The 71160-nt window shown below is 42.1% G+C and overlaps 4 protein-coding genes and 4 long non-coding RNA genes across 12 annotated transcripts; 3 read left to right on the forward strand and 5 right to left on the reverse strand.

Moving 5' to 3' along the window:
* The first annotated feature begins 5108 nt into the window (after positions 1-5108).
* LOC123467643 lies at positions 5109-5981 on the forward strand. Of its 2 annotated transcripts, XR_006641820.1 has the most exons (4): positions 5109-5234; positions 5292-5480; positions 5667-5845; positions 5967-5981. It is a non-coding gene; the product is annotated as an uncharacterized LOC123467643 (long non-coding RNA). The 2 variants fall into 2 exon arrangements; XR_006641821.1 differs by lacking the exon at positions 5967-5981 and having other exon boundaries at positions 5667-5949.
* A 2347-nt stretch (positions 5982-8328) lies between these two features.
* LOC123467648 (disintegrin and metalloproteinase domain-containing protein 28-like) lies at positions 8329-16418 on the reverse strand. Its single transcript, XM_045167507.1, is given in 19 exon segments — positions 8329-9161; positions 10278-10431; positions 10532-10721; positions 10784-10985; positions 11058-11230; positions 11302-11426; positions 11429-11441; positions 11510-11669; positions 11740-11838; positions 11920-12138; positions 12217-12329; positions 12331-12387; positions 12448-12630; positions 12705-12748; positions 12818-12933; positions 13182-13346; positions 13435-13511; positions 13586-13680; positions 15952-16418. Coding segments are annotated over 19 exon segments (2802 nt in total). The 5' UTR covers positions 16142-16418; the 3' UTR covers positions 8329-8734.
* Positions 16419-16637: 219 nt separating this feature from the next.
* Positions 16638-19198, reverse strand: LOC116930394 (retinol-binding protein pinta). The gene is given in 11 exon segments (XM_045167508.1): positions 16638-16968; positions 17030-17107; positions 17110-17137; positions 17198-17308; positions 17374-17441; positions 17586-17670; positions 17744-17794; positions 17796-17850; positions 17908-18067; positions 18137-18313; positions 18636-19198. Coding segments are annotated over 10 exon segments (882 nt in total). The 5' UTR covers positions 18303-18313; positions 18636-19198; the 3' UTR covers positions 16638-16888.
* Positions 19199-19768: 570 nt separating this feature from the next.
* LOC123467649 lies at positions 19769-21577 on the reverse strand. Its single transcript, XR_006641827.1, has 2 exons — positions 21357-21577; positions 19769-21047 (listed from the first exon to the last, which is right to left on the reverse strand). It is a non-coding gene; the product is annotated as an uncharacterized LOC123467649 (long non-coding RNA).
* A 157-nt stretch (positions 21578-21734) lies between these two features.
* LOC123467647 (verprolin-like) lies at positions 21735-34352 on the forward strand. 4 transcript variants are annotated; one of them, XM_045167505.1, is made up of 9 exons: positions 21735-21948; positions 28337-28488; positions 28589-28719; positions 28844-30186; positions 30322-30692; positions 31181-31303; positions 31635-31700; positions 31778-31909; positions 32122-33645. In XM_045167505.1, the coding sequence occupies exons 2-9, from the start codon at positions 28467-28469 to the stop codon at positions 32991-32993; spliced, it is 3060 nt and encodes a 1019-aa protein (XP_045023440.1). In that variant the 5' UTR covers positions 21735-21948; positions 28337-28466; the 3' UTR covers positions 32994-33645. The 4 variants fall into 4 exon arrangements, with proteins under 4 accessions (XP_045023440.1, XP_045023439.1, XP_045023438.1 ...); XM_045167503.1 differs by lacking the exon at positions 21735-21948 and adding an exon at positions 25371-25896; XM_045167506.1 differs by lacking the exons at positions 21735-21948; positions 32122-33645 and adding exons at positions 25388-25896; positions 33673-34352.
* On the reverse strand, positions 24153-25055 carry LOC123467650. The gene is made up of 2 exons (XR_006641828.1): positions 24516-25055; positions 24153-24425 (listed from the first exon to the last, which is right to left on the reverse strand). It is a non-coding gene; the product is annotated as an uncharacterized LOC123467650 (long non-coding RNA).
* Positions 34353-41958: 7606 nt separating the features above from the next.
* LOC116921864 lies at positions 41959-42468 on the reverse strand. The gene is made up of 2 exons (XR_004393683.2): positions 42409-42468; positions 41959-42343 (listed from the first exon to the last, which is right to left on the reverse strand). It is a non-coding gene; the product is annotated as an uncharacterized LOC116921864 (long non-coding RNA).
* Positions 42469-57036: 14568 nt separating this feature from the next.
* Positions 57037-58140, forward strand: LOC123467646. The gene has a single exon (XM_045167502.1). It carries the CDS (start codon positions 57037-57039, stop codon positions 58138-58140), a length of 1104 nt encoding a protein of 367 aa, XP_045023437.1.
* Positions 58141-71160: the final 13020 nt, after the last annotated feature.

Genomic DNA, 71160 nt, shown 5'->3' on the forward strand with positions numbered 1-71160 from the left:
CCAGTTAACAATAGTTTCTGTAAAAACTATTGCTTCATTTCAACGGTAATATATCTGGGGGAAAAGAAATGATTTGTTCCGTGATGTAAATGATTTTGTTCGATAGGCATGTTTTGACAACGGCAGTCGATCGTGGAGTCAGACGATACTTTTCTGTAGATAAGAGCAATTTAAAATCTCTGATTGTTTTTTGGCAGAATTCTTTGAAATTAAAGTGATAAATAGTGAAATCAGCGAACGTTTGAAACAAAATGTATCGCAGTATTCCAATTCTGATCAAAATATGTTCGTTTACCTATCGTGTTAAAAAAGATGAACCTTTATTGGATCCACACGATTGCAGCTGTTTGTTACCTTTTCTTTTTTGGATTAAATTGAAATGTAAGCATTAGAATATAGTGAATTACACTTGTTTCTTACTATATTCAGTACCCACCAAACGATTAGGTACACACCAGTTTTTTTAGTGCATTCTTATGTCGCTACGGGTCTCAGGAAAACTTAAATAACTTTTTACTGGTAAGGACAAATTTTTTTTTTTTTCCTCTATCAAAAGAGAATGTGCTCTAAAAAGTTATCTTAACATGAAAAATTATAGGAGTTACACTCAGGGCGCTAAAGTATCGTTCACATGATTAGGTACACCACTTTTCTCCCCCAAACGCCATGTTCTTACGGCGTTTCAAAATATAAATAAAATACTTCAAAACATCCTTAAATTAATTTTTTAATGCCGAACGATGCGTCTTTCTTTGCTCTATTAGAATATAGTGCATGTTTTGAATTATTTGAACTAAAAAATGCTTCCCTATACCCCAAAGTTGTTACACTCAAATGTTTTACAGAAAATTAAGATTTTTGCTTGCGCCACCAGGGGCACTGGGATCTATTTCTAGTGCTCAGATTTTTCTTTCTTTTAACACAGCTAGATTATTCAGTATTAAAAAAAGTTTTAAATTTAATTTATCATAAGAAGAATGAATTTAATCTGTTTTGATTGTTGCTGTAATGTATAACAACAACTAAAGAATGTCTGTGAATTTGTTGTTCCATACGGCAGCAATCAAACCGATTAAATCTCTTCTTATGATAAAAATCAATTATTTTATTTATTTTTTTTTTTTTTGACATCCTAAAGATACTCCTTTTGGTGCTTCAAATTCTTTGTCCTGTGGTTGTCCTGGCAGGACATCCTAAAGACATCTGTTTTAAGTCCTCGAACAGCCATGTCCTTAGGTAGTCCTAGCCGGACATCTCTAAGACCTCTTTTGGTAGAACCGGCCTGTGCGCGGTTCTATAACTGAATAGTTCTATAACCAAGCACCCGATCTTAGTGCCACCTATCGTCGGTTCTTTCATCCCTCAAACTTTGACGGTCTTAGAATGTAAGGGCATACAGCAGAGTGGTAATGCTGTTCGCTATAGATCTAGAGTCCCGTGTTCGAACTGCTGCTATGACCACTTTAAAGAATTTTTTAATATATGTGTAATATAGTCTATGGCTATGAATGGTGAGATACTAGTGTATCTTCATTGGTGGGGGACCATCCACAGAGGAAGTGGTTTGATGAACTAGAAGAACTGTTGTCATACCAGAAGGAAAGAGAAATTAGAGTTGGTAGAAGTACTGGAATGGAATATGGTGCTAGAAGATAAGAATGAATAGTGGAAGCTATTGTATTCTATTGTATTTGGTATCAATAACTTTACCGCCTATTATTATTGTATTTGGTATGAATAACTTTAACGCCTATTATTATTAGTTGGGTCATTGAAACGATGCCCAACATTGCCTTCAAAAAGATAAAACCCATTACAGTAATATTTTTTGCATGTTTAAAGGCAAAACCCGTTAATTCCCGCCATAGAAAATTTGATATAGTTCATAATACGGCCAACGATGGCGCTGAAACACGGCAAAGAAAAAATCGGTTCGATAACCGAGCCGGTTCCATAGCTAGGCGGTTCTATACTGGACTGGCACTGTATCTTATCTGATCTTATCTGATCTTCAGGGTAAAAATATTTAAAAAAGTATCTGATCGGTATTTTGGTAGATAGTATCTTCTATCTTTTTTTTTCAGCATTTATTTCGACTATCTGATCTGATCTTTAGGTTCGGTATTCTTTATTCGGTATCTGATCTTCAGGCCAAAAAAAAAGATCCGAAACCCTGGTGGGCAGAAAATATTAATAGTTTACTTTTTAAAGAGAGGTAGGGCGGTTTTTGCGCAAAATCATCATAAAGGGGGTTGGGAAATGTCAGTTCAGACACCTTTTTTTGCCCTAGGTATTAAATGTCTGTAGGAAAATTGTGTAGACTGTATTATCGGTAGACTCTCCTACCCCCGCCTCCCCCCACCGGCTAAGTAGAACAATTTCTGCATACGAAACAGAGTCTTTCCATTACTCGTTATTGTAATTATCGGGTCGGGTAATCAGGGTACATATCCGAGTTATTTTCTCATAAAATCCAGACACATTCTTAGAGAGTAGCTACCATCAGCGTTCATTTTACTATTGGAGGAGATAATTTCAATTGGCATCTTATTCCTTGAGGTGCGGCTAGGGCCACAGCCAAGAAACCGAGAACAATGATCTGACACAGCCAAGAAATAGTTTAATAATATAAATATTAGTAGAATTAAACGTCTTAATATGGATTAGCAATAACTTACGTATTTCATTTCAACGAGCTGGTGTATTTGAAACTTTTCTGTAGACAACAGAAAAATTGTGTGATTTTCCACCGTTCACCGTCTTTTATATCTTCAGTCGTACGACGGTGATTGGGCAACAGTGATTACATTCCGATGGGAACATTCTCTTCTTTGTAGCTGGAGGCAGGGCAACATATGCAAATTAGCGAAAGGAAGGCAGGTTAAAACTGAAATTCAACCTTCTTAATATCACACTCACTAACCCCCCAAAAAAAAAACCAAAAAAGGAAAGAAAGAGACCTTCAAAAAGAAATTTTGACATGAAATTCTTAACGTCTTGCTCTCATCCACACAGGTGAAGTGTGGATGAAAAGTTAGGCCGACAGAATAACTGCTAGTCACAGCAGCCTACAGGTAAGCTTATGTTGTTTTCTATACATATTGTAGGCCTACCTACTAGCGCTCTTGAAAAGACAAAAATGAAAGGATCGATCTTCAGAGTTGCACGTTAGATTACTGGAAACCTTTTATTACCATCATTGGGCATTATACGGTAGTACAACATCAAGCTTGGCTTTTCAAATCTAACGAATTTTAGCAATTGAAAACGTCAACGCCACCATCTTGCCATAACTGGCAGTGAGGGCCGAAAACAAAGCTCGAAATGGTATTACCTTAGCAACAAATTGGAAAATGCATAACTTAGCGTTCATGTTGACCAATAATCAACTTCAAAAAGATTGCCAGAAAATAAATAATTAGATGACAGGGCCATCAGTTGCCTTTTGCATTCAACTATCATGCCTGTCCACCAAAATGCGTATTCAAAAGCAATTCATACTGTAAGTTTTGGTGATAATTGCCTTATTGTTGAACAATGGTGGTTGACTTCAATTTTGTGTCAATTACCTAGCAGTAGCTGACCGGAACCCAAATTCAATATTAACTGTTTATTAGTAGCCTAACTTGCCTTTCCTCTCCCTTCCCCCTTTCTAAGCATCTCCCTTCTTTCTATGCGGTTATTTGTTTTGCTTGTTTGTTTGTTTTTTATTATCGGGACGAATCAGTGATAAAAAGGAATTAGTGATTAGTTTTTGGTCGACGATACTCAAAATTACAAATGTAAAAAAACTGTACAATTTGCATGAAGTTGATATGACCAAATCCGGACCAAATCAAAATAAAATAATAACAAATCATTTTTTTAAAAATCATGAAAAATTTTTATGCAAAAGCTGTTACATGATACAATAACCATGTAACAGATTTTGCGTGAAAATTTGTTACACAATTACTGAATCTAAAATACTTTATTTTATTTTTTTTTATTATTATTTTATTATTTCTTTTTTTTTGTATTCACGGTTGAGCGCCGTCGGAACTTCCCCCTAGGCCCTGCCCGTGCTCCTTTGGCCCGTAGACCGAGGCGGAAGTTAGTTCCTCATACCATGGAATAAAATGTACTTGCTAATGGGCGCAAAGTACAAGAAAAGAAATTGAGAGTGAAAACTAAAGTAAACTGGGAAAGTTCGGTTTGCTTCCCCAATTCTTAGCAGAAGAAAGCCCCCCCCCCCATTTACGTGAACCTTCGTAAGTCCTAATCGTTTCTACGTTACTACCCGTGGGTAGAAAATTTCGAAACTATCGGGAATGCAACCAGGATTCACATCAAATTTACTTGTTTAGCGGGGGTGGCAACTCCCCAAACCGACTTTCTTCCTACTCAAGTTTCACTTTTCTTTTTTGTTTTCCATTACCTTGCCTTACCTAGTCTCTCGTTTGGTTGGATCCTTACCCGTTTTCTTCTTGTAGGGTAGAGAGGGCCAGCTATTCTCTACGGGAGCGGTCCGCTCCCTATAGATGTAAAAGCTGTGCGGCGGTTTCAATAATGATTGGTCAGTGCAAAATTTTGCCACCAGGTGACAGGCGTAACCTTGTCGTTGACAGCTTATTTTGACTGTCGTCTGCTAATGTGTTGGGCAATTGTCTGTTTGCTTGAATTCGCCTTGGCAGTTAACGATAAAAATAGAAAGAAATATTTCAAAGGGGTCGAATTCTAAGTAGGCTGGCGCTTCCAGAGTGCGTGCTGTGACTACTCAGGTTATTCTTAAAACCTTGCACAAAATCTTGGTGATATTTTGTATATCTTCGAGCAAAAACTACAACATAGCCATTTGCGCAGCAATAGCAGTGGTCGGGTAAATGGGGTGGAAGCGATGCAAACCGGGTAATGGAACCGGTTTCTTCATTTTATCACCACGTGAAACCCGGTAGTGGGCCGCGGGCTCAAATATAGAGGAATCGCTAAAACCCACGGATCAATTCTTAAGAAAAGAAGCCCTACCTGCACAAATACCTACCCATCGGGAATGGGGTTGAGGTGTCACATGACTACAAACAAGACTAGTAAACCACAAATCACCTGCACGTTAGGACGTCGTTTTCGAAAACTTGTTGACCCGCAGGTATTAGTGAAAGGGATCACTTTGGTTTCTTATCATTATTTAGGTTTCTATCCAGTTAGTGACTGAATATCCAAAATCACAATACAAAAAATGGCTGGAATAGAAGAAGGTAAATTGTTGTCATCTTATAGGTATTGGTTTGTATTATTGTTGTACTTCGTTTCAGAGCAACATCATGTAAAATTTATTGAGGAAACTGGTACTTTTGGTAAAGAAAACACCATTAATATCCAGAAATTATCACAATGGAGTTTACAGGCTCACCTAGGATTTTTTAAAGCTGAACCATTCATATGAAATTTGCCTTTCACTAGACAACCCCATGACCAAGGACAACTCACGATGGCTTGCCAATGTAATTAGCAGTTTTTTTTTCTTTTTCTTTTTACATAGGTCCTCACTTGGTTTAGTCATTTTCTTGTTTTTTTCCTTGCCAAAAAAAGTGGTTGGTTTTGTTTCACAAATTTCAGTTGGCATTTCCCAAGAAGAGAACAAGTAATGTATTGAGAATATAAGGTATTTTTCTTTTGGAAATTCCCAGGATTCCACTTCAAAGACCTATAGTAGTGTCAAATGCTGTGAAAATGAAGACAGTAAAATCAATTTACACATAATTTTAAGGGCAGGAAAACCAAAGTTGATGAAAGAGCTTATCAAATTGACCTGTTCTACTGGATTCCAGTGTGCATCTTGAAATCACACTTTTGGCCAGAGTCTTAGGTAAGCATACTAACAGCATGTATAAATTTTGCACAATGTCAGAAAATTCATTCTTTAAAGTATCACAACTGAAACTGGTAAGATACGTACTATGGCTGATGTAATTTTCGGAAATCTTTAGGTAAGGGCCAAGGTACTCCCGATGCTCAAAGACGGGATCCACTGCATTGGGGCAGAGGTCGATGAAGAGGCTGAGGCCTCCGATTGGCAAGGTTTTGATTGAATTGAAGATTTTCCGTTTTCGTATTTAAAGTACCAGAATAAGATGTAAACGAACAGTATTTTATTTCTGTGTAGTGTGAATGCATGATTGCCGAAAAGAGAATTGAATTTACATATTATGTACAATATCCTTTTTAAAATACTGATCTTGTCCATTATCAATGCCTTCTAATTCATCTCCTATTGTAGAAGTGACGCGGTGCCTGAAAGATAATGGAAGTATGATGGAATAATGAGTGGCGTGGCTGTCAGATGGTTACAAATACGAAAGAGAATAGTAAAGAAGAAAACATCGACGAATTACGGCACCATTGGACCTATTTTTGTTCATCGCTTAGGATTAGATTTGCTTTTCGCGGGTAAAGCTGAAGTGGCTTTATTACTGCTGGCACTGACGACAGGCCCATTAATAGGATTGGATGTATCGAATTTCTGCTGCATGGTCTGTACATGGGACGCTGAAGAATTATGTTTTCCACTGGAAGCAACATTATTAGCCAGCTGGACTAGAAGTACTGACACTGGGGCTAGTTGATGTCGTTGCTTTGCTGGGAGCTCACGCTAGTCGTGGAGTTGTTATTCGCGGTAGAGCGAAAAGCCGAACCGGTAACAGAAGGCTTCGTCAGCTTAGGAACACTGCTTCCCGGCACCACTCTTGACAGGTGCCCCCGATTGCTTTGACGCGGCACTTAGCTTCGAGGTTTGGAAATTTTGATTTGGCCGTAGCATTGCCCAGTTGATGAACTCAGGTTTGACGACATTTGTCTCCTATCTGGTGACATGGGTCGTTTACTGGCAACAGTTCCGTTCGTAACAGGTGTTGGTTTTCCAACACCGTTTTGCCGGACCCGCGGGTCGATTGTTCAGTGACGCTGCTTGCAATTTGCGAAGATAATGGCGGTTGCCGACAGGCGGCTGCTGTGGCAAAGGAACGTGGCTATTCCGGGTAGTCGATTCTGCCGATGTCGTTACGGGAACCATTGGTTTACTTGCCGATGGCGTGGTTTTCTGTAAGTTCGCGCTATTAACAACAGCAGTGACGGGCTGGACAGACGCCGTTGTTTTCGTTGCCGAAACGGTGGTAACAGGTGAAGGAGCACTGCTAACAGAGCGAGAAGCGGCCGCATCAACGACAGAAGTAGCAGTACTTGTCGCAGCAGTTATCTTCCCAAATAGCGACCACGAGAACCCATTATTGATGAAAATGGTTTATAGCCTTCCGTTGGAGCTGTTGCTACAGGTGCCGTGGTTGGTTTTGCTGTCAAGGGTGCACTGCTGCTATTGGTAGGGTGAATCTTGAAAGGGCATTTTTTTGTAGAGGGAGCTGTTGTTGTTTTGGCTGCTGTAGTAGCAACGGGCTGCGAACATTCTGGAATAGTAGATGCTACTGATGCTTTATTTTTCTTAGTAACCGAGTATACGTCGTCTAAGTTCTTCTTCTTCAGTTCGCAAACAATTTCGGATAACAAGCCATCCGAGTTACTGGTCGTTGTGCTTACTCAGCTTCGTCGCGATCCGCTGATGACCCATCTCTGGGTAAATCCTCAATGCTGGCGTAAATCGCATCTTCCTCTGCCTGGGTTACCGCCGAACAGTCATCATAGGGATAGTCGTTTTCGACGATAGGACTGGTGGCGAATTTTGCGTTCGGTGGCTTGGGGGGGGGGAGGTTGGTCGAGTGAAGGGCATACTTAAAGGTCTCTTGGCTCTCATCGAACCGAATTGTGGTATGTTCGGCCGGTTGGTAACGCCGCGAAGACGCATACTTTCAGAACGCTCTACCACTGGCGCCAATTTGACATTACTAGTTTTGTCTGACTTTTCATTATCGTCGGCAAAGTGGACCTTGTTGGGCTTTGGCAGCCTTGGCAAAGTGCTACTGATTCCTAATTTAGAAGTTGGGGTAGTTGGAGACGAAACGACAGGAACAGCTGCTGGTGGCGGAGGTGACGGAGTGGAAGACGGCGGCGGTGCTGGAGCAGGTCGAACGGGAACAACTTTAGATGGCATTTCAATGGTACTTTGCAAGATTGGGTTCGATATCTCCAAGCCACGTAAACTCTACACGATTTATCTTTGTGGCTTTTATACTTTGATACTGCGGGGCAATGTGCTGCCTTCATTTTCAGAGACGCTGGCTGCATCCGGCATTGATTCCGGGTGGTTGACAGTTCGCTTGAGTAGGATTCGTTTTGAAAAGAGACGCAACTTTTTGTAAAGTTGATGAGCTGCTGGCTGGGCAGATCCAGCTGCTGCTGATGTCGGAACAGATTGAGAGGGGAACGGGTTCTGTCCAGTTAGGGCCTTTGACATTGCACGCGTTTGGAATTGACAGCGGACGACCCTTGGGAGGCAGTTCTGGTTTTCCCACCGTTATAACCAAAGAATCATTTGTCGAGACTGGAACTATCGTTTTTGAGATGACGATTTCTGTATGACCCAGTGTCGGAGTTGTGGATATTTGATTGCGGGGTGGAAGACTGACGGCTGGCTTTGGGGGTGGCGATGCGCTTGAAGCAACGGGAGCAGCAGGGGCTGGTCTGACGGGGACAGAGGAGGCAGCAGTTGCATTACTGCTCGAGACGGGCCCATTGGAGAAAAAGCTTGCGCGGGCGGCAACGACCCCGACCGATTTGTTTGTTTCGTTCTTCGGGACGCCACCGTTGATTACAGGTGCTGGATTGCGACTAGGGCATCCGCTGAATCCGCACTATCGAAACTATCAAAGCTGGAATCTGCATTCTCAGTAAGAGGCGAGAGAGTAACGCCAGGGTATTGGCCGGCAAGGTTTTGGGCAATAGAGCTGGGCGGCGCTCGTGAAACTGATGCAGTTGTAACAGAAGGAGTTGATCCATTGCCAATAATTCCGAGCTTGTTTGGGCGGATTGGCATTGGCCGGGAGATTTCAATCTTGACAGTGTTATTTCGGGTCGTGGGTTCGTCTGCAGGCAGTCGTCTACTTGACATCTTGTTCGTCCACCAACTAACTGGGCAAAACAATCGCCCTCGATATTGAATCCGTCTGGATGGCGAAGATGTCGTTGAACTGTTGGAGCTACTCGGCGGTTGGGTAAAATCGGGACTGCCACGTGTTCTGTAAAGCGGGATACGACAAAATAGGAAGACAAAAAGCGTAAGCACGTCACGGAAGCAATTTTCGAAGCACTGCCACATCGCTAACGTATGCACAAAAGCCGAATAAAATAAATGAATTCGTCAAAATGCGGGTATTCTAAACTTAATTCGTAACCTGCTATGATATATCCCTACAAAATAGAAAATAGTAAGCTAGTTTGGGGGTTTGGCTAAGCTTCAGTCTAGAAAACGGATCGCGATAAAGATAGAAGAGGAAGCACTTGAATATGAATGAAGAGCTAAGTCGATTGAATAGTGAAATTCGTAAAGAATATTGGCGATGAGCTTCATAAAATCAATTGAAAACCAGTTTTTGGTGGCATAGGCGGAGGCAATGGCGGCGGCAGCGGCGGGCGCCTTAGCTTCGGAGAACCTAGTAGTGGGGCACTCGGCTCATCGGAGGAGGCAGAAACTTCGGGATCCTGTACGGGGATTGGCGAATTAGGTGTGGCTTCCGCAGGTGTGATCAACAATTGGGGTAGCGAAGGGATCGTTTCAACTGGATCTGTCGCGACTCCCTCTAAACAGGGGTCAGCTTTAGGGACAGTTCCGTCCCTGCTGAAACTACGCATGAAATTTGGCAACTTTAAATGAACTCGATCTTTAACCCAATCCCGAAAGTCCCTTTTTGGTTCTCGTTTGGAGGAACTAGACTCGTTTGCCCGACGGGAAAGTTTTGGAGAACAGGAAGCGCTTCGAATTTCGGGCGAACTAATGGGGAAATGTCGACGTGCTCGGTGATGAGCCGTTCGGAGGCCACGCCAAAGGATTTCACCTTCATTTTGGGGGAAGATTGAACGGTTATAACTTCGAGATGTATGTCCTTCTTTTTCCTTTCTTTAACTTTCTTTTCTTTGGCACCATGCGACGGATCATCGGCATTCTGTAACTGCTCTTCTGCTCGTTTAGCGTAATTAATGTCTACGCAATTTTTTTCGATTGATATTATATCAACTGATTTGCGATTGGCTACCGATGCGGACGGTGTGCGAAATATCGGTTGCAAAGTTTTGGATATAAACCGGTTGCGGATGAATGTGCAGATTTTTTCCCGATGGAAGAAATGAATACGTACGGCAATGATAATTTTGGCCCGCCCATAATTTTGGCCCAAAGTTGTGTTCTTTGCTGTCGATCACGACAGCAGTACCAGCAACAGAATGCAAGCGCCATGATGGGAAAGATGCCAAGGAAGATGATAAACATGGCAACCACGAAACCATTTCGTACTGTATACAGAATTTCAGACGATTGGAAAAACCAAAAAACAAACAAAAAAAAAACATGTATTATTACTGTTATATCGGCAAATCAAGTTGTCACACTTACCATTAGGATCGGATGCTGGTCCTCCATCTTCACTGCCTCCAGCCCCAAAATGTTGACAATAGGGTGGATCAAACCCGACTTTGCAGTGGCATTTACCTAGGTTATTGCACTCGCCGTTTTGACCGCATTTTTGTGGGCATCCTGCTTTTATTATTGAAGAAACGGCAACACAGCGCTGATCAACGCACATCTGTTGGCAGACAAGTTGATGTGCTTAAAGGCTCTTTCTCAACACACGTATAGAAAACATACCTTATTATGCCCACATTTGGCGCCATTGGGGACTAGACCCGGATCGACGTCTTGTAGGCCCAGATCAACATTAGCTGTTCGACATGGAATGATTTTTCCTTCTACGTTGAAAAACGAATGAGATAAGACGGCCACGGATTCCATGCCGAACTCTAGCCTTTCATTCAGATGTGAGCAATGCAACAACCCACAGTGCGTGTTTCTTGATTAGGAGAAAAGGACAAAAGTCAGAACCCTCCGTAATAAAATCGCATCATTAAAAATAGGAATTTACTCGTCAAGGCATTTTGCAAAGGTGTCGTTGGCTTTGAGATAGCCGCAGTTGCCCGTTTTATTGCCATGCGTGTTTTGGTCGTAGCACTTGGCGTCGGAACCTTTGCCAGAAGGACCCCACAAAAGTCGACATTGATCCGAGTGGCTACGGCAGGATCCTTCGTAACAATAGGCCTTTTAGCAAGAAAAGAAAAGTTTAGAAATAAACAACTGGACGAGAATTTAAAAATTTACAGAAGGCATACTTTATCTTGACCGCAAGAGGTGCCATCCAACTTATGGAGATCCACTGGGCAATATTCACTTTTGCCTGTGCAAAATTCTGGGAGGTCGCATTCCTGCAAAGAAGATCGGCACGGGGAGCCTGCATTTTCATGCGGCACGTCTAAGAAAGAAACAATTACAACTCATAAAATAAATGCCTTTGTAAGAGGCAGCATAAACTTTACGTACCGCAGTGTCACAGCAATCACCGGTGGCACAGGTGGCGTTGACGTGTAACTTGCACGTATGGGCATTGCAGCAAGGATTGTCACACCGTCCTGGAAGGCCGCAATCGCATTCTTCACCGTCTTCAACAAACATATTGCCACATTCTGGACTTTTAAATAGGCTGCAAAAGAGAAACAAAAATTCAATGTCAATTTCATTCCCACGCATTATCTATTGAATAAAAGAACAACCTCACTGGTTTGTTGCGCAAACAATAATCCATTCCGTGTTCAAAGGCCAATGCCAGATTTTCCAAACTGCATGAGCTCCAATGAGTCGGACTGACCGCACTGAATTAGTTAAGTAACATTAATTTCTTAGTTTCATACAAACTATTCGGAAGGAAGAGAAACGGCCGTTAGAAAACAAACCTAGAAGATGCAGCCATGATGCACTTGTCATCTGGGCAATGGCACAAGGAATCGTTGTCATGCTCCATGCCAAAATTATGCCCCATCTCGTGCGCCACTGTTGTTGCAACGAGACCGACCGTTGGGCTGTGATCCATCGCTACTCCGCCAGAAAATTCATAGGTGCACATGGGGCCTTTGAGAGCTTTACCGACTACTCCCCCTTGAAACTGAACACCACTGCGAATATTAACAATTTTAAAAGAAATTGATGACGGAATCCTATGAAACTGCAAAAGTAAAAGGAGAAGCCTTTACGTAAGTAGTTGCGCATTATCGTTAGGATGCTCTTTCGATAACCGGACGCGGCGGTAGTGTAGAAAGTTGGTCAATGTCTCATCACCCTTAACGGAAATTTGAATTTCATCCTTTTTCTGACCAGACGACGATGCCGACCAGAGCAACAAAAATGTTGAGGGGCGCGTACAGCTGTAAGGATATATATATTAAAGCATCTGCTTTCAATTGACTTTGACAAGTTGAAATTACCGCGTTAACAATGTTGGCAATATCTTTGCATCGCCTAAAGACTCGGTTGAGATCTTTGTCCTGACTTTCATAGCTTTTATTGTCGACAACAAGAACTAGCTCGACGTAACGGGATCGGCTATTAGCTTTAAATGGGCCACTGGCTGCAGGAGTGCCTGAAGGCAAATCTGTTTGTCGCCTCACCTAAGAACCCATGTACCACATAAAAAAAAAATATATGTCCTGCGCTGATCTGCCTATAGTAATTTTTTACTTACCCTTGGATGGCTGTGACTAGAATGGGGCAAGGCGGAATGTGTTCCTACATATATTGATAGCGAAAAATTGACATTGAACATGCATATTTAGCGAGATTTTAACTGGAACTCACCGCAGGAAAAGTTGGCAGTCAGATCAGAGTGTTTCATCAAAAGGTGTTCGTCGTCCAGCGACGAACCACTCTGTGGTTCAACATAATGAAGTTCCTGGCCATCGAATATCACACCTCTGTGGTAAAAAAAACGAAGAAACACGAAACACGAAATCATGAATTTGAAATAATCCGAACTATTCAACCACAACAATCCTCAGTTTTCTACATCAACGTTAAAAAAAAAAAGCAGATGCCCATTCAACCGTCCTTCAGATTGACCTTAAGTCTTTCGATGGCGGACGAAAAAACGTAAACAAATAAGGGACTGTTTGTGCTGAAGCTTGTATCAACAGGCCGGAAATTGAGTTCGTAGACTATTTACCTTAATCCAGCACATGTCGACAGGGCCGCCCACGACTTAGGGACATGGCGAATTTGCCCTTGGTACTGGCACAGCTGGGCTTGTTTGGCCGTGCCATTTGACCGCTCGGTTATTTGCTCACCATCCTGATGGTACTTTTCAAAGTAGCCATCGGGCACCAGATCTCTGATGACGACGGAAAGACAAGAAGAATTAAATGAACAAATCTACATCTGAAACCACTTGCATAGTGGATACGTCCGGGAAAGCTGACCTATTTAATCGAAGGTCTAGTATATACGAATCATTATCCAAAGAATAGATGATTGACAAATCGTTGACGTGTCCGTTCTGAGTGAGAAAATGATATAAAGTTAGCGCTCGCAGAAAAAAGTGAAAGGAAGTTCAAATAATACGGCGCTTACCTCGCGGCGGGTGTGTTGCAGTTGTCGCTTTTCGCGGCCATGGTAGGCTGACGGCCGGAATGTGCGGTGACGTGCAAACTGGGACTCTGCTCGTCCTACAAAAGCCCCCAAAAGAGTAATTAATTGCAAATTCCATGCGACAACAACTGAAATGAATTGACATCCCCAAATAACAAAAACTTTAAACTGGAAAAGCTTAACTAAATGGTGGAGTTCATTAAAAGACACGCAGGCACGCACATGTAGACGTCCTCTAAACGACACACGACCGGAAACCACAATAGATAGTTGGTGTGGCTTGATGCTCTTTTATCTTTCGACAAATTTCGAACGAGTGCTGGCTGTCTCTTTCAGGAAGAAAAGAAACGAAGGGGAGAATATTCCGACCCACCATTATAATTTATTGAAAGGAAACGAGCCCTTGCTTTTCACTCACCACCGTCTTGAATTACGCAAACAAAAAGCTTACAATTTACCCTCAAGCTGTTCCCTTGCCCGCTCCTGAAGCTTAAGTTTCCTGAAACAATGTCTATTCTGTGCACGTTAAAGCTTTTGAGTTACCCGGCCTCTAACAGACTAGCAACAGTCTGAGGTGTCCACAAAGTGTCCTTGTCTAGCTGCTCACGAAGGCCTTGCAGACATAAACCGTGTGGCTGTGCGTGAGGAAATGAAGGAAGTACAGTATGTAATAGCTAAACGTCAAAACAATTCAAGAAAACCTCGAGTTTTACCTTCTTTTTATTTATTTATTTCATTTTTTTTTGGTACTAGACAGCGTCTAGCCTAATAACATACTATGGGAATAGAACAAATGAAACCTTCTAGTTACCTACCCCACTTCTCTATAATGGCCGGTAGCTATGAGCAGATGTTCGACCAAAAGAGGGATGAGCGAGTGTGGGGATGCTTCGTTTGCTAAAGTACATGTTTTTGTTGCGACGTAACTACTTTCAACTCTTCACGGGCACGCAGCAGATTAGATCTTTTAAAACCATAAAAATGACTTCCATACACGTCCTGCGTCTTTTCGTTCACCTCCCTTAGGTTTCGTCTAGTTTCGAAAGCGGAAGAGCCAGTTTGCCGGTTTTGACCCAAAAGATAATGTCATTACCCGAAGCAGCTGACACAGAGAATAACCAGAAAATGGAAAAAGAGGACCAACAAAAACAGTAAAAACAATAAAAAACAAACACGCACCGAAAAAAAGGGGGAAAAAAACAAAGAAAACAAAAACACACGATCAGAAAAGTTGTTATGAGAAAAACGAGTTTTGGGAACGTTCCATGAAGAACTGGAATTCGTTCCATTTCTTAGTGTATCAGTGTTCATTTTGTTCCAATGAGGGCAAAGAACTTGCTTGGCGCAGTGCCCAATCGCCTGAAATTGCCCGTCACGGACGTGCCTCCGTCCCTCGCCCTCCCTTTTTTTTTTTTTTTTTTGAAATCCCGTACTGCACAGCTTTTGTGATGTTCCTGTTGTTGATTTTCTAACTTCCTTCTCTGCCGACTCCTACGCACAACTCATTGTGTCCCACTCCAAGAAGAGATGCAAACTGCATGCCTGCCATCTCATATTAAGGTAAAAATAAATAGTGAAAAAAAAAGCTGACGTTTGAATTTTGGGCAATGTATGCACCGAAGCATGAAACACAAGACGGGAGGAATCATCAGCGGGAGGTCTTAAGCCCAAAAATGATGACCTCAAGGAGCGCCATTTACTCGTCATAGCTTAAAACGCAATGTCGTTCCTGGGAATTACAAAAGATCCCTTTGGCTGTGGCAGAAATAGACAATTTTGCAACTATGACTTTCCACCTTGGGCACACACACAAAAAAAGATGGCCTTTGAAATCAATACCACCGGTGCCGTCTGAAAAGGGTGTCGACGGCGAAACGAAATGGAAGGCTAGCGTCGTGCTATGAAATTCACTCGCAAGGCAGTTGCGTCCTCCGGCAACAATTATGTTTGAATGACCAGGCAAGGCGATTGCGGAACCCCTTCAAGGTGTTGTGTGTGTGTGACTTTTGTATTATGACTCACTGCTCGTGACTTTGAGGGACTTCAACGAGCAATAACAATGAGTTCAACCGCTGCCGAATGCCCGAAATGCAACGAAACACGATTTTTCGAATAATAGGCAAACGGTACGCGAAAGGGGGAAGGGAGGGCACCGGCGACGGACGGTAAACTAAATATTTCCCGGATTGGAAGAATCCCGAAGAAAAACAACGGCTAGGCCATCGCCCTTCGTCGCCCCAAACGAATGAATGTCAGATGGCATGAGCCATTATTGTTTTAGGGAAATTGATGAGAAATTGATGTCAAGAGCAAACTGTGATCCTTGAACGATTATGTATGGCACTCACCCAAATTTGGAAGGAATTGAGAAGAACTAATACACAATTGACAAGTTGCAAGGCAGAGGAGAGTTACACACACCCATCGTATCGCCATATTTACTTCACTACTAACTAAAATTTTCCGCTGCGTTGCCGCACTCGTGAAAACAATCCCGTTGGCACATCGCCTATCCCTCCCTCTTTGGGCGGTCCCCATTCAACTCGAACAGGCCCATAGGAAATGAAGACTGTTGAAGCGACAAGCGCTTGCGACATTTTTTATGTTGGCAATCAGTTTCACTTAATTCCATCTATCATAAACAATACCTTAAACATTTGTAAAACATTTGTAAAATGTTTAAGGTATGTAAAATGCTCCGACAGCCAATACATTTTTTTTTTTAGTTTTTTAAATAATTAAATCAGTTTTGACCCATCCTGTACTATGCTTTGTAAACACAATTAAAAAAGCCTGATTGCGTATTGCAAAGCTGAATTAATTGTTTAAGGTCCAGGACCCTTTTTCTTGCCCAAATCGCTCGACAATCTTCTAATTCACAATTAGGATTAGTAGTTCGCTATGTATGTCTTAAATAACAAGGCTGGATTTGAAGCAATTGTGACAAAACTTCAGTCCTGCTTTCACGAGCCATGATCAACAGCAACAGAAAAATAGTGAAAACCTAAAAATACCTGCGATGAAACAGAACCAATTTAGTAGATATCTATATATCGTATTTTGAGTTTAAAAAATGATTAGGAAACGTAACAGAAAATATACGAATTCTGAAGGCATTTTGGAAACACAAAAACGAAAGGAGAAATATGTTCGTCTTGCTTCAGTAACGCATATTATCATATGCCAAATGCAACAGCATGAATATTAGGAACAAAGATGGAAATTCAGTAAAATATGAAAAATCGACATTTTCCTTCAGATTGAATGCCCAACATTTTTCAAAGCTCAAAAAGGCGAAAATGGTCCATGTTTTTCTGGGTTCATAAACCAGTCCCTGTTTTCTACAACACGATCTTTCCATTTGGCTGAAAAATTAAACTAACATAAGTTAGAAAAAATACAGACAAATCAAATCTGAATACGCACTTGTTAAGAAATCGATTGTGGGTCCATTTCCTCCGTATTCCTTTGGTAAATTATCACAAGGAATGAGTGAAGTGAGCACTTTTTACTATCGCCTCTATGTAAATGCAGCTGCAAAAGGAGACCATCAATATTATTGGAAATAAGCAAAGATTAACAGTAAGTTTTTACTCGGCGTCTGAGCTTTTCTTTCATGAATGTTCTGAAAATATTCATTACAACATGAACATTCAGCGGAGTGTTAATGTAGTGCATTCCCTTCGTACGGATTGGATTGACGTCCTGAATTTTCATAATGTTACTAGTTTCTGATTATTTTGTTTTTTTAACTGACAGATAATTGATACCTGCCAAGAACTGACTGCTTTGCGAATCACCGAAGGCGTCATTTGCATTGCGTGGCCCATCCCAACACCTGAATAATTTTTAAAATTATATTTTCTTAAATAAAATCAGGCCGAAGAAGACGTAGTCTGCTGTAAAATGGAATGAAAATCATGAAAATTTGAAAAAAAAACAAAAAAATTTGACTTTTCATCTAACACATTTTTCAGAACACCTTTCAAATCCACGACACAAACTACTCCTGTTATAGACGTGGCTTCGTCGTCACGGCACATTAGTTCTATAACCATGTTCATTACCTAATATTTAAGAGATTTGTAAGTTTCCATAAACAAGCTAATGAATTTTTCAATTCAGATTGATTATACATACTTTCAATACATCATCTTGCTTATGTTTATAAGCATCATGAATAGTTGCACGTAATAATAATAACCTTTCTTCCTTCATCATCACGTCCTGGTAATGGCAAGATAGTCCTGGCAGAAAATATTGAGACAATGCATATGTGGGAAGGAAATCTGCTAGACAGTTACCCAAGGTTCAGAATATCTAAGAGTTCTGGGGAAAGTGGGTCTCTTCCTGAATACCATTCTGTGACTTTAGAGCGAAACTGAAAAAAGTTATCTATCCGTTCTTTGGTTCTTTTTACATCAAATTTGCTGCCACGGAGAAACCACCGTATTGACTGATCATCTAAATTGAAATTGAATAATAATGATTGGTTAGAACACAACAAGAAGACATAATTTTAAACATAATTACCTAAATGAGAATAATCAATGTTATGGCTTTGGATCCATTCCTTAATGAGATTCAGAGATTCTTCTCTAATGCTATCAGTTTCACCAAGCTCTTCTTTGGCCTTAAACAACAATTGTTCACTCACTTCAGAAGATCTGCTTTTGACCATAGTTCTGTCCTTTTCCATTTTAAGCAGACCTTCTCGCAAAGCAGTAGTGATATCAAATGAATAATTTCAAGGAGACTTCATAAATACAAATCTTTCTTTCTAAAATGGGAATGATGGACAGTTGAATATCCTGACTATATATCTTAAAGTTCCAAGCTCAGTTGATAAAAACAAACCAAAGGTCATTAATAAATAAAATTAGAAAACAAGGATAAGAGAAAGACCCTGCTATATTGAAATCTCAATTCCTCTTGGGAACCAGTTGCACAATTGAAAACTCATGAGTGACAAAAAATAAATAATTCAACAGGACTCTTCATGTAAAAAAAAAGTGCGTATTTTCTATGTTACCTTAACAAGTTCCGAAGTAACCATGTTTCAGTAAAAAGAACTCAAAGCAGTTCTCGTTTTAACCCTTTGAAAAGTGAATGGGACTGTAGGCTTAAATAATTTCTAACCTAAATTTCATTATCTAGATTAATGTATGTTTCACTTCTTCGAAAAGCAACAATCTGGCATTTAGATGGTGGTTATCTAGAAAAACAGGAAATCGGGACGTAGCTCACGACATGCCCGGATAACCATATACCACCGACACAATTGAATGAACTCGAGGACGACGTCATTGACACATGAAGAATTGCGTATATTTGGTGCAGCCTTCTAGAAAACATCAAAACAACCCAGAGGGATCCCCATCTCGCCCGTGCCAAATAGGCACTTTTATCAAGCGCTTAAGGCCCTTCAACTTCAGCCGATCCGCAATAACCACACGATGCCATCTGACGAGCAGAAACAAAACATTTTATAGAGGAAAACTATGCTTTCGCAACACGCATTGGTTTTAAATCAGTCATAGATGGGCCACTACGTTTAGTCAAACATGTTTCTCTGTAATGTAAGGAAATTTCAAAATTATTTCATCTCCCAGGACTTCAAAGTTCTATTTAAATGACGGAAACAACCAAAATCCTAGATTTTAAATACTAGTTTCGAACAATATTGCTTGCTTATCTTTGTCCTCACTTGTATCCTTATTCACACAACAACTTCGGACCAGCAAAATATTGGGTAAATACTCAGTGTTCGAAAATTTATTTAAAAAAAAATCCTCGTGATCGATTTTTCGTTGAATAGGAATTCCTAGCCTAGGTATCGCTACAGAGGCTAAAAGTTCTTGGCACGGGCACTTATTCATTAGCATCCGACCAGAGGTAAACAATCGTAGCAGCCAATCAGGCTTCCAATGATCTAGACTGCCATGGCTTAGGTGAAGGGCCAAAGGTATAGGTAAACTTATCAACTATGGTATTACGGTGTCGATATGGTGTAAACAATCACGTAGTTGCCTCTCGGTTTTTTGTGTAAGAAACAATGAGGGAGAACATGAAGACTGACAGGATCATTCCCTATCTGATTCGAATCACTTTTTTAAAAGCAGGCTCTTCTAGATTGCCGTACTTCATCCATAAATGTTACCTGTCCTCTGTAAGGATAATAAATATTAATTTTTTTTTTTGCGTTAATTCACTCAAAATTCAGTCCCACTGTATAACCTGGTATAATTATCCCACCAATACTGTTTCGCTGAAATCCCGCTTGTTATTGGTAAACACGTCAAACGATATTATTGACCATAGAGCGCAAACACTAAGATCGTGGCACTTGCATTCTACCTCTATTTACGTATGTAGCCATAAAATTTCAGGCATTTTAATGTGCTGGGTTATCTGATCAGGACAAACTGCATAAGAAGTCCAAACGCATCGTTATTAGCGTTTCCGGCGCGCTGACCAACAACTATTGTTGTGCAAAAATGTTGACGGCTAACAGGATAAAAGTATTTAGAATCGTAGCGTGACGTGATGGATATGCGTTCAACACAATCATCGAGCGTTGACTCAAAAGTAAGGAGTGGAAACTATACTGTAGGTGATGGACATTTGGCGAAAACATGCTCTCTGTCAAGGACGCGGACGAACAAGGAATCGCAGGAACTGAAAATTTTTTGTATTAGATCGTCGGGCGGTATTCAACTGGATTTGGAGTTCTTGTAAAGGCATTTTTTTGTTTGCATCTCTTGTCGTTGTGTGTGTCACTAGACTGCTTGAGGTCGAATTCAACCTCGGTTCATCAAACTATGCGCTACAGTCGGGTGAGGATAAATTCAAACTCTAGCCTTCCGAGCGCTTTCCCAAACGCCGATTCGTCGGAAAATGAGTAACAAGTGAACAGTCTCGGTCGCTTTGGTTCTGGCGTCAAAGGAACATTGGGGCCCCCGACATCATGACTTTATGACGCTCAGCCAGCATCCGTGGCTGAACATAAACGTTAAGGTCAGCTTCATAAGTGTCAAAACGAAGCTGGCAGCGTTTTTTTTTTTCTCCCCAAAAGAGCATAATGCACAACCATAAATCTTAGCGTCTTATATGTCGACTCGGATTCCTCGATGGTTACGTATGTGGCTCTCGGTGAGGACGTCTTATAACAGCAAGTTTAGCAACGCTCGGAAGGGACGCAGATGCAAATGCTTATCTGTCTGCGGTCGTCACGATTAATATTTCAAATACGGAAAAGCTGAAAGCCAGAGACAATGATCCCAACGGAATGACAAACCAAATGGCCAATTATATACTTGTTTGGGTTTCACAGTTCCTGCTTTACCATCCAATAGATGATTATCGCCACGCGTGTTGGCAGAGAACTTTACGGCGAAGGGAATAATGGGCGTGGGTTCAGCACGTTGACACTGCCAAGGCAACACTAAAAGAAATGCAAAGTAAAAACCGGGTTACGTACCGCATGCATACCCGTACACCTAACAGTGCGCACTTCCTGGATGTGATTTCCAATCGGAAAGCGTGGCTTCTTCTCGTTGATGTTACAACTAATTGTGGTAAACTAATGAAAATGGTACTTCTTTTTTGTTGGGATCGGTGGATCGCATGAATCCACACGCTATCTTAATACACGCAAATTGGAGGCTATATTGTGCCCTTCACCACATAGCACACGATTATTCATTTCACATTGAATGGATCGTTATTTGGGTCGGGGCAAATTCAAACTTACTTCAGCGGATTGGTGAGAGGAAAGATCAAACGAGGCGGTCGACAATATTTGAGTTGCAGTTTAGCAGCGACATGCACACCCAGAACGAAAAGAAGGACTTGAAAGAAAGGAGCCTGCAAACTGATTTAGTCCCGCGGCGTCTAGCGAGATTCAGTTTACCACCCTCCACTCACTCCCGATCTCCTTCTCTCTGTCTCTTTCCCTCTTTCCCTCTCTCCTTCTCTATCTCTTCACACAGCATTCTCTAAATATAGAATCTTTTCATAGGTGTTTGCCGTATTGAGAAAACGGGCAGGAGGAAGCCGTTGCTGCAGCCGCTACATCAGCTTCGCAGGAGTGAGGAGGAGAAAGCTTGCTAACAGCAACAGCGCCATCAAAGACCGGGTCGGTCAGTCAAGTTTTGATCCAGTTGAAGTCTAGCAGTGTGGTTTGTCTCCTCTTTACTGATTTTTGTTTTTTTTTTCGTTGCTGTTTTCACTAACTGTTCGTCATCCTCCGCATCGACATCGCTTCAATTGTCTCCGTTCATCATTAAGTGAATCACGCTCTCTTTTGCGCATCGTACCTGACAACAAGCCCTAACTAAACAACGGTAAGCGTATATATAGATATAAATAGATAGCATTAATCGAAAATCAAACAATGTCCAGTAGACGGTTTGTCTGGATCCGTTATCACCTAGAAGCATTAAAAAAAAAAAGTAAAGTAAATCAAATAAGGTGCCAGGTCCGCTGACCTATTTTGCCTACTCATAATCTGATTGGCTACCAACAACATCACAGAAAGTTTTGCGCGATATTTTGGTAGTTGAAATAATGCACGTTGACCGAACTGGACTCCCTTTATTTATTTGCGACGGAATAGTTTACCGTCTGATCGTTTGACGAGTGCGTGCCTGGCCATCTCCCGATCTGGGCCTTCGCAAGCCTCGCCCGTTTGTCCCCTTATTCTCCGCGAAGCTGTTCAAATGTGTTGGACATTGCCTTAACGGGTTGTCGTCCTCGCATACAGGAGAAATGAAAAAGATAAAGAGATAAAGAGACAGCAAGACAGAGTAGAATATGGATATGGAAATAAGACATCATGTGATCTCGGTTCGGGTGTGGCGTCACAGCTGCCTCTCAAAGTTCTTTCCTATCCCCCCCTCCTATTGAATTGAAAGAGAGAAAAAAAAAGAGCTAAGTGTACGCAATATTTTTTTTTAAATCTTTCCCCACTTTCAAACTCCATCTATGTTGCCATGCCGAAATCTTAAGTGTTGTTTTTGGTGTGTGTGTGTGTGTGTGTGTGTGTGTTGCGTGTGTGTGTTTTTTACGCTTGCCGTGATGTGTGGTTCTTCTTCTTCTTTAATACTTTGCTTCCCCTCTCTTATTTTATTTTTTATTTTTTCCCATCATCTCATCATGTCTTGTCTGTTGCCTTTTTCTTTTCTTTCGGTTGCTGCTGTTTTAATAATAGAAATGACTACGTTGGCGCCAGCTCCAGCTCTATCGACTGGGGCTGGGCTGGTGTCGACCTCCTTCACAGTCCCGATGTCCCAAAGAGAAAACTTCTTTGCTTGCTCCCGTTCGTTCAAAACTTTGGAAGCCGTTGCATTATAAATAGCCGCCATCGCTATAGAAGCCGCTACCGCAATCACTCGGCCACGGCTACTTTTTATGCAGCCTACCCTTTTTTCTTTTTTTTTTTTTTATTCCCACCTCCCCCTCCCTTTTTTTGTGTTGTTTTTTCAATGCTTCACATTTTACACTAGTCAATGTAAATTTGTTTGATTCTTGTGGAATTGCGTGGCTAATTTCCGTAACATCCGGCCGGAAATTCCTGGACGTTATCACATGTCAGCTCATTCAAACACTGGCGGCGACTGCTGAACTGCTTTAACACAAACCCAGACGCGTTGTTTTGTCTTTATTGAGGTCGGATCGTCATCTAGGTCACAGAATTCCTGGACCAATCAGGAAACTTTCAAGGGCATGTAAGAAACACACACACACACACACACAAAAAGGGTAAACGACGACGGCCTATCAAAAGTAACAACACACGGCCATTAGCCGTTACAATAACACATCTCGACATCATTAAGTTTCAGCTGCTCTTAGAAATGTGTGTTTGTGGAGCAAGCTCGCAAGCCTCTTGGTGTGCTTGGATTTTTACCATTTGTTAAGGCTAACAATGAGTGTTGACGTCGCGGTTTTATCGTTAGCATCGATGGGCAAAGGATAGCGACCGAACAAAGTGAGTAAGTCGGAGGATAAATAGGCAAAGGAAGGCAAAGAGCCATCTTGGCGAAGAAAGTTTGTCGCTAATAAAAAGAACCCAACAACTAATAGGCTAAAATCACAAATTAAAAGCTCGCCGTTTGGAGGTAAGTTAGCGAGTGGTAAACACCTGGGATGGAATCTTCGGCTGGACGGCAGTTCGCCGATCCCGCCGTTGCTGACTCATGGGCGAACGACAGCGGGAGGTCATTGGGCTCTGGTCGCATTCGTTTGTTAAGATGATTCATCCTTCCCTTACGGGATGAAGAGAGAGAGAGAGAGAGAGAGAGAGAGAGAGAGAGCAGTGGGGACAGCAAGCGAAGATCAAGCGCCAAAACAACGACAAAGAAGAAAAAGAGATAGCAGATAGACCTCAAAAGAATCAAAAAGGAAATCAGTAACTGAGAGTATGTCGTGCATGGCTGGGATGCTTCGTTCATTTACATATGCGCACGTACGTTTCTCAAGGGCCATCTGGTTTCGTTGCCTCAACCCCCCCCCCCTTCCGCATCGTCCGTCTAATGCATCGAGCGAACTGAATCATCTTTTTGTATTTGTGTTTATCCAGAAGCCTACACATTGTTGGTAGGGCGCGGGTCGCTATCTCAAAAGAGAAAGGACCGAACGATTCTTGAAACAACAAAAACCAAAAAACAAAGACGAGGTCGCTTTCATGATGGATGGCTGTAAGTCGTCGTCGATTCATCATCTATCTTACCCGTCCGTGAGATGATGTTTTGTGGCGGGCGGAAATGCAGAAATCCTATTTGCTGGTTTACGTGTGGGTAATTTTTCTCTCTCCTGTTTTCTATCGTCACCACCACGTCATTCATGCATAGTTTCAAAACAAGTTCAAAAAAAATTATCAAAAAATAAGAGACAGTCGTGGAATTTTTACATATTTAAAATGATGATAATTTCAAAATAATCTGAAGCGGTTTGGTCCTATTGTATACGAAACGACGAAGCATTTGACCACAAACGCTACGGCGGCGCTGGCGTCGTCAACCACAAATACATTCCGCTTTCATTTCATACCTGGCAACACTTTCAAAAAGAAGATCATTAAAAATAAAAATCTTGTTTCTGAGTGATTTGTTTATTGCGCGATTTTCCTGCTATCTGCTGTATGTAATGAAGATCCATTAGTCGTGACACGATCATCGCTGCGTTTCAGTATGGAAGCGCACTGCACTAGGAGCGTGTGCAACTAGCATTGTCAGTCTTTGATCAGTTTCCAACAACATAGTCCTATGTGACCATCGTAAGGGGATTGGTCGCTGAAATATAAAAAGAAGCCCATTTCGTAACGTTTGGAAATCGAGGTCGGCGTTTAGCTCGTGACACACTAGCGGACATAAGGGAGCGAGAGAGAGAGAGAGAGGGGAGGGAAAAGAGTATTAAGAAATGAAAAAAAAAAATAAGAAGAATTCACGTCCATTCCTCTCTTCTTCTTGTTCTCTCCTTTTCTTCCTCTTCTTCGTTTTCTTCTCAGCTGAAAAGAAAAATAACGAAACGAAGAAAAAGAAAATTTGAGATTTCCTTATGCGGAAAAGAATTGAAAATCACCAAGATCGGTGCCCGGAGCGCTCAAAACTGACGTCATCTTTCAGGTCACGTGATGGTAAGCCAATAGAAAAAAAGACGAGGGCTTGGAAAAAAAGGGGAAAAAAAAAAAAAAAATAACAACCACCCACTAAGCGAGGAACACATGAGTGTGAGTGTGTGTGTCTATGCGAAGGAACAAGGAGAGAGAAAGAGAGAGAGAGAGACGGGTGAGATCCAGTGCTCCTCCTCCCTAAAGTTTCCACAGCTTCGACTGAAACTGGACGAAACTGAGGGCGAAAGTTCTGTACCAGTAGTGAAAAGTCAGTTGGAGCGGGCAGTCAAACGATCTCGACTACATTACAAGAGCGTGAACCAACGAACGAATCCAACGACTTTATCCGATCAGCGGCCATCATGTCGTCCGTCAGCGGTGAACCGCGTCATCCTCCCGTAGTTTCGAGCGTGTGCACCGATCACGGCATTTACTCGGGCACGCTAGTGGACCCGATCTCGGCCAACCTAGAACACGGCCAGCATAGACGACTTAGCGCTTCCTCGTCATCGTCGTCCGTGACGGACACAAGCGATCCCGCCGTCCGCCGTGTTGTCTACAACCTTTATCGCGGCCTGCTGGGCACCTACAATGACAAAGCCAACGATATCATCAGCGCCATGCCGCCCGAAATGGTCCGCGAAGATCACGGCATTGCCAAACATATCGAGAGCATGATGTAAGTCCCTACAGAAAGCTTTCAATAGCCAGATCATTCGCTACTGTTTACCGCCCAACATTCATCGCGATCTACGTAATATCTGTACGCGTGCATCTTAACCAGTGGAACGCAAACCAGACTCACGGGCAGTCAGTAGTCCCACTGCGGTTTTGCCACTCTCCTGTGGCTTAGCTTTCGACGAGAAGTCGTCATCGACGTCTGTTACTTTCAGGACTCATGCGTCACTTTGTATTGCTCAAGGCTTTGCTTAGAGAGGCGAGATGGTTGAATGAAGTTATTTCTCTAGCGATGTCTCATCGTCGGTCGCAGACTGTCAACAGCTCGTGTGCTTATTTTCCGGACACAGTTCATCATCTTTTCATTTAGATGTGACAAAACGGGGGGTTTCACGCAATGGGTGACTCATGTCATATCACCCAACTTGGACGTTCTCTCAGTCGCGATCTTTAGTTCTTGTTATAATCAAAGTAATGATGTCATTCCACTCCCTTCTCGAATGACTCTATATTATACTGTTGCTTCGCCTTCTTTTCTTTGTTGTTGTTGTTGAACATTCCACAACACTTTCCTTCTTTGACGGCGGACCGGCTTTGAAATTCTATCCGTGTTCAATCAAAACTGGATGTTTTTGCACTCATTCCTTTTTTCTGGCGTTTCACCGTCTTAATTTGGTTCACTGCATTGTGTTCGGGTTTTTTTTTTTTTTTTGTTAACGCGGGAAGGGAGGATTGACGGGTCCGATCTAGCTCATTGATGACGACGTGTTCGACCGAAGAGATCCGCCTTGATCGCTTTGTATATGTAGGTTTCATTCGTTGACTTCTTTTTTCATTCAAAAGATTTGATCAGTTAAGGACGCTGACGCCCATCATCCCATGTCTGAGCATCGTTCTCTTAAGCAAATCAGCTTGTCGGTTGTTCAATGTTGCTTTCCTACCCTGCTAGATGGAAAAAAAGATCGAAAGAGCGCGTGAAAGTAGCAAATAGAAAACAGGAAAGAGAGACATCGAAATGGATTGGGGAACTGAGACGGGGTGCTGTCGTCATCTCTCCGTGATTTGAATTGATTGTTGCGATGCAACGATTCTTCGAATGCGTTGTATTCGTTTATTGAGTTGGCTGGCTTCGAAACCACAATGAAAAATACAGAAGCATTGAATTAAATTGATATCCCTTGTATTCTAAGGTCTATAATCTACACAGCAACTAAAAATCCTCCCGCTTTCTTATTTCTTTTTCACGCCTCCTCCGCCTCCACCTGCACTGCACGTCCACTGCCAACGTGAAGGTTGGCGGCGAATGATACATTATTCACCATCATTTGGCCGTCTTTTCCGACGTTTTTCCTTTACATTGGACTCACCTTATTTGGCTTTCTTTTCCAAGGCCATCCTTTCTTTTCACTCAAGTCTTCCTGCTCCCGCTAAGCCAAGTCTTTCTCGGCTCTGCCTTCCCTCTGCCTAGCTTTCCCGTCTTCCTACACTCACTATTTCACTACCCCACCCCCATCCGCATACTTTATTATCATCTGGTGTTATTTTTTTACTTCTCTCCGATTTCTGAGAAGACATGGAGTCTGATTTTTTTTTGTGAGCCACACCAGCTTCAGCCAAGGCCGAACCGAAAAAAAAAAAAAAATTTCTATCGAGTAGTTGCGTTGGTAATATTTTAAGAAAAAATATTTCTTCGACTGCACGGCAACCTGCGTCCCCCAAAAAAAAAAAGAGGTTGATGTCGGAGTCACAACGAATTTATTCCAAAAAGATCCAGACGCTAGATTATGTAGCGCCACAACCCTTGTCTTCGTAAATCGTAATCAAATCGACCGTCCAGACGAAAGGGGGAAAGACCCAGGTCTGCACTCAACGCCACGTCGCTCACGTCACGCAATCAGAATCGAGAGTGAAGCGGAAACCGTTTCATTTTCTGTTTATCGCTCGTTGACCAGCACGCTGAATGCCAATAGCAACCGAACAAAACGGCATACCAACACAGTTCCGACGAATATGCACCGGACTAACTATTCCATCCGCCGTTGCATGTTAGGCAGGCCCGAGACAGATCTTTAAGAGAGAAAAAAAAAGAATTCAATGAAAAGAATGGATAAAAACGAGAAAAAATAAACACATAAAAGCGACTGGCGCTGTTCCATTGAGCAGGCAAGTCACGTTCGAGGCATTACCCTTGTAGCACTCTCTATCCAGTAGATGACTTAGCTCTGCCTTACAACAATAGCCGCTCACGCATACCTTCTTTGGTTCAACGTACACGCTCACGATTTTTCAAGTTCTTCTCGCTGTTTTTATTTATATGTGTTAACAGAATCCTTAGATCTACACACTTTTGGGTTATTCCATTTATGCAACGCTTTCTAGCTATTAAATTTACTAAAAAAAAAAAAAAAAAAATACATATACGTATATATTCTACATTTCAGACGTCAATCGGAAGAAATCAAGAGCGGCGTTAGCCGCAGGAGCAGCAGTGCAAATATTGGCCCGTTTCTATCAGGTGGCAAAAGCAGTGTTCACGCCTCGCCAGTTGGTAGGCCTATAGAGACCAGTAACATGGACGCCCCAGCCGGCCTAGGTACATAATAGGCTAGCACATAGTTTGTAAATTTTTATGGTGTACTGTAAAGTGGTTCATAAGCGTTCACATCAACCCCGTGTTTTATATTAATACACAGGACTCGAAGGTGGAGTCGCGCTTCAGGGCATGATGGCAGGACCACCTCCACCACCACCACCGCCTCCTCCTCCACCTATGCCCAGCAGCCATGGACCCGGTAATATGCCGGCAATCAGAATCAATACGGAGGTATCATAATATTTGATTCTGTTTTAGTGTTAATGTTCCGTGCCCTTTTATGGTCAAATAATTTAACTTTTTTTTGTTTGTTTGTTTTTGTTTTTCCTTTTTCCAAATCAACATTGAATAACAGATGGGAGGAGGGCCAAATTCGGCGGGGAGAGCAGGTGGAGGTAAACATGTACCAGGTGGCGGGGCACCGTTTAGCTACATACCACCGTCTGCCATTCAAAACGCCATGATGACCAAAGACAAAAAACCGTTCACGTATACACCGGGCGGCATTGATTTTTTAGCCGAGATCCGTTCTCCGCGTATGCAACGTCGCATATCCAAAAACGCAGCCGACGAAGGCGTTTCTAGCCATCCACATCCGACACCGACCAATCCTCCTGGATCGTCGCCGACGCCGTCTCACTTAAGTCCTCAAGCTCTAATGGCCATGCAGCCTCAAATAGCTGTACCCGTCTTTCCGCCGACGCCTCAGCAAATGCCTGTTCTGCATTCGCCCGCTATGCACTTACCAGTAACTCCTCCAACGCCCACAGTGGTGGCCACCTCTCCGCTTCCTCCCCCTCCGCCGCCGTCGCATCAGAATTACATCCAGCAGCAGAGTGTGGAATCTTCGCCGCCACAGCCAATGCGCATCAACTTGAAGCCAGCGGTGCCGCAGTTTTTGCAATCGCAACCCCAGACGCAATCACCGGAGCAGATGTTCGAAGAAATTATGAACTCTTTGTCGGCCAGGAGCGCTAGCAGTCAGGCTCAGAGTTCTATTCCGGCCACTTATACTCCACAACAGCCGGTTGTTGCTCCAGCGCCAGTAGCGCCATCCGCTCCGACTACGGTACCGACTCCGGAGCGTCGAAACACTCAGTTGGGATCAATTTACATCCCACCAGTAAACAACAATGCTGCTAGCGGGAGTCCTAACACTAGCAACAACGCGAATAGCAATGGGCCAAGCGGACCTTTGTCCCCACTAGCATCGGCTCAGTTGGCCAAGGCACCAATGCCATGGATGAATTCGCAGAATCGGCCTTCTAGTTCTCCGACTCCAGTATTCGTCCACAATCAACAGCAGCAACACGAACGAGTTATCCCTGTCGATCGAGAAGAGAATGTAAAACCGTTTCAAACTGCGGCTTCCGCATCGGGGAACGTCCGCGTCGTTCCAATCGCAGTTGAAGGAGGCCATGCCGGGGGTACAGCCACGAGGGCCCCTCCGACGCCGCAAAGGAGTGTCTCGTCTGTTAAAGATGAAACCGTCCATCCACCCTGGCATAACGCACAGGGCAAAGTTATACCAATTTACTTGGAGAGTAGTGGATCGGGAGTTAATACTAGTATGACTCCAGTTACCGTTCAAAGGCAACCAGATGCTCAACAAAGCTATCAGCCGCAACAACAACAGCAAGCTCCCTGGCGGACGCAAGCTGCTGCCAACGCCAATCAAATTGCATCCATGATGGACGAGTAAGCAAAACATCAATACTTTTTTAAGAACTAAAAAAACAATTTTGTTTTTTTATTCTTTGGCCTTTTGACGTATAGTGGAATTTTTCTTAACTTTCATTAAGAGTATGGTAATGATAGAATGTTATAATACAGATTGATGATGTCGCCAACAAATAACGGGCGTCAACAGCAGGAACAGCACCACGAATCGCCCTCGAATCCGATGGCAGCTGGAACTTACAGTCGTGCTGCCAGTGTCGAACAACCTCGCGGACAGCCGACACAATCACGCTCCTTTCGCATCTTACAGATGATCCACGATCCAGCCGACGATTCAGCTGATGCTGAAGCCGAACCAGCTGAGAGTTCCGGACGTTTATCACGTTCCTCTATTGGCAGCAACAACAGCGGTGGCACAAGCGGTGGTCGCTTATCCCAGCATTCTGGGCCACCGCCAGTCGGCGAACGTCGCTTGAACCTGACTCAGGATGATCGTGAACTCATGGACATGTTCCGGTCACAAGGTAACATTTATCCAACCTTAGAAGCCATTTCTAAAAATAAAATAACAATGGGGTAAAAAAAAAAAAAAAAAAAGAAATGCCATTCAAAAATCCTATCCTTCAGTAATGTCCGCTAACTTGCATTGCAACAAGAAAATAATTTTCTACTTTGAGAGTAGAAATTGGTACGAGCTAAAGTCTTAGTTCTAGTACTTTAGTTGTTAAAGTCATAATACCTTACACTTAATTGAGCATGGCTTCTAAACCAAATATAAAAAACAAAAAAACAAAAAAACAAAAAAAAAATTGCCAAACCGATTTGGAATAGAACGTTTCCTTCGATCAATGTCATCATCAACGTTTATTGTGGAATGTGGTCCAACTCTTCTCTCTTTCTCTCCCTTGCTCTGCTCCCATGCGTCTTCGTCCACATGACACGGCAACCGTCACGTTTCCGTACATCGCGCACGCCTACACGTACACGCACACGTACATACAACACACATCAGTGAACGAAGAGCACTCGTTGCATCAAGAAGTTGATCCGCGTTATCGCGGCTCGCACATCCCATCGCGAGCTTTCCGCATTTTGCAGAATTTCACCGCTACCGATTCGTCCGCCGCTGAGGATGGTAAACCTTACGTTACTAACCGACAAAAAAGCGCTGCATATCTAAGTAATCCTAACAGAACCACGATCATAACTCCATGTTACAAACATCTAAAAGAAACAAAAGCATTACTAATTCCTGTAAACCCTCGATCGAAGTTGCAAAAGGTTCAAACTTAGATTCGGGAAGTAAAAGATAACTTAATAATCTAATCCAATTTGATTTTCAGTCGATCACAATAAAAATGAATCTTTTAACGGTTTTTATTTGGATGAGAGACTTTTGTTACTGACCAACAGTTTTTCGGCTGTGGAGTGATGAGACTAATGGTTAATTGTTTACCTTTCCACAGCATATCAACAGCAGCAGCAAATGAACCGTGCTCAAGCTAACAATCCGATGCCATCCAACGTAGCAGGTATTACCTATTAGAAACTTAGGAGACGAAATTATTGAGGAAAATTTCATTAATGTATTGAAAAAATGATGAATCAGGCACAACAACAAACATTAATCGTGGGCCACCTAGCGAACAGAGTGAACCCGAACCCAAAAAGTACATGGGAGGAAACATCCCATCGCGGTCATTTCGAATGCTACAAGCCATGACTTCTCTGGATCCTAATGGTAAGGCAAAACCTCTAGACGTTATGGTATTTAGAAGTACAATACCTCCCTCATGGCGATAGTATATCGATGAAACCCTCTTTTTTTTTGGGTTTACCGGAAAACTGTTCCTATGAGCAGTTCATTTTTTGACCCGACATGTAACCCATTCCAACTTATTTTTGTATCTTTTGGTTGGGTGGGGGTATCGAATCGTCATTCGTCCCTATCAGCCGACATGGAACGCGTCTTCATGACGTCACGAAGTCCAGAACTAGTCGGCAGAAGTGATTCGGTCGATAGTGGTCCATTCCAACAAAAAAATGGCAAATTAGATGAAACAATCATATCTGTAGACCTTACAATGTCTTCACCTAACGAGACAAGAAATGAGCCACACAAAGTGAATGGATATGAATCACCATCAAACGAAAAGAATGCCGATGAACTAAAAGCCCCTAGCCCAAATCCAACGCCTTCCATACTCATCGACAACTATGAAGAAGAAGAATTGCAGGCCCAGATAGTAGTGTCGGCCACGACTGCAACGGACCAGCAATCAGAAATGAACACCAGCGATCACTCGGGATTGACAAACAGTGGCGCTGAAGTGAAACGTAGCAGCGATCAAGAAGTTGATGTTGACACGGAATCGGAAACCACTCACCATCACAGTCGACTCCTGCGACTTTTGAGTGGCGATCTCGGAACTGACGGTGTTAGAGATGCAGAGACCGGTGCCTTGTCGGTCCCGACTTCAACACCATCGGCTTCGGAAACAGAAGCCAATTTTTTGCCTCCTAACCTGCCAGGCGTGCGGTTACGCATCCGCTCACTACGAGCTAAAGATCGGATTCCCTCGCGCGTTTTCCGTTCACTCCAGCACGAATTCGATTCAAGCACGGAAGACATAACGCAGGCTGTCATCTCGTCACCGCCCCCATTTTCACCGAACCATACCAACCAACTGACCTCAGGATTCATCGGCCATTCTGGTTTCTTTCGTTACTCTCGACTATATGCTTCCGTAACGCCTGAAACGCCCTCGTCAGCAACGTCCGAATTGGACGGATTCTTCTCACATCATCAAAATGCTCTTCATTGATTCAAAGAAATGCTACATGGTTCCAGACGAGCTCAATTCTGGTGGGCCAGCAGATAGTTTTTTAAGAAAATGGAAAATCGGCCAAGGTTTCAAAGGTACAAGCTCTTAACTCTGGAATTCAAGCGAATGAATTTGGTTACCTCGTGAAATGACTTCGATTTAGTTTTTGATTTAAAAAAACCTTATCGCTAAACGTTCCGGGAATTGGTAGATGTCGTGTTTGAAACGTTTGGACTCGTTTGTATGGGTCGTGATGCTGAACTTGTGGTGAATTTTGCGCTTGTGAACCGGATTGCTGGAATCATTTGTCGTTACGCCGAGCATGTCTTCGTCCGTCTTCACATTGTTTACTCTGCGACAACAATTGCGACGCGTCGGAGAAACACTTTAGCAGCACGTCGTACGTGTCCTCCTCATTATGTTTATTTACGTAGTACATGGGTACTAATTTTGTTTACAGCTCGTAGGACAACCTCGTTCTTAGAACCTATCGTCAGCTGTTCATTTTTATACCTTGCTCCTTGATAAGGACGATGAATTCGATTGCTTTTCATGTGCCACTGTGCGTTAATACTGTACTGCCGCCATGACATTTACCTACCCTTGCAAAGAAAACCAGATACCACCGTTGCTAACTTTGATTGAATTTTAAATGTCTGTACATTTTTTATCTTTGCAGAAGGTAAATCCGACCTCTGAAAATCGTTAGAGCATTGCAGTTTAGACCGGTTTGACTTCCGAATCCGCAAGTGCCGAACCGACAGCGTGGGACACTTTTTATTTCTTTCTTCTGCGTCTATCCGCATCACCTCATTATTACTGAACTAATCAACTTCGAATGTTCCTGTCATCGATCCGATTTTTATCATTATATACCGTGCCTTTTTCACTCGGATGCATTCACATCGGATCTGAACTCTTCAATCTTTTGCCTTTATTACTTTTGTTTCTCACATCAACGCGAACTTCAGCATGGTTATTCGTCTCTAATAAGTATTCGTCTTTTTGATTGATTTCAATTGGATTCAATACCATTTGCCCATTTTGAACAAAAATAACCAATCATCTTTAATTTGTTGAAAAATGTGATTTACATAAGAAGAATTGAAAATAGGCAACCACAACAAATTTAATACAAAACTGAAAAAAAACAAACAAGCAAGAGAAATAAAACAAGACAAATAGAAAATTTGGTTGAGATATCATTCTTCTAGTGTGACCACCGCGAATAGTTTTTCTTTTATAGCTCATGTATTGGGTGGTGACGTTATACTGCGAAATCTTGCATATAGGAATATTGTTAAACTATGTACTGAAACACAAGCTTATATAATAAAATCATCGTTTGGGTTGCAACTATTTTCATTCAAAATTCTGTCTCAGTTATTGCTCTAAAAATCCAATGTGGAATCTAAAATACATTACATTGGGTAGTCTCGTTGCTATATGTCAACAGAACTTAGACTGCCCATCGGCACTTCGGAATTTTTTAATCGATTTAATTAAGAAACGTTAATGGTAATTCAAAATTCGGAAATTCTGTTTGAAAAAAATATGGACAATCTTGTTCCCTTATTTTCCTTTAGAAATCAAAAATGTATTAAAAATTTACTTATCAGAAGAAAATATGACTAGTGTTTTAATGTTTCGTGTAAAAGCTGTTATTTTAACGAAATAAATTTAGTAACCCAACCGTATACCTAAAAAGGTTCCGCTTTGCAAGTTTTTTTCAAAATTTTAAAAGAAAATTAAATTTTAATGTGGCGCTCGGCCCGGCCGTGTTATAGACCTTCAGCGGATGCCGAGTTGCACTATCTCGCAATTCAGCCCAACCCCATCTGAAGTTTTAAGGCTAGGGTTCGGTCCCGATTGGCCGCAATCGGGTAAACCGATCTGATCTACCCGAAAAATGGACGATCTGGTGCGATCGGTTTGGGTCCTCTAGAAACAGATAGTTGCGAGTCGGTTTTTCGGCGCAATCGGTTAGATCTGTCGCCATTTTTTAAGATGGTGGCTTAAAACTACTAATGAAATTAATTACTTTTAGTAATGAATTTAGGTCCTTTGCACCTTTGTAAAGTTAGGAAACATTTAATATTCGAGTTTAATACTTTCCCGTATTTTTTTAAATTATTAGTTGACATATTTTTAGGGTATGATAACCTTGACTGTCAATAGAGCAGTAAAACATCCTGCGTTGCTCGTTTTCCACAAATGCGAAAATCTCATTTGTGTCCAAGTTGGTCTGCTGCGGCTGCAGCGTCTTATGGAGAAACCATCTTCTTCACGTTAAAAATTAAGTTTTTATAACTATAATTTAGATTTACCCCTTTTCTTCCTAGCAGTGGGTACCCTATTCATCTTTTCATTTCCCAATATTTTTTTCTAGCTCCAGTTCTATCTACTTTATTTTTATTTTATTTTTGTTTGTAAGTTGCTCGTCTCTTTTAGCCGAAGAATTTCGTTTGCTGCCAGAAATTCGTCTGCTACAAGGAGATGAACAACAAACCATTCACAAACAATAGAGGCAATTCACATCGCGGTTTCGCGTGTCAGGGTGTAACTAAAACTCGGGGGTCGGGGCTCGGGTGTCGGGGAACTAAAACTCGGGGAATGGACTCGGGGGTCACCATTTTCCCCGAGCTTTAGTGTGTTCAAACGGGGTGACGGGTAAACAAAAAACGACTAAAACTCGGGGAATGGACTCGGGGACGGGAAGTCGGGGAATAATTTTATTTGCTTACGGCGGGGTGACGGGTAAACAAAAAAAGACTAAAACTCGGGGAATGATTTTTTGAGCTGACGGAGTGATATACGGGGAATGTTTTTTTGGCTATATTCTGTGATATACTTTCATAGTCCGCATGAGATTTTGATGCAGACGTTAATGGTTCCCTTTCTTTCCATCCCATATTAATTAGGTGTTGCTGCGAATTCACGGCCTACATCGACTTCTTGCGCAGGTTGGAATTCATGTTTAACTCGAGCTGCAAGCCTGCAACAACTAATAACACGACTTTTCGGCAAGAGAAGGACACGTTTTGTATATTTCCGCCTTCACGTGTATTGTGTTGTAGTGTAAAACTATATTTGTTTCATGCTTTGAATGTGTTGAATTTCAATAAATCTTGAAATTATTTTCAATTGCTAATCGAACTATTACTGACTTCTTTGCCCACAACCAATTACCGCTCACATCGGGACGGGAAGTCGGGGAATGATTTTTTTAGCTTACGGCGGGGTGACGGGTAAACAATAAAAGACTTAAACTCGGGGAATGGACTCGGGAAATGATTTTTTGAGCTAACATCATATATAAGTTTACAAAAACAACACATTAGTTTACAAAATTCTTTATTTCTGTTTATGACAATCTGAATTTGAGGAACACGAGTAAAGTTTGTGCAGTACATGGAACAAAACTATGGTATTATTTTGAATCAATCGCAATCTGCGGAATGTTTTCACATATATTCCGGATGTTAGATTGAGAAACAAAGTTTATGCAGTACACACGGAACAAAACCATGGAATTTTTTTGAATTAATCGCAATCTGTGGAATGTTTTCACATTCCTGGTGGTAGTATTTTTGCACATATTGCACTGCGTCATCACGCGGTATGCAACAGGAAGCTTCCTACGGTCTCCAAAGTCGGGCATCCGACAAACGCAATAAATGGGTGTTGCGATTTTCTTCTTGGGCCTCCAGTTCGACCGAACCCTTAATCCAATTGTTGGAAAAGGAGTAATTTCTCCGGCAGAAATACAATTGATAAGATGAGGGCGAAATTTCGAAACTTCAAATCTCAGTTCAGATGGATTCAGCGAATGCACAATCGCTGTCGCAAATGCAATCGCATACAGTCCGCAGCTCCCATTTTCTTTTTGCTTTTCGCAGTCCATGAATCCGATGTTGAGAATTTTGTCATTAGTGTTCTCAATTTTAGCAATGCAATAAATAACGTGTTGATCTGGTTCACCGCCGTTCCAGTTGCTATCAAAAACCAACACAAGGTCCGATCCAAAACCTTTGCATGCCACAACAAAGTGATCCCTGTTGTTGTGTATGATTTGAACCCATTTTTTTGATTTAACCGAGTTGAATTGGAGCATTGACCCCCATTGGCAGTTAAAAAGTGCTCCAATTTCTGGAAACTTACGGCGGATTAGTTCCGTAGCTGCATTGATAATTTTCGTAGAAAGCCAGCGATTTGGCTGGCCGATTTCCTGAATGTCGTCTGCTTCTAATGTTTCCCCATTCCTTTGATCAATGATCACAGTTTGTTGGAATAACGACTCAGCTTTCGCAGTTTCCATTTCTTGGTCGGTTTCGTATTCAACAGGAATGTCAGGGTGACTATCTGGCTGCGAAGGTGTAGGTGAACATAGTGATTTTGAAGATGAGCTTGAGCATGAAGGGGAGCGCGTATTGGAACGTGTACCGGAGCTTGTCCCTGTACGGTAGCATGTACGGGAGCGCGTACGGGAACGCGTACCGGAGCTTGACCGTGTACGGGAGCGTGTACCGGAGCTTGAGCGTGTACGGGAGCGTGAGCGAAAGATTTTCGGTGAGTAGGACGGGGAGCGTGTCTGTGGTGATAGTGTTCCATCTTCGCGAACAGAAACAGATTCCGGGACAGGTTCTTGAGGTGACAAACATTTTGAGCCTGGACGATTTCCGACTGCCTTCATCGCTTGCTGTGGGTTGATTGCATTGTGCAGAATTTCAGCTGATGCAATACCCAGCTGATGCAATTCATGCTTCCGTTGATACAATACCCTTGTTGGGTCTGACACAAAAAATATATATAACTTTAGTTTTAAAAGATTGCTAGAAAAAAATTTCATTTACCAACAACGGGCTCTACTGGTATTCCAGCGCGTATTCCAGACAACGGAAGTTGAGAATTGATGAGATCATCTTCAGAAATAGCAGTGGTTTCCAACACGTTGCAAACGAAATTGCTGTTAGACACCTCAACCTTTAGATATGTAATTAAATGTTACTAAGCCAACACGTAAAAAAAATGTACAAATCAAAAACCTTTTCGTCAATAAGGCCTATTTCTTCTTTTACTTTGGGTTGATCAACTTCTGGAAATAAATCGTCAAAGCGTATTATTTGGTCATAATTCCACTTATCGCGTGCTGCTTCTTTTGCTTTTTCCCTGCGCCTGTCTTTTTCGCTTCCAAAGCTCGTGTTTGAATCTAAATCGGAAGATTCGTAGTAATCTGAAAATGTCTTTTTAGTTGGGGAAATAGTGGTATTCGGGACGTCTTTCTGCTTGTCCTTCTTGCCTTTGGGAAGTGAGTGATGTTTCTTGTGCATTATATCCTTGAGGAATAAGGCGTCATCCCCATCCCACTCTCCATTGTCATCATTTCCACTCATCGTTTCGCTTTTATCAATTTTGGGTGGTTTGTCGAGCTTTCTAGGTCGTTTTCTCCCCGATCTTTTGTCCCCAAACTTCCTCCTTTTTTTTCGATATGCAGTCACGTTCGGTTTCTTGGAGTTTGTCTGTCGTCGACCAATAGCCATGTCACACGCTAATACGTGGTAGCAATGTCCCGATCCCGCACAAGTGCACGTTACTTTGGGGAATATTGTAACTACATGTGAGGTACCTAGTGTCCCCTTGACAATAAATTCGCCTGTTTTTGGTCTCATCGAAATTCCATCTTTGTCATTGATTACAGAGAGAGCTCTTTCATACATAGACAATTTTTCTTGGTCGTAATTTGTAAATTGAATTTTTTGTTTTTCTTCTACGTTTGTTTCACATTTTTTGAAATGTGCATTGACGTCTTTTTCCGCTTCTTTGATTGTTTGGATGATGGTTTGGGGATCCACTATTTCTGGAAGAATTGGTTTGTCATTCTCTTCCTTGTAAACATGTGCTAGCTCGGGAAGGATTCGGTGTTGTCCGTAGTTGTAGCGGCCGCGTATAATCTCAGCATTATAGTATTGGGAAAGTTGAAAAAGACTCAGTACCATGGCATCGATGGGGCACTCCTTCCAATCGTTTAGGCCCTTTATTAGATTGTTTAGCGACTCCGATTGGTTTGTTGTAATTTTGCCAACACCATACTTGTTGCAAACCCATGCACCAATCCGGTCAATATCTGGATGAATATTTTTTACGTAATAGGTGCCAAATTGCTGATTCCATCCGATTTGTCTTTCCGCCAGAAGTTCCAAATAATTTGTTTTCGACTTCTGCGAGAATAATTCTCGACACTGATTCATGTAAAGTTTTTTTTCTTCGGCGTTTAAGCCGACAATTGTTCCGATTTTTCTCTTGATATCGTTAGCTACATGATTGAAGCAGCGAAACAAATCCATTTCTGGGAGAAATTTCTTAATGGCGCTCACTATCGCTGCTTCGTCATCCGTTACCATGTACGTATTCTGGCATTCTTTCAGTTCCGGTACGTATCTGACGACAAAAGAAAAAAACTCTTCGTGGGTTTCCAGTAATTTTCTTTCATGTATGAAAAAAATGCACGGAATGGCTGGAGCGGTGGAAAATTCCGTCTCCCGGAATACTAAAAAAGAAAGGTAGAAGTCACCGAGCAGAAAAGTTGTATCGTACGAGAGTTGTTGAGGTTTTAACCCGTGTCTTCTTAAGACACATTTCATTGTCTCTAATAAATCATCTTGAAAGCAAAAAATCATGAGATCTTCCTTGTCGATAACGAAGCGTTTCACAAATTGGGTGTCGTCTATAATATACATCAAATTCCAAAGTCCATTACTGCTCAAATTGGATTTTAATCTACGTTGGAACTGTGTGTTGGCCACTTGCTTCAAATCTCTTGGCGCATTAACGGCGTGGGTATGAAGATCTCTGGGGCAAGATGCCATTGTTTTTCGATAAACTTGAATTGGAGTCCCATCTTCATCTTTCATTGACTTTAATAGAGAGGGTCGAGTACCGACGAAATCAACAGACGTTTTTGATTCTTTCTTTGCATTTCCGTGTGGGAACCCAACAGCTTCTTTCTCGTCGCCCACGTATTGAACAATACAAATATTTGCATACTGATCATTTTCTAGTAGGTAGGCGTACCTCTTGAATGTGATTTCACCTTGTGGCTCTTCTTTAAATTGCAATTTAAAGTAAATCTTTTTCCCTTTTGTCCCATTTAAATCAAAAGTGGTGTTTCCGTTCTGCAAAAACCGGTACCCATCTTTACGCCAGTCATCTAATAAGGGACAAAGTTATAACAAATATTACTTGTGAGCAACTGAAAATGCATTTTTAAGCCCCCACCCCCACCCCAATTAAGATTACTGTCCGTTTATAAATGTCCGTAGATCTATCAGGGAAAATGTTAATTTACCTTTTTTATTTGGAAATCCATTCCATGTATAGATGTACACGTATCCTCCACAAGGTCTAAAAGGGACTTTGTCTGTTGGCTCGAGGTCCGTCAACCATTTTTCAACTTGTTTGCCCACAAAACCCAACAAATTTTTATTCATGACCACTGAAATTTTAATTCATCACCAGCAACATAATACACGTCGTCACTTGTGAACTTGAACTGAAGCTATAGATTGATTGCGACAGAGTCAGACACAGACACAAAAATTTTTCGAGGGGCAAGGTCTCAAGGGAATTTCTGCAACTAGCGAGATGCAAAAGGTAATGGGAAAGTCATACACAGACACAAAATTTTTCGTGGGGGAATGTCTCAAGGGAATTTCTGCAACTAGCGAGATGTGAGCGATAATTGGTTGTGGGCAAAGAAGTAATAGTTCGATTAGCAATTGAAAATAATTTCAAGATTTATTGAAATTCAACACATTCAAAGCATGAAACAAATATAGTTTTACACTACAACACAATACACGTGAAGGCGGAAATATACAAAACGTGTCCTTCTCTTGCCGAAAAGTCGTGTTATTAGTTGTTGCAGGCTTGCAGCTCGAGTTAAACATGAATTCCAACCTGCGCAAGAAGTCGATGTAGGCCGTGAATTCGCAGCAACACCTAATTAATATGGGATGGAAAGAAAGGGAACCATTAACGTCTGCATCAAAATCTCATGCGGACTATGAAAGTATATCACAGAATATAGCCAAAAAAACATTCCCCGTATATCACTCCGTCAGCTCAAAAAATCATTCCCCGAGTTTTAGTCTTTTTTTGTTTACCCGTCACCCCGCCGTAAGCAAATAAAATTATTCCCCGACTTCCCGTCCCCGAGTCCATTCCCCGAGTTTTAGTCGTTTTTTGTTTACCCGTCACCCCGTTTGAACACACTAAAGCTCGGGGAAAATGGTGACCCCGAGTCCATTCCCCGAGTTTTAGTTCCCCGACCCCCGAGCCCCGACCCCCGAGTTTTAGTTACACCCCGCGTGTCAATTGTTTCGATGTCCGCCATTTTCTCTGGTTGTTTATGTCTTGTGCTTTCATTTCATAAATTTGAAAAAAATTCTTAAAGCGACCTTTATTTTTTAAAGAGCCGTTTGTATTTGAGACGGGATGTTTTGCGTTGTTTGTATTGGCTGAAAGTGTTATTTCCCAATACAAAGTGGATTTTGTGAATCAGTGTTTAATTTTTTTAATTTTTTTTGTGTCAGTTAATTGCTACGTATCTTGGTTAGTATGTGTAGCAATTTCTGTTTCCAGATCACATTTCTTGTATTTTTTAAAAAATCTTTTCTGTAGGGCTGTCATGGGTTTTCATTATTGTTGTGCCCGGGTTGCAAAAACAAATAACATTAGAGTTTGTAATGCACATTTTGTTCTAGGTAAGTCTGGACAAATTTATTAATAGTGAATGTGTCTATCTAATTCTTCTATTTGAAATCACACAGGAAAACCTTTTTAGTACACTGGAGAAACACACCCAGACTGGGCCCCATCCCTGAATCTTGACAAAGTGTATGTTAACGCTAAATCAGCCATGGATAGAGAGTCAAGAAGAGTAATTTTAAATTTTCAAGAGGTAATACAAATTATGAAGTATAATTTATTCATACGTTATGACAACAAAAAGTTATATGTTATAGTAATGTTACAAATAAACAAATGAAGAGTAATAACCTTCGCTTTCATCAACAAATTTTTGTTTAAAAGACTGATTGCACAAAATGATCCAATTCCCCCATCGATAAATCTCTTGTAGGTCTCAAGGCCCTTGTAAGCCTTTAAATCTTCATGCCTGTATGGAGACTTGGAACATAGCAGGTAATTTACCAAATCAAGATTGGTTACCAGTGGCATTTTTCCTGCGATGCTAAGTCCATTGCACCAATACTCTTCGTGAATTGTATAGGGGCAATCACAACCTACTATTAATAGTTTTGCTGCATACTTACGTTTATCTTCTGACAGCCCTACAGAAAAGATTTTTTTTAAAATACAAGAAATGTGATCTGGAAACAGAAATTGCTACACATACTAACTAAGATACGTAGCAATTAACTGACACAAAAAAAAAATTGAAAAAAATTAAACACTGATTCACAAAATCCACTTTGTATTGGGAAATAACACTTTCAGCCAATACAGACAACGCAAAACATGACATAAACAACCAGAGGAAATGGCGGACATCGAAACAATTGACACGCGAAACCGCGATGTGAATTACCTCTATAGCTAAATAAAAATAAACCAGATAGTTTTTTTAATAACCTTATGTTATGTGTAAGAAAAAATGAGCTGCGTTGTAAAAGGGTGTCATCATACCCAGGGCCTAAGACAATGAAAATTGTAAACAATACCGTTAAACATTAAAATTTAGCTGTTTTCTAGAATTAAATACCCTTAATTTAATATTAAAATGTAGCTAGTTCATTTACCTTTAACACAAAATTATTGCTAGTATCCTTTGGTAAATTGGGAAGGTTTCACAAATTTTTTTTTGCGATCCCCTTTTTTCCCTATAAGGATTCCTCGGAGGAAAAACGGACTCGTAACAAACATGGCGAAATCCGCAAGAATGCGTTCACAAATAGGGAGGGGGTACGCGTCAATCACTTGCTCTATAGAGCGCAAAAACTATAAAAAAACGTCTTGTCTCAAGTTTTTTGTTTATGAATATTTTTTCATAATTTTTACAGAAATGGGTAGCTTTTGATGAGGGCTATCGATATCTGTAAAATGTATTTAACTTGGACTTATAGTTTTTCCGCAAAAAATTATTGAAGTTTTACATATATCAGGGAGGTGGGGGTTACCCGATACCCGTGAAACCGTACCAACCAAAGCAAAATATTGTAAATCGGTTTACTACCCTAGTAAAATTTTTTAATGCGATAATTTTGCACAAATGGATTGATCTAATCAAGAGCTATCCATTCCTGTAATTTTTTTTAAATATAGAGCTTATGGTTTACCGATTATAATTCATTTAGTTCACGATCCGTCAAACCACACCGACAAAAATATCCAATCGGTTTACTACTCGGTTAGGTATTTTTTAAAGTAAAAATTAGAACCAACCAAAGCAAAATATTGTAAATCGGTTTACTACCCTAGTAAAATTTTTTAATGCGATAATTTTGCACAAATGGATTGATCTAATCAAGAGCTATCCATTCCTGTATTTTTTTTTCAAATATAGAGCTTATGGTTTACCGATTATAATTCATTTAGTTCACGATCCGTCAAACCACACCGACAAAAATATCCAATCGGTTTACTACTCGGCTGGGTATTTTTTAAGTAAAAATTTTACGGAAGTGGATAGCTCCCATCATCGGCTATCCATTTCTGTAAAATTTGTTTATTTAGACCTAATATTGTTACCTATAAAGCTATTTTAATTTTGTGTACTGTGATAGAGGGATTACCCGAGACACGTTAAACCGCACCGACCTACCTACCTGAAAAATAGCTGATGGATCATTACTCGGGTAGGTGCTTATCAAGCGGTTTTCTTTCGTTTAAAATACCCACTTTAAAAGATATGGCCCAGCCTTAACTTAAAATGGGTGTGCTAGTGAAGGAAAATAAATGAAACTATGATGTATTGCAAAAAAACAAGTCAAATAGGGTACACAGTAATGATATCGGGTTTTGGAACCGGTTCCACTACCCGAATGCCCATGAGTGGAAATTCACAATTATTACAGTAATTTTAATGAAATTATATCGTTGCTTTATTAAGTAATATCCTAATAAATGAAAACAAAATTATAAAGTTAAAAGGCATTGTATTACGGAAAGGAAACAGAAAGAAAAACAAACAATAAACATAAATAATAACAAACACAAAACAAAAAAATAACGGCTCGGGGGTTTTGTGTTTTTGCCTGACAGGGTTCAGGTCCCTGAACGAGATGGAGTTGCAACTGAATGCGTAAGGCAAGTTGCGCTAGTATAGCGAATTGAGCTGTCTATCTCTTGCTGCAAATTGAGGCCAGGGACCTGAACCCTAACAGGAGTTGTCGTCATGTTTTGCCTGACAGCGTTTAGGCCCCTGAACGAGATGGAGTTGCTATTCTAGTACCATAGACCAGTTTCGAATGCTGCGTTGCAAAATTTAAAAAAATCCAGGGGGGTTTCGATTGCAGGGGGAGATAGGAAAAAAGGGGTTTTTTGATTTATTTACCCTAGTAATACTTTTCCAATTCAGGAAATGTTCTAGAATACTACACTTTAAGACATTCTGCGTCTTCTCCAGTCTTTATAAATAATTAATCATTTTGAAAATACTCATTTTCTCGCCCTAGTGCGAGTTGCATACTGCACGCACTACCGTAAAGCACCCAGACACTAGATTAATGTGTAATATCATTACAAATCTAATTTTTTGCGCGCCAAATTGAATGTATTGTAATTAATACACTTTCACACCAATTCCAATGTTGCCCTTTGGCGTTATACCATTTTTGCATTCTCTTTCCCTCCTTCACCTCCGACCTACCACCCACCATTCTACCACTCTACTCCCGCAGTTCATCCATTTCTTATTCCACTTCCCGTAAAGGTCATCAAGTTAACTCACGGTTAGTCACGTGAAGTTGATGTTCCATCAACCACCAATATCACATTTTTATCGATAAAATGCTACAATAATTATTTATGAGATTTGAACCATGCATGACGCGTCGTTATATCAAGCTCGGGAGCTATAACCACAACGTCACAGAACAATGTTTATATGTCAGTATTCTAATATGTCTATATCCCCGCCAGACCCGTGTGGAAGCTACCGTAAATGAGTATTTTCAAAATGGATTTACTACCTAAAGACATCATTTGCACCCTGTAGGGAATGACAAGAACGATTGCTGGCTGGAAACGATTTTGTATTTGTTGAAAGAGTGGAGGCTAACAATGGAAAAGAGTAATTTGTCCTAGATTTCTGAGACAACCTTCTTGGTCCAGTTTTTGCTTGCGACTAGCCCCCCGAGTTGTCTTGTCCTTTCCTCTTTCGTTCTTCCCTTTCCTCCCCCACCCTCTTTTTCCTTGTTTCTGCGCGCCAAAATTAGAGGGTTATTAGATGAGAAGAGAGAGAAGTGGGGCGTGGGAGGAGGGGTACGAGACGGTCAAAAAAAAGGGAGAGGGTGTGGGATTGCAAAGTCAATTTGCAACATGGCCGACCCCGTTTTCTGGATAGAAAACGACTGTGATCCTGAACGAACACCCGTGTAAACGTAGTCGGGATCCGACGTAGCTGAAGTTTTCGGAATGTTCCCCATTAGTTATGTGGTACCATAGTCATCAGTTAAAAAATAGAAGCACAAGATGATTGGTGTTATAACAAAAATTAAGACACGTTCTGGCATAAAAAAAACTGACGATAATGTCAGAAAAAAGCCTGCGGATATGGAAACAACGAAGAAACAGACAACCCTCTTTCCAAAAACTAAGTCGATATAAGAGATATAAAAGGAAGGGGGGGTAATGGTCTTACGACCGGTCTTCTGCTTGAGGCTCGTTCCTCCTGCTCTCTTCTTCTAATAAACACAGCTTGGTGACTGGTCGATGGTATTCCCCGTGTTGAGTGGCTACCATTGCTGAGCGTACTATGTCGTCGGGACCGGGGAGGACCTTCGTGATCTTTCCTAGTGGCCAGTGTCCTTCTGGTGATCTTAAATCAACGACGATGACGATATCTCCGACCTTAATATTACTTCTGTGCTCCAGCCACTTTCTTCTCTCAATCAGTCGAGGTAAATACTCCCTTAACCATCGACGCCAGAAGTGCTTTGCCAAAGCGAGAGCAGCTCTGTAACGTTGGCGTGAACTTATGTCACTGTCGTCGACGATGTTTAAAGGTATGTACGGGTTGGCACGCCCGATTAGCAAGTGGTAGGGTGTTAGTGCTTCTGGTTCGTTTGGGTCGACACTTACGTGAGTTAAGGGTCTGCTGTTCAATAGGCCTTCTACTAATGTGAGTGCGGTTCTCAAGACCTCATCAGTAGTAGCTTGCCCGTGTAGGACCGCAACGAGCGCTGTTTTGGCTGATCGGATCAGGCTCTCCCAGGCGCCTCCAAAGTGTGGTGCGTACGGGGGGTTGAAATGCCAAGTAGTACCTTCGGCGGTGGCCTTCCCTATGAATTCTTCATTGTTCCATTTGGCGATCCCATCTTTAATTTCTTTCTCTTCGGCGGTAAAATTGGTTCCATTGTCGCTATAACAGTGGGACGGTTTTCCTTTATGTACGATGAAACGACTATACGCCCGAAGGAAGGAGTCCATCTCCATAGATTCGGTCATTTCTAAGTGTACTGCTCTTGTAGTCATACACGTGAATAGGATGCCGTAGCGCTTTAGTTGGCGCCGAAACATTTTTACGGGGAATGAACCGAACATATCGATACCAGTGTGTGTGAACGCAGGGTTGAAAGTCTGCAGGCGAGAGACGGGGAGTGCCGCCATATACGGTGCTACAGGCTTTGCGTTCCTTCGTCGACATACTAAACAGCTGCTGATCGTTTTTTTTATCGTTGTTCTTCCTCGCAGGACCCAGTAGGTGGAACGTAGGTTACTCAACATATATTCTGTTTTGGCGTGTGCTAGGTCATCATGGAGTTTCTCGATTATCAGAGTGGTAAGTCTATGGTTGGGATGCAGCAGGATTGGATGTTTCACTGAGTATAGAGATTTTACACGTTGGATTCTGCCGCCGACACGTAGGATCCCGTCGTTATCCAAAAAGGGGGAGAGTTGAACGAGGCGAGAGTCTTCGGGTAGAGGTTTGTGGTCTTCTATAGACTTTATTTCCTTTAAGAAGAAGGCTTTCTGTGCTAGTTTGACCAAGAATTGCCTTGCTGTAGAAATTTCGGTTTCTGATGGCGGAACCAAGAAGCCCTTTTTAATTGTTGTAGTAGGGGGACGAAAGAGGCGTTTAATGAGCGCTGTCGAGCGAATTATTAAGTTTAGTGACGATCTACTTATCATTAGTTTCTCGAAAACATTAACCTCTGGCTCCCCTATTGCCCCGACCCATAAAGAGTGAGATTTGTTACCCGTTACTTTGAGTTCGGGGTCTAATTGGTGCGGGCTGAGCATGTGTGGGTCGGGAAATTTTGGCCACTCTTCTTGGGACTACCGTAGGAATTTCGGACCTTGAAACCAGCGGTGCATTGTGTTTAAGATCTCCGGTTCTAATCCACGACAGCAGTCGTCTGCGGGGTTTTCTTTGCTTGGGACGTACATCCATCGATTGACGTTTCCGTCTTCTAATATTTCACCTACGCGGTTGGCCACATATGAGTTATATCGGCAGTGTTCTGAAAATATCCATCGTAGTACGGTGGTAGAGTCTGTCCAGTTAATAACTTTTTCTAGGGGAACATCGAGCTCCCTTTTGACTGTATTTACTAGCCGGTAAGCCATAAGAGCTCCGTTAAGCTCGAGGCGGGGAATCGTGCATGGTTTTTTTGGTGAAATTCTTGATTTCGCGCAGACGAAGGCGGTTTCGACTCGTTCTGAGAACTCCATTCTGATGTAAACGACTGCACCGTAACCGTTCTCTGATGCGTCGGAAAATGCGTGCAATTGTGTGTTGGTTGGGGAGTCGGACGTGGACTTGAAGCACCGTGGAAGGTTGATTTGGGTTAAGAATCGGAGGGAGATATTCCATTGCCTCCAACGACTCAAAAGACTCTCCTCGAGTGGATCATCCCATGAAGTTGAGTTCTCCCATGCGTCTCGTAAGAGTTGTTTGGTTGAGAACATGACTGGGGCTAGGAATCCTAACGGATCGAAGACGCTGGCTACTGATCTCGGAGCTCCCTTTTGGTTTTACCTATTTCTGGTACTTCGATGTGTAGTTCAAATGTGTCGTACTGGCAATTCCACTGAAGACCTAGGGTTCGTTCCGTGGGGAGATCGTCCAAATCTAGATTAAGAGTCGGTTTAGCTAGCAGGGAGCCTGGAAGTGATGCTAGGGTTTCTTTGTCCGACGAGATCCATTGGGTCAGCTTAAAACCGCCGCGGACTAGGCACTGCCTTAGTTGGTTGCAGGTTTGGATCGCGTCTACGCGGTTGTCGAAGGAGTCCATATAGTTGTCGACGTAAAAGTGGTTGATGATTTTGTTGGTTACTCCGGGGAATTCGTGCTCGTTATCTATTCCTGTTTTACGAAGGGCGAACGAGCAGATGGTTGGCGACGAGACCACTCCGAAGATTTGTACTTGCATTTCCATAACCTTGGGTGGATATAAAGAGCCTGGTTCCCGCCAGAGGTATCTTAAGGCAGGGCGGTCTTTCGGAGATACTTTTACTTGATGGAACATCTTTTCGATATCTGCGGTTACTGGGATCTTGAATCGTCTGAAACGAATGAGAATACCCACTAGGTTGGTTAAAAGGTCGGGACCCTTAAGCAGTCGGTCGTTAAGAGATACGCCATTGCACCTTGCCGAGGCATCAAAGACTGTTCTGACTTTATGTGGTTTCCTCGGGTTTACCACCCCATGGTGGGGCAGGTAGAAAGATCTTCCCGGTTTGGTAGAGTTTATGTCTTCTTTGCTGAGTTCTTTGGCGTGCCCTAGGGTGACATTATCTTTCATGTTAGCTGCGTATCTGGCGGTAAACGTGGGGTCTGATCGGAATTTAGTTTCGAGGGTGTAAAGCCGTCTTAGAGCGGCATGGTAGTGTTGTTAATAAAGGGAATAACTACCGATGAATGTCGATGAATGGTGTTTATTCAAGTGATGAACTGTGATGAACTTTTAGAGAGAGTTTTTGGGAGACACACGAGGTCAGAGAGTGTTAGTGAGACTGAACAAGCAGTAAGCAGACGACCCAAAAAAGAAAAGTAAGAAGAAAGGGAAAAAAGAACTAAACAGCATCACAGAAGAAACACAAGGCTAAACAGTTGTCATTGTAATACAACAACACTCCCCCTCAATCGACAATTGGTAAGTCTTCGATTCCGATGGATTTTCGACATTTTTCGAATTTTGAACAGTCCAGGGGTTTCGTAAAGATGTCAGCTAGTTGATGAGATGTATCAACGTAGGAAACATTGATTTCTCCTTCTGCTTGTTTCTCCCGGATGAAATGAAGTCGAATTTGAATGTGCTTTGTGCGTTGGTGTAGCTCAGGATTGTAGACCAGCTTGATGGTGCTTTGATTGTCACACAGCAGCGGAGTAGGAGCTCGTTGAGTGAAGCTGACGTCATGAAGTAAACGGCGGAGCCAAATAGTCTCCTTCGCGGCCTCACAGGCTGCCACGTATTCGGCCTCTGCAGTAGAGAGTGTTACGCAATGTTGCTGCTTACTGCACCACGCTACCGGTCCGTTATTCAACATGAAAACATTTCCAGAAGTTGATCTGCGCGTTTCAGAGTCACCGGCATAGTCTGAATCCGAATAAGTTACGAGAGTGCCGGAATTAGGGCCACCACAAAAGCGCAAACCGTAATTAATAGTCCCGGCAAGGTACGAAAGGATCCTTTTAACGCCATTCCAATGGATTGGTCCAGGGTTTTGAGAGAAACGGGCTACTTGGTTGACGGCAAAGGCAATTTCGGGGCGTGTAGTTACCATGATGTACAGCAAACTGCCAACGGCCTCACGGTAAGGTATTTTTGCCATGCTTGCTATCTCCGTCGGAGATGCTGGACACATTGTCTTGTCTAGGCGGCTGTGTGGATCAGAGGGGACCTTTTTTGGGTTACAATCCGCCATGTTGAACCTCTTGAGTAATTTTTGAATGTAGTGTGGCTGATGTAGAAAAAGAAGCTTCTGGGAACGATTACGGGATATCTGCAAACCGACGAACATTGCTGCTGGGCCAGATGTAATTTCAAAATTTGAGTTGAGGAACTGGACGATGTCAATAGTTTTTGATTGACTGTAACTGCAGATGAGTCCATCGTCGACCCAGATGGCTACAATGGTCAGCCCTTTGTCATCGTGATTGAAATAAACACACGGATCAGCTGAGCTTGGGAGAAGGCCATATTTGGTGAGAAAGAGGTCAAATTTCTGATTCCACGATCGAGACGCCTGCTTTAATCCGTAAAGGCTTTTTAAGAGATGACACACTTGTTTTTCTTTTCCAGCAGTGATGAAACCTTGAGGCTGTTGAAGGTAGATCTCCTCTTTCAAATCGCCGTATAAAAAGGCGGTTTTGAAATCAAGCTGAGATATTTCTAAATCTTCTGCAGCTGCAATCGCTAGTATTGTTCTAAGTGAATCGTATTTCACCACGGGAGCATACGTTTCATCAAAGTCGATCCCAGGTTTTTGCGAAAAACCTTTCGCTACAAAACGGGCTTTGAAGCGCTCGATCTGATTGTCCGGGCCTCTTTTGAGCTTGTAAACCCAACGACTTCTGATGACTGATCTCCCGGGCGGTAGATTTGTAAGAACCCAAGTTCCGTTCTTGATAAGTGAGTCAAATTCTTCTTTCATAGCTCTCATCCAGTGGTTTGCTTCATCCGATTGTGTTGCTTGATCGTAGCTGGACGGCTCTTCAATGTCCGGATGGACGGCAGCAGCATGAAGAGCATATTGAGCACAGTCTGTTTGAGGAATTTTCCACCATTCTCCCGGTGGTTTTCGAACTCGCTGGGGATAGACCTTTTGATTGGTTGTTCTAGGATCAATGTGAGACTCTTCTTTTTCAAAACCATGGAAAGGATCAGCTTCATCGTCTGAAGAAGGTGGGCCTGTCGAAACTGTTGGAGAGGCATTTTTTTCTTTCATTACCCATTTGGTTTGATCAGGATAGAAAATTGGAGTTTCAGCAGTAGGTTCTTCATTAAAAATGGCGTCACGGCTGATCTTGATTTTCCTTTGTTCTGCGTTCCAGAAGCGATAAGCTTTTTGAGTTTCCGAGTAACCAACAAAAATACATTTTTCACTTTTGGGATCGAACTTTTTACGTTGGGACTCCGGGATATGAACGTAGGCTTCACTGCCAAAAATCTTGAAGTGGCCCACATTCGGCTTAGTTTTGAACCAAGCTTCATACGGGGTCGTGGGAATCGTTCTTGACCTAACTCTGTTGAGAGTATAGACTGCACAGCTGATGGCTTCAGCCCACAGTTCAAGAGGTAATTTCTTCATGTGAATAAGACTGCGTGCTGATTCAACGACGGTTCTGTTTTCGCGTTCCGCAACCCCATTCTGTTCTGGATTGTATGGGGCACTGCTTTCATGTTTGATGCCTTTCTTCGACAGCCAAGAATTAAATTCTTTACCTCCGTACTCCCCTCCATTATCCGAACGAAGGATGTGAACTTTCTGTCCAGTTTCAGTGTGGAGTCGGCTAACGTACTGTTTGAATAAATCCGAGGCTTCTGATTTTTGCCGAATAAAATGTACGACGCGAAAACCGCTAAAGTCGTCCTTAAAAATAATGTAGTATAAGGAACCGCCGATTGATGGAACACTCATGGGACCGCAGATGTCCGATTGGATGAGTCCTCCAATGCTGGTGGCTCGATTACGTCCATCCTTTGGAAAGGGTGAACGATGACTTTTTCCATACGCGCAGCCTGCACAAGGAGATGATGACTCGGCGACGTTGTTGATGTTAAGACCATCAATCATGTTGCTTGACGACATTTTGTGGATGTACTGATGGTTTATATGGCCTAGACGTTGATGCCAGATGGATATCGGTGTGGGAACTGATGCAGAGAAAAGTGCTGAAGTGCCAATTGAAGCCGGGGCGATGATCTTCAAACCTAGATGATAAAGATTCCGACCTACTCGCGCTCCAACCAGAACTATTTTGTTGCCACGAGAGATAGTAACTCCAGCACTGTCAAAAGCTACCAGGCATCCAAGGTCAGTGGCTGTTCCTATTGAAAAAAGGTTCGCACCCAGCTGAGGGACAAAAAGAACTCCATTCAGTATGCCTGCGGTCCATTTACCATTGACCCGAGTTTGGATTTTGATTGATCCATGGCCATGGACTTGAAGTGGTTCGTTGTTGATTCCTATACCTTTGATTGGCCAGGCACCTGGCACCACCGCGTGGAAGGTAGAGAAAATATTGCGCTGGTCTGACATGTGCTTGCTTGTACCAGAGTCGGCAATAAACCTTTTAATGCCAGCATGTTCGAGATATGCATCAGATGCAAAAGCGTATTCGTCTTGAAAAGAAAAATCTGCATCAAATGTGAAAGCATAATCTTCATCTAGAATCGGGTCCGTTTTTGCTAGTTGGGCTTGAGTTTTAGCCTTTTCATCAGCGATTCGCTTTCTGCAGCTTGCTTCAGTGTGGCCTTGTTTTTGACAAGAAGGATAACTGCATTTGATTCTTGGCTTACTCATTTTCTTGGACGCCGACTCATTTTTGTTTAAAGGTGGTTGATGTCGAGAAAAGAAAGCTGCATCTGTCTCCTCTTGTCCTCCATACATTTTGTTCAGGGTCTCTTCCTTAAGTAAGCGAGCTGTGAGACTAGCTATATTCTTGTCAGCATCTGGAAGATTGTCCCACGCAGAAACAAAATGGCGAAAACTGGGAGGCAATGTGCATATGATTTTTGTCATGATTTGCAAGTCACTAACGCCAGCTTCAAGATCTTCCAAATTATGTGCCATGGTTTCAATTTCAGTCACATGAGACATTACATCATTGCCTTCGACATAGTTGTATGCGAAAAACTGTTTCTGAGCCAGATGCTTATTTTCAGAAGCATTTTGTTGATGTTGATTTGCAAGACGAGTCCACATTTCATGTGCTGTTTTGCAGTTAACGAGTGTCCTTTGACAGTGTTGAGCGATGGTGGATACAAGGTAGCAACGGGCTGCATTGTCTTTCTTTTTCCACGATGATACTTCATCACTGTTCTGAATTACTTGATCGTCATCATAATCTTCATCTGGGATGGGTTCTTCACCTAGAACAATTTCCACTAAATCGTGCTGTTCTAGAACCATCCATATTTGAAACTTCCAGAAAGCAAAATTTTTGCCATCGAACTTAACGATATGGCTCACGTCTTTGGACGTGAACGTTGACATCCTTTAAAATAAGCTGAGGTTGAAACGGAGAAATTTTTGATTAAACTGGGCCCATAACCTGTTGTGGTAAAGGGAATAACTACCGATGAATGTCGATGAATGGTGTTTATTCAAGTGATGAACTGTGATGAACTTTTAGAGAGAGTTTTTGGGAGACACACGAGGTCAGAGAGTGTTAGTGAGACTGAACAAGCAGTAAGCAGACGACCCAAAAAAGAAAAGTAAGAAGAAAGGGAAAAAAGAACTAAACAGCATCACAGAAGAAACACAAGGCTAAAGAGTTGTCATTGTAATACAACAACAGGTAGTTGTCGGGTAGTGCTGGTTCAGAGGATTTGAAAGGTAGGCCGATCTCGTATCTTTCTCCGTTGTGTCTTATTGAAGCGTTGATTTTCCTTAGCGCTTCTAAGTCTCTGGGAGCTATGGGAACCTTAACGTCGGGGTGGGTGTTTAGTTCTTCGCCGGTGATGAATTTTTGAACTGTCGTTTGAAAGTCAACCTTTTCGTCTTGAGTTGTCGCGAACACATCGAGGGTGTTTGATTTTTGTCTTTTGCGCATTTGCCCCACGATGCACCAACCAAAGGGAGTGTGAATCGCCATAGGTGCGTTCTTCTGATTGACTTCCCTTTTTATTTCTATTACGTCGTGGGCGTCGGTGAGCTCCATACCTATCAGAACTGTAACTTCGGCGCCAGGTAATTCTGGTACTTTGATGCGTGTTAGGTGCGGCCATTCTGCTAACTCGTTTGGTGGAACCACGCGACCCTGGATGTTCAGCTTGTCTATGGAGTATGCTTCTTCCACGTAGAATTTTTCTTTACGGTCCAGTGGGGTGATCGTGATCTGTAGTTTTCGTACTCTGATTAGTGGATCCTGGGCGTGAAAGGTTCGGAATTGCGACTGCTCCCATTCCCCTTTTAGCTTCAGAGATTTTGAGACGTCTTCTCTGATAAGTGTTACTCGGCTGCCACTGTCTTAGAGTCCGTAGGTACGGACTTCCTTCCCGTTAGCACACACGAGTATTGGTACAATTGGTAGGTAGGTTGCATTCTTGCAGAATTTCCGCCAGTTGATTGCGGTACACTCTAAGTACCTTTCTGCTGCCTCTCTCCTCCATGTGATTGGATATTCGAGTAATCATCTTCGAAAGACGGGTTTTCTCAGTGGTTCGCATACGTTTTAGGGTTTCCGGGCTTTCCCTTTCTAGATTATCATTTGCGTCCGTTTCATCCATTGCTAAATAACGACGACTTTGCGAGAGAAATGTATTGACTTGATGTGACAGTCAACCCACAGGTGATGCGGCAGGGTGAAAAAGTTATAGTTAGATGCAATTGATGGATTAATTCTGCGATCTTCTGGCTGTACCGGGCGTAATGGACTTCGTTAAGATGACCCTTTCTTCTCGAAGGTGTGGTGGCAAGTAGCGCCGTCTGGCTGGTCCCAGGGCAAAGCAGTCAGCTGGGGCGTCGGCGTCTTTGTCGCGGTGACGAGGTGGTCTCGGGAGGCCTCTGGTATTGAAGCGTCGTTTGCCTACCAACTTGATGGGGATGAAATCCTTAAGGAGAGATGAACGTGGAGGCGGATGGCACTTAACGTTTTCGGTGTTGCAACGTTTTCGTGCTGAAATCGCCGTCTTCCGCAGTATGCGTCTGGCTGCTATGTTGTTGCTGTTAGGTGCTTGGCTACTTGCTGGTAGATCTGGTTCAGCCTTACGGGTAGTGGCGACGTCTTCGTCAGACTCGGGTGGGAAAGTGGGAAGATTGTCTTCCTCGTCGTCAGTGAAGACTTCGGATTGCGATAGAGATTCGCGCTGATCCAGGTCAGCGTGTGGCTGAGCGCTAGTATAAGTAGGGTGAGAGGGAGGATCTAACGTTTGTTCGTGCCGATAAACGACTGAACGCAACGTCGGGTGGGTGGTGGAGAGGTTAGTTACAGTATGCGACGGGAGTGTAGTGTAGGATTGGGTAGAGAAGAAGTTTGGAGCTGGTTCTTGCCGATATACGACTGAAGGCAGGTGTGAGAGGGGGGGGGGTCTGCTAGATTCGTGCCGGTAATCGGCTGAACACTAAGGTGGGGAGGTGTAGACGGGGAATTCGAAGTTGGTTCCTGCCGGTAAACGACTGAACGCAACTGGTATGATGAAGACGAGGCTGTAGACTCGTGAGTAGTACGCACGGGGTGGAACGGTTCGAGGCGATCCGGTTCGGGGTGATCCGGTTCAGGGCGATTCGGTCTCTCTGGTTCGGGGTGATCGGGTTCAGGACAACCAGATTCGGGGCGGTTCGTTTCAGCCGGTTCGGGGCGATTCGGGTGTGTACCACGTGTAGAAGGTCCAGGCCAGTCAATGGCCGGACACTGTTCTTGGGGCTTAACTGGATGGGCTGGGGAGTTAGACGGAATCTGTTGGTTTTTCTCTTCTGTTAAGATTAAAATTTACCATAGTTGAGTGGGTGGTGAAGTTCCGTCTCTTCCAGCTGGGCAAGCTACTTCTCTATGTCTTCGTCGCGTTGCTGTGCTGCGATTTGGCGCTTCTTAGCTCGCCTCTCCTTTTCGGCCTTTTTGCCCGCTTCGGTTCTTCGACGGCGTGGTCCTCTTCCTACCATTGGAGGAGAAGATGGCAGAGAAAATCTAGTGGCAGTAACGACGGCGGTGATTTAGAAGCAGTGATGGCGGCGTGGTTGTAGCGTGGTGACAGCGTGGTGGCGGCGTGGTAGCAGCGTGGTGGCTGGCTTCGCTCGTTCTTGGTCTGGAAATTTCCTACCTACTTCGTTCTTTGTCTTCCCGGTCGATGCACCAAATTGTAGGGAATGACAAGAACGATTGCTGGCTGGAAACGATTTTGTATTTGTTGAAAGAGTGGAGGCTAACAATGGAAAAGAGTAATTTGTCCTAGATTTCTGAGACAACTTTCTTGGTCCAGTTTTTGCTTGCGACTAGCCCCCCGAGTTGTCTTGTCCTTTCCTCTTTCGTTCTTCCCTTTCCTCCCCCACCCTCTTTTTCCTTGTTTCTGCGCGCCAAAATTAGAGGGTTATTAGATGAGAAGAGAGAGAAGTGGCGCGTGGGAGGAGGGGTACGAGACGGTAAAAAAAAGGGAGAGGGTGTGGGATTGCAAAGTCAATTTGCAACACACCCCCATAAATTAAGCATGGTTAAATTCGGCTAATTAAGACGAATCTTTCTATGCTAATTATAAGTTTCTAACTAAAAGTTAGGGATATTAGTGTTGCAATTATTATCGATCTGGCAACCCTTTTCTTGTCTTCACGTCGTCTGCACCGATAAACTGTTTTATTACTGTTCTTACTTGAAAACTGTCTCGTGTCTTATGGATCCTTTTGTTCTCCCTTGATATATTTGTCGAGTCTCATATCAAGCAACAATAAAGAAACAAGTTAATCAGTGAAACTAGTCTACGAGGTGTTTACTTTTAACAGGTTATGGGCCTAGCTTCGCCATAGGTATTATAAATTGTAATAACGATACTTAAGCAAGAAAGTGAACTCACGCTGGTTTCTGTAACAGAGGTAAAATGGCCGCTGGAATTTTTTCTGCAAAAAATGTTTCTCACATTTCAAAGTTCAAAGGAGATCAGTTCAAATGTTCAATTTCTACAAGTTTCAATTAAGACTTGTTCTAATGAATCATGGTCTACTCGACGTAGTAGAAGGAGTCTATCAGAAGCCAACAGTAGTAGCCCCAGTTGCAAATCCTTCAAATGCTGCCGCTGTAACAGCCAACACGGCTGAGATCAATGAGTGGATGAAGATGGATATCGCAGCACAAAACTTCATTGTGTCTACTATTGAAGAAAAAGTCATGCGAACAATCATGAACTGTACAACATCTCATTTAATGTGGACTCGTCTTCTGAACCAATACGAACTAGCAAGCATGGAAAACAAGCATTTGTTGATGGGCAAATTCATGTCCTATCAGTATGATTCCAAACATGACATAATGATTCATATTGCTGCCATCGAATCCTTAGCAGCTCAACTTCGAGATGTCAACTCTGCTGTTTCGCATGATCAGATCATAGCCAAGATAACTTCGACTCTACCTCTCAATGGTAACAGAAATTACAAGGCCTTTATGTCTGCTTGGAACAGCACTGACAACACAATCAAGACAATCCCACTTCCAGCGTCCAGGTTGCAAGTTGAAGAAAACATGTTGAAGTTAGCTGACGTAACTATGGAGCCATCTGATTCTGGAGCCTTTTTCGTTAACAAAAAGAAAGGGAAGGTTGCATTCTCTGAGTCAAAGAGAGACTTTAACAGAAGTGAAAATTGCCCAAAAGTAATCTGTGCCTATTGCACAAAACTTAATCGAAGAGCCAACCATCTTGAAGAAGACTGTTGGTTGAAACAGTCCTACCTACAAGGAAAAAGCGATGCTGGTAGTGGCGACGCTCTCCTCACTCAATCATCTAGAACTGAACGACCAATCGAAGAAGATTCGTATGCCTTCAAATCCACTGATATTCAATTTGATTCAGATTGTTGGTATGCCGACTCAGGAGCGAGTGAGCACATGTCCGATATCAGAGACTTATTCAACAATTTCCAGTCAATCCCACTAGGCAAGCGTCTTATCAAAGGAGTCGGGAAAAACAACGAGGCACTTCAGGCTACAGGAATTGGAGATATTTCCATTAGATATAAAGTTGATGATGTGTGGCATAATGGCACCCTACGCAAAGTTTTGTTTGTTCCCAATCTAGGTGTGAACTTGTTCTAAATAGAAGCAACAATAGAACGCGATATTGTAGCATCATTCGACACTTAGTAACAACGGAAAAATTGTTGGAACTGGTTCTAAGATTCAGAAGAGACTCTAGAAAATGCATTTCTTAAACTAACAACCGCCAGGGGTATCTGCAGCACTCCCTGCCAGAGCAAAACCAAACTCCATCTAGATTTGGCATGAACGTCTAGGACACGTAAATTTTGCTAAGTTAAAGAAAATGAATTCTGCTAACTTCGTCGATGGTCTCGTCATTGATAATTCAACGGACACTCCCCCCTTTTGTGAAGGATGCGTTTTCGGTAAACATCACCGGCTCCCTTTTCCTACGTGTGGTTGCACTCGAGCAACAAAAAGAGGTGGTCTTATCCACAATGACTTATGTGGACAATGTCTGTTCCATCGCTTAATGGATCTCTCTACTTCCTTACGATCGTGATGACTTCAACGGATATGGCTTTATAAGGTTCCTGAAGAAGAAGTCCGAAGTGAGCTCGCACATTCAATATCTCATTGCCTTGTTTGAAACAGAAACTAATGAACGCATTGTAACCCTTCAATCTGACAACGGAGGGGAATACATGAGCAAGGAGTTAATTCAATGGATTGCCAACAAAGGAATCGTCCATCAAACAAATACAGCAAAAACACCTGAACAAAATGGAGTCGTTGAGCGATACAATCGTACAATTCTTGAGTCAGCAAAAAGCATGCTCCATTCATCAACTCTTGGAACAAAATTTTGGGCGGAGGCTTCAGCAGCAGCTGTCTATCTACACAATAGATTGTCATGTAAGGCTATGCTAACAATGACACCCTACCAGGGATGGCACGGAAGAAAACCGAATGTCTCCCAACTCCACATATTTGGCTGTGACGCTAAAGGACTAAAATGCCAGTTTGTTGGATACTCTGAAACGCAGTAAGCCTTTCGACTCTACGACCCTTCATCCGGGAAAGTAAAAATATCGAGAGATATTATTTTCAATGAAAATCTAAGTGAAGCCCCGATCATGTCATCACCCTGTTGCGATGTAGCTAATGTTGACATTTTGACTGAAAATAGAGTGGGTGGGGATGCATCAGCATCCAATGATCGTGCCACCGTGTCTAATTCAATCATATGTTCCAACGGCACACAAGCAACTAGTGGAGTGGAAGCTGATATTGAACCCTTTCATGGATTTGACTTACCAGAAGCCACAATGGATCCTTCTCTCAAAACAACTCGTATCCGAAGGAAACCCGATCGTCTTATTGAAGACCCCGATTTTCTTTGTGCCACAACCGATGGTTTCTCAAGCATCGTTGAACCGCAATCGTATGAAGAAGCAATCACATCACCGGATGCGAAATAATGGACCTGCGCTATGGAAGAAGAAATGAGTTCTCTAAAACAAAACGAAACTTGCCGTCTAGAAAAGCTTCCAAGTGGCCGCAAGACAGTTAAGAATAAGTGGATCTTCAAAGTTAAAATGGACTCATTCGGTCACCCCATTTGCCGCAAAACTCGCTTAGTAGCCAAGGGCTTCTCACAAAAGGAGGGCGTTTATTACGACGAAACATTTTCTCCGGTGGTGCGCCACAAATCAGTAAGAGCAATTCTATCAACAGCAGCAACGAACGATTTGGAAATTCTACAACTCGATGTAAGAACTGCATTTTTAAATGGTGAACTAACTGAGGAAATCTTCATGGATCAACCGACAGGGTTTACTTCAACTGCTTACCCAACCCACGTTTGTCGTTTGCAGAAAAGCTTGTATGGCATTAAGCAAGCATCTAGGTTGTGGAACATTAAATTTGACGGCCTACTTGTTAATCTTGGATTCACTCGAAGCCCAATTGACTCTTGTGTTTATCACCATGGTGGTGACGGCATCAACATCCTAGCAATTTGGGTCGATGATGGTCTTCTGTGTGGACGGAACAAGAAACGGCTGCTGGAAATAATTAACCAGCTATCAGATCATCCTTTTCCTGGAAATTTCCACTCAAGAAGCTGATCTTTTCATCGGCATCAAAATCGATAGAGATCGTCCTAATCGAACTATCTATCTTTCACAACAACAGTACATCTTTCACATCCTTCACCGGTTCAAAATGGCGGAGTGCCAAAGGGATTACCAGCGGACCCATTTTTCAGACTTCCCTTGGCAGGTGTTGATGGCGGACCTTGTTCACCACCTTGTGACCAGTCCGTATACCATGAGGCAGTTGGCAGCTTAATGTTCTTGATGGTCTGCACACGTCCAGACATTTCATATGCTGTAGGACAAGTAGCACAATTCTGCCACGATCCAAAACAAGTTCACTGGTCAGCTGTGACAAGAATTCTGTCATACTTAAAAGGGACGTCACAATTTGGAGTGGTCTACAAAATCGGAGATAAACCCCAGGTGTTAACCGCATACGCAGATGCGGACTACGCTGGCGACACTGATTCCCGCAAGTCAACTTCTGGATTTCTTCTCATCTTTAATGGGGGACCAATTGCGTGGGGCAGTAGACGCCAATCTTGTGTATCTCTATCTACCACAGAAGCGGAATACGTGGCAATGTGCAAGGCGACAAAGGAAATTGTCTGGGCACGCCAATTATTCGACAGTATTGGCTGCGTACAGACACAACCAACAGCTTTATTTGGCGATAATCAAGGAGCAGTAAAACTCACACCGAATCCAGGATTCCATCGTCGGACTAAGCATATTGATATACGATACCACTATATCCGTGAGCAACAGGTGAGCGGCAATATTGCAGTCGTCCATATCGGAACAAAAGACCAACTAGCCGATCTACTGACCAAGGCGCTTCCGGGCCCGGTTTTTCCAGAGCTCAGAACAAGAATTGGAGTAGTTCCGGTTTGATGTTGCGATTATTATTGATCTGGCAACCCTCTCTTGTCTTCCCGTCGTCTGCACCGATATACTGTTTTATCACTGTTCTTACTTGAAAAATGTCTATTGTCTTATGGATCCTTTTGTCCTCCCTTGATATATTTGTCGAGTCTCATATCAAGCAACAATAAAAAAATAAGTTAATCAGTGAAACTAGTCTACGAGGTGTTTACTTTTAACAATTAGGATACTGCCTGGCTCACGTAGTTAGCATGAAGCTTTTTAAAGTCGGAATGGTATAATTTCTGTCTCTCATGAGATTAGGCATTATGGACAGCTGTGCAGCAATTATGGTAAGGGATACCGTACTCTTCAAGGAACAACCCGGGTTTTCACTCAGCGAATCGTCGTGGGCAGTCGTAACAGATGTATTATTAAAAAACAAGGAGAAGGCCATCGTAGTAGTTGAAGAACACCTTAACGAAATGTCTTTATTGGCTGCCAAACTCAAAAAAGATGGAGCGAAGTTCAAAGAAAAGGACGTACATACGGCTTGGAGAGACCCAACCAGCTTCATGGCGGTGGATAAAATAGAAAAAAAGAGTGCTTTTGTTGAGCAGAGCCGTAAACAACTCCAAATGAAAACTCACGACCTGTGCCCTGACCCTATCAGGAGCAGGACGACTGAAGAGAGGAGTAGTAAACGCAGGCGGCCAGAAAATTAAAACAATGGGGAAGGAAAACCGAGATGTGGTACACGTGCTGGATAAGCACACGTTGATTGTAAATGAAACCTTACAGTTAACACGATCGAATCTTGTTCTGTTACAAGATCCTCAGCATCATTCCTCTATCTTAAACAAGAGGGTGGATTATATTCTAGATTACATCCAGTCTTACGAGTTGATCCAAATTCAACAGGAATAATACTTCGCGGAATTGGAGGGCAAATTTGACACGTTGGAACATGTCATAGTTTGGCTTCAACAGAAAATCGAGGACTGGAAAATTGGCTTATCAACGTTAGCAAGTGGCCACATATCCCAGCAGATATTTCCTCCCACCGAATTACAACGAGTAATAAGAGAAATCAACAATAATTTACCCCTCGTTTGGGTGATACCTTCGGAAGAACTATGGTTAATACACCAAAAAGCACGAGTGTCAGTTGCAGTGATTCACAATAAATTCTGCCTATTTATTGAGATCCCCATTTACGATCATGCTCAACAATTTCATTTATTCCAAATCGTTAAGCTTTCCAAACCAACAGCTAACGGCACGCACGGAGTGCGTTTAAGCAATCTACCAGAATATTTAGCAGTATCACCAGATCTAGATACATTGATTGAACTATCAGATCTCGAAATGCTTAACTGTCGCCAGTTAGAAAGCAGCTTTACAAGTTTCACACTGGATTCTTCAAGAGAGGAAAAATGAAGTCGTGTGCCATCCATAACGTCATGGCTCAATCACTAACGAAGTAGCACAAGATAACGCCTGCTGTCAAACACAATTTGCCCAATGGAATGGCCCGGAGATAGCTTCCCTGTTACAAAATCGTTGGGCATTTTCGATGTTAGGTCCTCATGGCGTCGTTTTTTTGTGTTCACCAGATAGCACACATCTACCATCCACGACGCCTCCAGCTACGAGCCATAGGCTTATTTGAGGTCCCACAAGCATGTACATCACGCACGAATGATTGGATATTTCCAGCAAGTCTGGAGTGTAGCACCACGGCAGCCGCCGTATCAATTAACATGCCTGATTTTGCGGAATAGAGCAAGTGACTGACGCGTACCCCCATTGTTTTATGAGCGCACCTTGGTGTTTTAAGATAGCTTTTGCGGCTGGAAGTCATATATATCGAGATACAAACATGGCTGCCAGCCGCAATTTCTCTCTTAAAATAGTAAGTTGCGCTCGTAAAACAGTAGGGGGTACGCGTCAGTCACTTGCTCTATTCCGAAAAAACATTACAAGTAAAAAAAAGGCAACAGTCGTTCAATTCCCCTCAATAAACACGTTTCATTTCAATCAGGTGAGCAAATATTAGTTCCAACAGGAAAAATGGCAATCAACAACCGCTATGACACACAATCAAATACTAAACCTCCTAGAATATTCTCTTTCAACAACTTGCAGCAATCACCTATCCGTTTGAATGGATAGTAGCTTTTGTTGTCACGGCCCTGGCTATAGGTGGTCTAGCGGGATTCACGCTATAACTCGCCCAACGGTTGAATAATTATCTAAAGAACAGTATGGGAATATATATAAGCAGCTGACTATCACCCACGAGGATGAAAATCCGATCCTGCCTGAGAAAACTTCATCCATTCTCAAGATGTGGAACTTTTAAACCGACATTAGTTCATTACATAATTACCTTCCTTGTTAGTGCGCTTATAAGAAGGTTCAGGCGGACCGATGCCTTCAAACGGGGGGGATCTGTCACGAGGATTGGAAGGGTATTCATGTGTTAAAGACATCCTCGTGGAACGCCCTCCGCCCAACCTTCTGTTCCGCTTCCCCCCTGTTAAAGTCGAGTAGAATTATCTACTTGACTATCTGTAGACTCACGTATAAGTGTGGCTAGTTTCTTTGTCACCCCTTTACCCTCTAAAGTACACGTGGAAGTTATCTACGTGACCATAATATGGTACCTTACTTCCCGTGTCCCCCTAGACGTTCTTTCCTTTAAATAGGGAAGTACTCGATCGATTCGGGGCAGTTCTTCCTACAGTTTATTCTGCAACGTGTGTCGTGACTGAATTCAATACACCACTTAGTCCTCGCCAATTCAGTGTTGTTCCTTCGTCACAATATAATTTCTAAAGAAGGAATCACACCAGATCCCGCAAAAATTGATGAAATTCTTAATTATCCAGTTCCTAAGTCAGCTGACGACATCAGATCTTTTTTGGGAGTAGCAGGATACTATAGACGTGTTATTAAAAGATTTGGTTCTATTGTCACGGGTATATCTGGCCTAGCAACGGGCCAGGCATACGCGAAGTAATAATGGCACGTGTATGTTCGACTAATCAGCAGGTCGGACATCCACGTGTTAATGGCTAGGAAGCGATGCAACATAGAAGGGGATAGCTCACGCTTTCTCTTCCGTGATGTGTCACCTTGGCCTAAAAGGGGTCAACCAGGCGATCTGCTTGACCATCATAATAGGTTTTACTTCCCGCGTCATCTAGTAGGCCTTTCGTATAAAAAGCCAGGCCTACTAGCATTTGCTCTCGCAGTTCTTACTAACAATGTATACGTCTCGTGCTCGTGCAGCTAATACACTGTCTTTAAAACCCCAGTGACTTATTGGAGAGGTGCCGCATTACCGAAGTGGGTGCGACACTATTGCCCAGCTACTAACAAAGAAAACTCATAAACTAGCTTAAAAAACCTTTTATATGGACTGACGAAGATCAGGTAGCTTTTGAGACCCTCCGAACATACCTTACAACTAAGCCTTTTCTAGAATATCCCGACTTTAGCAAACAATTTTTACTTTTTACTGACGCATGTAGTTATGGAATTGGAGCTGTATTGTTTTAAATCCAAGACGGTAATGAAGTGGTCATTACGTATTCAAGTAGACAACTCAGAAAACCAGAATTAAATTACGCCACTGTAGAAAAAGAAAACCTAGCAGTAATCTTCGCGATAAAATCTTTCCGTCACTTCTGCTTGACGAACCATTTTTAGTCATCAGCGACCAGCCTTCTTGTTTGCAGCCTTCTTCAATGGCTACAAACAAAAAAAGATAACAATGGAAGGCAAGGGCGGTGGACAATACAACTAGCAAGTACAAATAATAGAATACAATACATGCCAGGGATAGTTCACCAAAACGCACACTGTTTATCTTCAATAAAAATCGCGGTTATTCAAGAAAAAGACAAACAAAAATAAATATCTCTAAAACAAGCCGAACATCCTCTTTGCAAGCACATTAGAAATTACTTGGATAACGACGAATCAACTGACGAACATCAAATTAAAAATCCTGTTTGGGTTAAAGAAATCGAATTTTATCAAGTAATCGACGATGTGCTCTACCATAAAGACTTTTCCAAAAAACAAAAAAGAGAAACGAAGTAAAATTTAAGGTAGTTTTGCTGCTCTCCTTTCATTCATTAGTATTGAAAGAACTTCAAGAAGAACCTTTGTCTGGCCACCTTGCCTATCAAAGAAGGGTACCTTAAAGTTAAAATTAATTATTATTGGCCATCTTTGAGGGCCGACATCAAAGAAGATTGTACAGTTTCTGCGGCTTGTTTAGCCAATACAAAGTCTACTTTACGCGCTTTCTTACACCCACATGGGCAGCAAAAGCACCATTAAACGTGATGGGAATGGATTTCATGGGTCCTTTCACGCCACCGTCAACAAATGGTAATAAATATATAATGGTCATTACAGATTATTTTTTTCAATGGAAAAAAAACAGCAGCTCTTCCGGATCAAACGGTGGTCACAACAGCTTATTGTTTTATGAAATTAATCGTACAAAGGCAATGTCTACCAAAAGCGATAGTGTCTGTTAGAGAAACGAATTTTACATCTGCAATTTTTGCCACTTATGTAAAATATTAGAAATTGATCAACGATTAACGACAGCGTATAATCCCGCTAGTAACGAAGGAACCGAAAGATTCAATAGTACGTTAACAACAATGCTCAGAAAAGAATTAAAAAAAGGGCATGAAAACTGAGCATGAAAACTGGGAACAAATGCTGGGAGACATATGCTTTGAATATCGTAATTCCGTTCATTCGTCAACATTAGAAACGCCATTTTTTCTTTTGGATGGACGTGATCCCAAACTCCTTATCCACAATTTTCTCGATGCTCTACCATTTTCCACACACTATCCTGCAGATTATACTAGTTTTATGCTAGAACGACTTAGAATAGGTTTCCAAATTGCTCGCGAAGAAAACCAAAAAGGCGAGATAGAAACAAAGAGAAAAATATAACAAGAGAGCAGTATTAAACGAATACAAAGTAGGGGATAAAGTATTGATAAATATCAAAGTTCTTCCTCAAGGAGACAGCAGAAAATTTGTCTCGAAATTTAAGGGTCCATACAGAGTAATAAAACTGTATGATAATAAAACGGTCGACATCACCGATAACTCCTTCATGCTAATACGAATCCATGTCAACAGACTCCGCCCCATGTTAAACAGCATGATATGGCAAGACGAATTTTGCCCAGAGATTTAAAACCAACAAGACAATCTTTTACCTGAGCTAGACCTCGAGAGTGACACAACTCTAGGAAATAAAGAAAATAGAACCTTACTTTAAATTAAAACCCAAAAAGAAAAATGGGTTTTAATTCAAAGTAAGAAAGATCTTGTAATCAAAATTTATAGAAAAATCGGCAGTCAAGACCCAAAACTCCCTGTGAGCGATGGAAAGTAGAAACAACTCTTAAACGGTTTCTTTGCCCACAAGAAGTTACAAATACATACGTGGTTATTATTATTTTTTTACTTATGTTATTTATTATGGTTACGGAAGGGGAATTTGAGCAGATCAGCTCCTTGCCCACAAGTGAATAATCCACCTATAATTAAGTAGCTTGTTCTAGGTTAATATTGGCTTCTAGTATGCTTAATAGTTTCTTGTAACAATTCCCCTTTGAGAGCCTTAGATTACTCATCTCCAAGAGCTTTTAACTTAACTGGTTGCTATGGCCCTCTTTTAATTTGTCATTGGGTAACGATATGAGAATATAGATAAACAAAAAGAGTTTACTTCACAATCACAGATGTTCTTAATTTTAAAATAAGATTAAATTGAATAATGTGTTCCACTATTGCATCACAACACACAATTATACAAAATGAATAACAAATATTAAATTTACCTTCAGCAAATGAGTCAACATGTTCTGGGGAAATAATCAACTTCCAACGCATTGCTCTGTATTCATCTTCTCTATCAGCAATAGTTGATCTCCGATGTTCAGCAAATGGGTCAAAGTCTTCTCCTGCCACATCATTGAGAATCGCAGCTGGTGCTGTGAAAGTTTGCCTGCTTCCAATGGCAACTGCTCCATCATAATCTTCTCCTTCAACTTCATCAGTTGTTGCAATTGAAGTTACATATCAATCAAATCGACTTTGAACTTCACCGTAGATTTCTGAATAAAAAAAGCCTGATTCGTCAAATCCGATGTGATCTTCTTCATATATATCTACCTTACTCTTTGGCTGGATTTCCTGAACTTGAGCTGCAATTTCTGTAAAGCATGCTGGAAACTTGGAAAGACATATCAATATCCGTAGTCGTCTGCTTTGTTTTTATTTTACCAAGTTGAAATTATGGCTGCCGTTTATTTCTTTTTTCAATTTTTAAATAATTTAATAATTCCGAAAAATGGAATGCTATGGAATGAAAACGATAACAGAACATTTTTATCCGTAATTAGTAATCTATAAGATTCTTTCCAGAATTAGTTCTACCGTAAGTTTATTTATTCAAAGTCTAAATCCATTTATTGGCGAATTTCGTCTCCAAAGCCATCTATTGAGCTTAACAGGCGAATTTCATTCGTTTCCTCCGACCCAAAATGGAAAATGCCTCGCCCTAAATCACTTCGGGAAATTAAATTTTAACAAGAAAGTAAACAATAAGCAATATGAAATTTTACAAGAGGGGACGTAGAGCTAAACCTGATATATTTATTTATGAAATCGTTCTTACTTAATCTCTGGTACCGACAATCTCGTACAAGCAATCTCGTACCGACAATCTTGTACCCAAAGGGGATGAACCCCGCTTGGTGGCGCAGCGCTCACCCTCTGCGACCGTATATAAGGCGGCCCAGTTTCCCTCAGATTTCATTAAGCGGCTTGGAGCAATACCGGGCGGTTGGTTAGAGTAGTGGCTATTCTACGACGAAGCAATTTTTTAAAATATCTTCTGTCAAGAGCCGAGGATCTCGTACCGGCTGCTTAGAAGCTCCAATCTAGTACCGATGATCTCGTACCGGTACGAGATATATGGTACGAGAATAAAGTAGTACGAGATCGGAGAACACCGAAGGAGTGACGCTTGGAACAGTGCAAACATATTCCGAAGACGAGTTGGACGAGGAAACAAGCAGCGTCTACAATATTACAGAAAAAGAAGCAAAGGCCATGGATCAAGAAGAGGCAACGATAGTCCCCGAGTTAAACGGTCAGATCGCTGAAGGAGTAACAAAAGAACAGCGTGAACAACTAACAACGCTACTCCTGGAATACATACAATGTTTTGCAGCAGAAGGGAAGGAGTTAGGGAAGTGTCTCGTCGCCGAACACAACATTGAGATCACACTGGGCACAAAACCAGTGCACCGTCAACCATACGCCAGTGCATGGAAAGCAAGACAAATAGTCGAAGAAAAAGTGGAAGATTTTTTGAAAAAGGATATCATAGAAGTGTCAGATGGCCCACGGGGTGCACCTGTAGTGCTAATTAAGAAAAACGATGGGACCTGGCGATTTTGTGTCCACTATCGTGGACTTAATGCAGTAACAGTACGTGATGTTATTATTACCATTACCAAAATCAGCAATGTGTTAAGCAAGTTGGAAGGCTCTAACTACTTTTCAATAATGTATCTACAAGCAGGATACCATCAAATCTCAATGAAGGAAGAAGATCGACAAAAGACGGTATTTGTTACGACAGATGGTCTATACCAATTTAAAGTGATGCCATTTGGTCTCACAAATGGACCCAGCACATTTCAACGAACCATGGATATAGTTCTTGAAGGGCTTCGATGGACATCGTGCCTCGTGTATCTAGACGATATCGTGGTCTATTATAAAACATTCGCAGGCCATGTAAAACGGTTACGATTGGTGTTAGATTGTTTGCTGAAACCTGGACTTAGGCTAAAGTTGAAGAAATGCCAGTTTTGCCGAAACTACCCTTAAAGTGTTGGGGAATATTATATCTAAAGATGGAATTGGGCCAGACCCAGAAAAATTATTGGCAGTGAAAAACTTCCCATCGTGTAAAGAAGGAAAAACTACGGCAGAGAAGGTAAAAAGGGTTCAAAGTTTTCTGGGATTGTGTTCTTATTACAGAAAGCACATTAAAAACTTCGCGAAAATTGCCAAACCGCTTACTCTCCTTATCAAACAAGATACTTTGTTTGTTTGGGGAAAGGATAAAAAGGACAGTTTCGGGGAATTAAAAACTGCTTTGTTAACAGCCCCCGTGTTAGCACACCCAGATTATTCACTACCAATTGAAATTATTCCAGATGCTTGCGGCTATGGGAATGGAGCGGTGTTGGCTCAAAAGAAAGTAGGGGTAGAACACCCACTGTCATATGTTATTCGTTTATTGTCAGACTCGGAATAAAATTATTCCATAACGGAAAAAGAATGTCTAGCACTTATATGGAGCCTAACAAAATTCAGATGTTACGTGTGGGGAGGTCTAATCAACATCACGACAGATCATGAAGCCCTATGTTTGTTATTGACCAAAAATGATTTAGCAGGTCGGTTAGCATGTTGGAGCTTATCGTTACAGGAATACGACATCCAAATAAAATATCGTAGCGGAAAACTCCATAATAATGCAGATTGTCTGTCTCGCCATTCCTTCCCTGTCTATGAGGACACTGAAGAGGATCGGTGCCTGCAGATAGGGATGCTGTCGGAAACGGCAGAACAGTTAGAAGAAAAAGAAATTTCGGTGGAATTAAAAGAAAAACAGAAAAATGTCAAAGAGTGGAAGTCAATAATTGATCGCAGAGAAAAAGAAAGAATTTCCAAAGAACGATACTGTTTACGGAACAATCAACTGTACCGATATAAAAACAATAACGGAAAGACATATTTTCGACTTTGCGTACCACCAGAATATAGAGAAAAAATTCTCAAAAGTTTCCACGATGACATCATAGCAGGCCACCTAGGAATCCAGCGTACGTTGGTAAAAATCTCGAATCAGTATTACTGGAAGCGAATGGAAACCGACGTAACTAACTATGTGCAAACTTGTCCTAGCTGTCAAGGACGAAAAGGAATTCCGGACAAGCCAGCAGGACTACTCCAATGTATAAAAGTGGAAAGGCCGTTCGAGAAGGTGGGAATAGATCTCTTGGGACCGTTTCCAAACTCAAACAAGGGAAACAAAATGATAATAGTAGCAGTTGACTATTTGACAAAATTGGTCGAACTAAAAGCAATGCCCTCGGGGAAAGCGGAAGAGGTGGCAGAATTTTTGCTACACCAAATCATCCTTCGACATGGAGCGCCAGAACAAATAATCATGGATAGAGGAAAATGTTTTCTAGCAGGGATAACTCGAAGTTTGATGCAGCAAATGAACACCAACCACAAGACTACATCCAGCTATCATCCCCAAGCAAACGGGCAAGTGGAAAGAATGAACCATACGTTGGCCATGATGCTATCTATGTACGTAAGTGCAGACCAAAAGGATTGGGATGAAACGCTACAATACGTTTGTTTTGCGTATAACACGGCTCGACAGGAATCAACGGGATATTCACCATTCTTCCTACTGTACGGCCGCGAACCAATTTTCCCAATAGATCTAGAGCTAGAAGCAACAGCCAATCCTCAACTTTCCAAGAAATTACGCAACTCGGGTATGCGGATAGAATATTAGCAGACCTTCGAACAGCTAGAGAAATTGTTTACTTACGCATGGACAACGCACAAAACAAAAATAAAATAGGATATGACGCTCATCATCGCGAAAAGTACTTTCAACCGGGAGATTTGGTATTAATCTACAAACCAGTAAGAAAAGTAGGACGATCGGATAAATTATTGCACCGTTGGTTAGGACCATACGTGGTGATCCGACCAACAACTCCAGTAAATTACGAAATTAAACCACGGTCTGGTAAAGGCGCATCAGACATTGTTCCTGTAGTACGAATAAAATTATTTCATGAACTAATAGCGGAAGAAGACGTAGACCCACAACCCACACTACTGACAGAAAATGCAGTAGAAGAGAGAATTCTCAATGAAAATCTAGAGACAATCACATCACAGGAAAACAAGCAGTCGAAGGTCAAAGAAGGCAAAACCAAGAAAGAAAACACGTCCACTACTTCTACGGAAACAAGAACAGAAAATGTCGAAAGAAAAGTACACAAAACCAAGA

This window comes from Daphnia magna, unplaced genomic scaffold (genome assembly GCF_020631705.1).
Source record: "Daphnia magna isolate NIES unplaced genomic scaffold, ASM2063170v1.1 Dm_contigs212, whole genome shotgun sequence".
Classification (NCBI taxonomy): domain Eukaryota; kingdom Metazoa; phylum Arthropoda; class Branchiopoda; order Diplostraca; family Daphniidae; genus Daphnia; species Daphnia magna.

Excerpts from the sequence above, each read along its gene's own strand:
- LOC123467647 (XM_045167503.1), top strand. The coding sequence starts at position 25,580 with ATGTCGTCCGTCAGCGGTGAACCGCGTCATCCTCCCGTAGTTTCGAGC. Across the intron at positions 30,187-30,321 it reads ATTGCATCCATGATGGACGA|ATTGATGATGTCGCCAACAA; the intron begins GTAAGCAAAACA and ends GTTATAATACAG. Across the intron at positions 31,910-32,121 it reads GACTTCTCTGGATCCTAATG|CCGACATGGAACGCGTCTTC; the intron begins GTAAGGCAAAAC and ends CGTCCCTATCAG.
- LOC123467646 (XM_045167502.1), top strand. The coding sequence starts at position 57,037 with ATGAATCATGGTCTACTCGACGTAGTAGAAGGAGTCTATCAGAAGCCA.